Source organism: Phoenix dactylifera, chromosome 14 (assembly GCF_009389715.1).
Source record: "Phoenix dactylifera cultivar Barhee BC4 chromosome 14, palm_55x_up_171113_PBpolish2nd_filt_p, whole genome shotgun sequence".
NCBI classification, from domain to species: domain Eukaryota; kingdom Viridiplantae; phylum Streptophyta; class Magnoliopsida; order Arecales; family Arecaceae; genus Phoenix; species Phoenix dactylifera.
In genome coordinates, this window is record NC_052405.1 from 19,197,031 (window position 1) to 19,269,119 (window position 72,089).

Consider the following 72,089-nt stretch of genomic DNA (forward strand, 5'->3'; position numbering starts at 1 on the left):
TTCACATCCATCTGCCATATTTCATAATCATGAAATGCTGCAATGGCAAGCAATGTTCGGATGAATTTCAGCATGGCTACAGGTGAAAAGGTCTCCTGATAGTCAATGCCCTCGCGCTGACTATACCCTTTCGCCACAAGCTTTGCCTTATAGGTCTCTACCTCTCCATCCAAACCTATCTTTCTTTTGTAGATCCATTTGCATCCAATAGGTACAATACCTTTTGGTGGATCTACTAAGGTCCAGACTTGGTTGGAATGCATGGAGTCTAACTCTGACTTCATAGCTTCCAACCATTTCTCGGAATCAGATATCGCCTCGTCGTAGGTTTTGGGATCCTGCGCGTGATCCCTATCTCCCACTAGGAACATTTCCTCGGTATCCTCTTCTAGTATACCTAAGTATCTATCGGGAGGATGGGAGACCCTACTAGATCTGTGAGGTGGTTGAGGGACATCGTGTACTGGCTTTGTATGAATGGGTTCGATAGGATCCATGACTCGTTGCTTTTCAGAGACTTTCTCTTCAAGCTCAATTTTCCTCCCACTGCCTCTATCAAGGATAAACTGGTTTTTCCAAGAAGATGGCATGACGGCTCACAAACACATTGTGCTCCTCTGAGACGAAAAAATTGTATCCTAATGACTCTTTAGGATATCCTATAAAACGAACACTTATGGTCCTAGCCTCTAGTTTGTCCGCCTGTAGTCTCTTGACGTGGGCCGGACATCCCCAAATCTTGAGATGACCAAGACTTGGTTTCTTACCATGCTATATCTCATACGGTGTGGTAGGAAGGGATTTAGAGGGAACTCTATTCAACAAGTAAATAGCTGAAAATAGGGCATCTATCTAAAGAAACAAAGGTAAATCAGTGAAGCTCATCATGGACTGGACCATATCAATAGAGTCCGATTTCTCCTCTCTGACACTCCATTGAGCTGAGGTGTACCAGGAGGAGTCCATTATGAAACTATACCATTCTCCTTGAGATAATCACGGAACTCTCCATTAAGGTATTCACTTTCTCGATCTGATCGAAAAACCTTAATGAGTTTTTGTGCTTATTTTTCTACTTCATATCTAAGCTTTTTGAACCTTTCAAAAGTTTCATATTTGTGTCTCATACACATATCCATACCGTGAGTAATCATCGGTAAAATGAAGTAAAAAAATTACAACCCCTAGCCTGCACATCGAATGGGCCACACACATCAGTGTGTACTAGGGTAAGTATTTCAGTGGACCTCCCTGTGTCCTACAAAGGATAATTTGGCCATCTTTCCTTGAAGGCAGAATTCACAAATCAAATATGACTCGAAAGTCAATGAGCCCAAAAGCTCATGTTTCTCCAATTTGTTTATTCTGTCTTCCCCTATATGGCCAAGCCTGAGATGCCATAAATACTTTAGATTTATCTCATTTTTGGATCTATTAGATCCTATGGTATTCACTGTTTGCTCAGATATATTCACAGATACATCCATATGTATGTGATAGAGACTGTCAATTATAAAACCATGTTGAATCAATTTATTTTTAAATAAAAATCTTTCTGTGCTAAATAAAATACAGAAATCAAATTTTTGCTAGCAATAGGTAACAGTCCCTAAGTATCCTGAGCATATCTGACATACCTTCTGAAGGTCTGTCACCCTTCATGTTCTTTATGCTTCCCATGTATGTAGGACAGTTCCTCTTTCAATGGCCGTTCATGATGCAATGGAAACACTTTTCCTTGGAATTGGCCTTTTTCTTGGAACTTCCTTACTTGGTGTTTTCTTAGTCTTCTGCTTCTTCGCAGGCTTCTTCTTCTTCCAAATAGACTCTCTCTTGAAAGTAGAAACCAACTTGACAGCGAAAATGATGCCCCTTGAACTTCTTCAAGGTCCCTAAGTTAGTTACCAATTTATTTAACAATTCTATTTTAGTGCATACAACCTTGTTCATATGGTAGTTTACTATAAACTATTCATATGAAGCTGGAAGGGATTGCGGATTCAAATCCGTTTGCAATTCCTTGTGCATGGTCATGCCAAGCTTCTCAAGCTTCTCTAAGTCCTTTATCATGGTCAAACCATGATCATGGACAGACTGTCCATCGCGCATCTTTTGCCTTGAAGAGCCTCTTGGACACTTCAAAACATGCTGCGCGACTCTGATCGCCATACAACTCTTGCCGGTGATTTAATATGTTCCTGGCAGTCTTCATGTTCTCATGCTGGCATTGTAATTCATTGGACATGGATGCCATTGTGCAGCACCTAACCTTATTGTCATTGTTCGTCCACTTTAGCATGCGTCTTACGCTGATCAGTGATCGGACAGATTGGTAACATGGGGATTCCATGGTCTAGCACATACCCTAATTTCATAATTCAAAATTATTTTTGAAATTTGCTGAGCCAGTCTTTATAATTGGGTTTGGTCAAACGGTTGTTCTATAGGATATGAGTTAAAAGTCTAGAAGCTGACTTTATAATCCTCAGAGAGTAAAGATTCTAGTTAGAATTTTGTACTTGATCCTAATTTGTTCTAGGGTCTTTTAGAACAAATGTTTCTCCCACTATTTTCTCAAATCCCTCATACTCCTCCGGTAGGAAAACGAAAATTCTACGCGACTAGGGTTTCTAGTGGGTACTGCGGTCCCACCGATTTACATGCCACCTCACCTAACAGTTATTGGTGACACATAAATTGATAAATGTACAACTCTTATACAATACTTCTCAAGCATGTTGCAGTGCTACTTGGTCTCTAAGCCATGAAGACCTCACCTAACAGTTATTGGTCCCATTTCTTAGTTAAGTCAGACCCACCGTATAACCGTAGAAATAAAGTCGTCATTGGATCCTCACCTAACAGTTATTGGTGCCCAACCCCACCTTTACCCTACAACATCTCATGTCTATAGAGAGGTCCAGCCCCCCGATGCAACTTGACCACTGTGTCCAGCCGAGACAAATCAACATCAGAAAGACCTTAGCAGCTCTACTACAGTGGAAGACCTATTGACTTAATATTGGTTAATCAGGTCTTAGTGTTTGCAACTTGAGCTCTTCATAAGAGGTAATCGAACAATTAGCCAGGTAAGCAGGTGGGAGGCTCCCCTTACTCAAAGAGTAAGGTCCTAATTAAGTAACCACCTTTCATGCTTTTCTAGACACCAATTAGATCAATTAATCTAATATGACCCGCTCATGTTGGTTCACTCTCGACTTGATTGAGGAGGTTTTAGTTTAGGTCTCTCTCGATTGGCAACTCGCATCTTATGCACACTTCCATCTACCCGCTATGCATAGGCATAAACATTAAACATCCAGGCATATATATAAGAAAGTAAATGTAACTGGTGATGATCATGGATCCAGGATGGGTCATAGTACAAGCACATGCATGTCAATTGGTTTGATCGTCTTCAACTCTTGACTCGATCTTGATCCCTTAGGTTCAATTGTAATCAACTCCTTGATCCATCTTCAATCAACCTATGATCTGAATCCGTGCAAGGCTTGCTTGTAGGAGGCATACATCGATCAACCATCAACGTGCAACATACATCACAGATTACATCCCAGATAAAATTCAAAAATAAAAGAATAATTACAACCCTTTTTCGATGAGACACGCAGGTCTCTAATACATGAATTTAAGATGCTCGCAGGCATCTGAAAAAATGATTTACATGTTATCACATAACATCACAGAACATTTCAGGCATTGCAGAACATTTCAGCACATTCACAAAAGGGTCATCCATGATCATCACCATTCACATCACATGCATAATTTTAATTTACAGATCTGAAACTTAATTGATTACCTCATCTCATGAGTCGCTGATCATGCAAGGGATGATTCTTAAATAATTGCAATCATATTAATTACATAACAGAATCATTAATCAATGCATACCAAAATTCAGCATGCAGAAAAATTCTGCAGCCTGAAATTCTGCATGCATAAAAATCAGCAGGCATAATCTATTAATTTTCAGATCTAATATGCCTTGATCCTTTTAATCCTAATCGTAATCTACGAAGCCTAGGCTCTGATACTACTGTTAGAAAACCCCGATCATGCCGCTGAAATTTAAAAAAATTCAGATGCAGCGGAAGAGGCATGCGCGGGATCAACCGTTCATCGCATGAACGTTGTTCAAAAACCGTTCGTAGATAGATAAGGATTAAAAACTTTTAAAACCTTTAGAAGATCAGATCTTCACCTTGTGCGGGTAAATGATCACCGCAAACTGAAGTTCGTGGTTTTGAAAGAAGGTTCGCTTGAAGCCGCACACGCGTCCGGCCTCTACGGGTATCCACACGAAGCAGAGGACCAATCCAAACACTCTAATCTCCCCGGGGTGCTAGCTCCCTTGCAGAGATTTGTTTTTGATGGCTGATCACCTCCTTCTCAATCAACTCTTGAATGTCAGAGGGAGGATGAAGAAGAAGAAGACTCCAGGGAGAAGAATCAAAAGGCTAGTTGCAGCCTTTTGATTTCCCTGCGTTGGAACCAAGGATGAAGGCCAAGAGGAGGCACACGGCTCCTCTTCTTTTTCCTTTGCTGATGGCGGCTAAAAACCCAAGAGAAAAGGGTGGCTCACGGCTGGAAGGAGGGGGAAAAGAATTCACCTAGGGTTTGTTCCTTTACCTCCTTATAAAGACACATGAAGCTCCTACTCTTTAGGAGCTTTATGTTTTTCCTTTTGGAGCCAAGAAGAGGGGCGCATGCCCCTCTTCTCTTCTCTTTGATTTCGGCCAAGGAGGAGGTTCTTCTCATCACGCATGCCCTACTTGATCCAATCAAGTGGGGCGTGGGGTCTAATGCAAGGTGGTCTAGTCCTCTTCCAAAGAGGATTAGGTGCACCTATTTGTTTTCCCTTCAATTCCTAATCCAATTAGGATTTGATTGAACCATGACTCAATTGAACCTTTCAATCCTAATCAAATTAGGAGTCACATAATTCATTAGATTAATAATTAATTAGAACTTAAGAAATCCTAATCCAATTAGGACTTATTTAATTTTAGTCCTAATCCAATTAGGACTCTACTTTGAATCCGAAGTCCTAATCCAATTAGGACTTCTTAGGAATCCTATTCTAAGTAGGAATCCAAATTGAATTCAAAATCCTAATCTAATTTGGATTGTAGGAATCCTACTCCAAGTAGGACTCCCAGTCCTAGTCCAAGTAGGATTCCCAGTCCTAATCCAATTAGGACTCTAGGAATCCTACTCCAAGTAGGATTCGTATTTTAAGTCCAATTAATTAATTCCCAGTGTTCCTTCTTCAACTGATTATCAATCGAATTGATTACTCGTGATTCATAATCACTATTCAACCATCGGATCGGTCAATACTTGTAGTGTGTGTGACCCCATAGGTTCTATTCTGACTAGTAGTGAGATATATTGTGATCTCTATCACAATATCATTGAAAACTCCTTTCAATGGGTTGGAACGATTCCAACTCAACTCATTAGGGTTTATCGATCATCAGGAGAATCCCTATGAGTCCCACCATCCACCAGTGACACCTAGCAGCATGTAGTGGCCACCCAGCAGAATGGAATGATGAACCTCTAGGTGCAGTTGTCGTGTGATACAGTCCTTCTATCGTGGATCCCTACAGACCGGAGGTCATGGATAACTCGTCAAACTCCTTCGTCTATCATATGTCAAGATTTATTCGACTCGAGTTCGTTAGTGGAAAACTCTTTCTCCACTTTATATTACTGCCCTGGCCAAGGTCTTAGAACTCAGTCTAACAAATCATATAGGATCACTCCTCTTCTATCAAGGTCGATAGATTCCATGTAAGTGCATACCCTACTCCTACAGTGAACTTACTGCAGCCAATCTACACTACAAGGACCCATATGACTAGAGACCATGTATACGTGTAGTCAAACTACAATAACCTCACTGTGAGTAGCTGAAGCACCGCAGGTCAAAGGACCAGTCATACTACTGCAACATCAAGCAAGTCACTGACGAGTGGATAGACATCCAAGTGACTTCTTGTCGTGGTCACGCTCAGTACCCTTATTCTCTAACAAGCACCTGCACTATCACTTCAGTGTCCCTACACTGTGGACTCAAGTCTCGTCCATCCAGAAGAAAAGTGATCTGTGCACTGATCGGATCGTTCACCGTCCTCGTGATGATCCATTGATCAAGAGCATTTAGAAATTAATCACCAATGATACATGGCTCAAATTCTCAACTCTTGAGAATATGCATCATCTTATTAATTTCTTGGACGATTCATAGACACATAAATAATATGAATGAAAAGATGCCTTTTATTTATTCAATAATAAATAGTCAAGTACAAAATTATGTCCCTAGAATTAACAATGTGTCAGCCAGATTGGCTTCTAAGGCATACATCTAACAGGGGGAGGTGTGCTCGGTTGGGATCGGTTCCAAAGAACAGAGGAGGGAGGAGAAGACGAGCGAGAGGGGAAAAGACTGTCGGTTTGGGAGAGAAGAGGGGTGCTCGGTGGAGTCCAAGAAACAGAGGAGGGAGGAGAGGTTCCCGGTTTGGTTTGGGAGAGAGGGCTCGGTTCGGTAGGGAGAGAAGAAGAAACAGAGCATTACTCTGTTCTTGGGAAGAAGAAAGAAATAAAAAAATATATTTTATGTTGAAAGTCCACCGTGCGAGGGAAAGGGAGAGGAAATAAAGTTTCTTATTTTTATTTTTTTTTACTTGTAGAAGAAAGAAGCATTAGGCTTCATCTTCAATCTTTTTACTTTTTGTAATTATTTCTTTTTATGAAATCAATTAATTTTCTTTCATGCAATCCATGTTCTAGGTTCAAGTTAATTTCTGTTTTTTTTTTAATGCAATCTTTTAATTCTTCTTTGATGCAATACATTAAATTTTCTTTGATGCAATTTATGTTCTAGGCTTTTGATCTTCTTAGCACTTGTCTTCATCCATTTTAATTTATGCAAAAAATTTTCTTTGAATAGTTAAACATTTCATAAATTCATAAATACTCTTTGATTTCTAAGTACTTGTCTTTTTATTATTTTTAAATAAAAAAATATTCTCCGGTAGACTAGAGAATCCATCAACATCCTCAAAATAATGTTTTTCTTTTATCATTCAAAAATCGATTGCAAATCCGAGTGAACGTTCTAATTTTTATGCAACTCCAATCGCCTCCCTGTGGATCGACCTCTTACAACCACAATTCTCCAAGTAGAGAGGGTAAGAGCAGAATTAAATTAAACTTTGTTTGTCGGTTCTAACAACGATCTGTTTAGCGTATTTTTAAGTAAACAGGAATCGGACGAACACGCCTCAGCAAGTATGCCCACTTTTCGGCGCTCGCACATCCATTTTCTGCTCGACGGGTGGCAGAGGTCTACATGTTGGGAACCCACCCATGCCGCTGATATTTCAAAAATAAATCAGATGGCAGCGGAAAGGGGGCATGTGCGGGATCGACGTTCATCGCATGAACGTTGTTTCGAGACTTTCGTAATTAGGTAAGAATTAAAACTTTTAAAACTAATAGGAAGATCAAATCTTCACCTTGCGCGGGTAGATGATCACCGCAAATCTGAATTCGTGGTTTTGGAAGAGGGTTCGCTTGAAGCCGTTCAAACGTCCGGCCTCTACGGGTATCCACACGAAGTAGGATCCGATCCAAGCTCTCTATCTCACCGGGGTGCTAGCTCCCTTGCAGAGATAGCTTTGATGGCTGATCTCCTCTCTTTCTTTCAACTCTTGAAAGTGCTTGAGAGGAGGAAGAAGAAGAAGGAAGAAGAGGAAGAAGATGAGCCCCTACGCAGCCTTCTTCTGTTGCTTGCGCTGGATGAAGGAAGGGAAGGGGAGGAGGCCGCCAACACTTGGAGAGCTTCTACCCTTGCTTGCGGCTGCAACTAAGAGAGGAAGAGGGTGGCCACGGCACAAGAGGAAGAGGATTCCAATGCTCTAGGGCGTTGGCCTCATGGTCCTTTTTATAAGCATCAAGGGCTCCTCCAAAGTAGGAGCCCTAGATGATTTTCCAAAGAGGGAGGGCGTCGGCCCTTCTTCATGCCGCACACAAGGAGAGGAGGAGGGGCGTGATCCCTCCTTCTTGTGATGCCCTAATCCTCTTCTAAAGAGGATTGGGTGCCTCTCTTTTGGTTTGATCCCAATCCAATTAGGATTAGCCAAATTGGGTTCAATCTATGCTAGTCCTAATCCAATTAGGACTTGAATGAACCATGACTCAATTGAACTCTTCAATCCTAATCCAATTAGGAGTCATGTTGATTCATTAGATCATTAATTAATTTAGACTTAAGGAATCCTAATCCAATTAGGATTTGTTTAATTCTAGTCCTATCCAATTAGGACTCTAATTTGAATCCAAAGTCCTAATCCAATTAGGATTTCTAGGAATCCTACTCCAAGTAGGAATCCAATTTTGATTCAAAACTCCTAATCTCATTAGGATTGAGGAATCCTATTCCAAGTAGGAATCCCAGTCCTACTCCAACTAGGATTCCCAGTCCTAATCCAATTAGGACTCTAGGAATCCTACCCGAAGTAGGATTTGTGTTTAAGTCCAATTAATTAATTCCCTTTGTTCCTTCTTCAACTTCTTATCAATCAAATTGATTTCTTGTGATTCCTAATCACGATTTCAACCATCGGATCGGTCAATACTTCTATTGTGTGTGACCCCATAGGTTCTATTCTGACTGGTAGTGAGATATATTGTGATCTCTATCACTATATCATTGAAAACTCCTTTCAATGGGTTGGAACGATTCCAACTCTACTCATTAGGGTTTATCGATCATCAAGATAATCTCTATGAGTCCCACCATCCACCAGTGACACCTAGCAGCATGTAGTGGCTACCCAGCAGAATGGAATGATGAACCTCTAGGTGCAGTTAACGTGTGATACAATCCTACTATCGTGGATCCCTACAGGACGAAGGTCATGGACAACTCGTCAAACCCCATCGTCTGTCATATGTCAAGATTTATTCGACTTGAGTTCGATAGTGGAAAACTCTTTTTCCACTTTATATCACTGCCCTGGCCAAGGTCTTAGAACTCAGTCTAACAAATCACATAGGATCACTCCTCTCCTATCAAGGTCGATAGATTCCTTATAGGTGCATACCCTACTCCTACAGTGAACCTACTGCAGCCAATCTACACTGCATGGACCCATATGGCTAGAGACCATGTATGTGTGCAGTCAAACTACAATAACCTCACTGTGAGTAGCCGAAGCACCGCAGGTCAAAGGACCAGTCACACTACTGCAACATCAAGCAAGTCACTGACGAGTGGATAGACATCCAAGTGACTTCTTGTCTTGATCACGCTCAGTACCCTTGTTCTCTAACAAGCACCTGCACTATCACTTCAGTGTCCCTACACTGTGGACTCAAGTCTCGTCCATCCAGAAGGAAAGTGATCTGTGCACTGATCGGATCGATCACCATCCTCGTGATGATCCATTGATCAGGAGCATTTAGAAATTAATCACCAATGATACATGACTCAAATTCTCAACTCTTGAGAATATGTATCATCATCTTATTAATTCCTTGGACGATTCATAGACACATAAACAATATGAATGAGAAGATGCCTTTTATTTATTCAATAATAAATAATCAAGTACAAAATTATGTCCCCAGAATTAATAATGTGTCAGCCAGATTGGCTTCTAGGGCATACATCTAACAATCTCCCACTTGCACTAAAGCCAATCGGTCATATATCTAAGCCCCATCTTCTCAAGGTGGGCTTCAGTCTTTTGCTGATTTAGCTGCTTAGTGAACGGGTCTGCCACGTTATCCGCGGAGTCTACTCTCTGCACCTCTACATATTTCTTCTCAACATAGTCGCGTATGAGATGGAAGCGCCGCTCTATATGCTTAGACTTCTGATGAGACCTTGGCTCCTTAGCAAGGGCTATGGCGCCATTATTATCGCAGTACAGTGTTATGGCATCTGATGTCATCACGTCTAACTCTGCAATGAATTTCTTGAACCAGAAGCCTTCCTTAGCAGCTTCAGAGGCGGCGATGTATTCGGCTTCCATTGTAGAATCAGCAATGATCGGTTGTTTAGAACTCTTTCAATTTACCGCACCACCATTGCACAAGAACACATATCCAGATGTTGACTTTCTGTCATCGACATCAGTCATGAAGTCTGAATCTGTGTAATCCTTCTACCTTTAACTCTGATGATCCTCCAAAAATCAAGAATAAATCTTTAGTTCTTCTCAAGTACTTAAGAATATTCTTCACAGCTGTCCAGTGTTCTTCACCTGGATTCGACTGATATCTGCTTGTGACACTCACAGCAAGAGCTATATCAGGTCGTGTACACAGCATGGCATACATGAGGCTTCCTATTGCCGATGCATAGGGAATCTTGCTCATGCGTTGAATCTCTTCAGATGTGTTGGGGCACATCTTCTTGGAGAGATGAATTCCATGCCTTAGGGGTAAGAGACCCCTCTTGGAGTTTTCCATGCTGAACCTCTTCAGCACCTCCTCTATGTACATCTTCTGTGATAGGCCAAGCATCCTTTTAGATCTATCTCTATAGACCTTTATTCCCAAAATATAGGATGCTTCTCCAAGGTCTTTCATGGAGAATTCTTTTGACAACCAGACCTTGACCGAGGTTAGCATGGGAATATCATTCCCAATCAGGAGAATGTCATCTACGTACAATACGAGAAAAACGACAGCACTCCCACTAACCTTTTTGTAAACACACGGTTCCTCTTCGTTTTTGATGAAATCAAACGTTTTGATTGCCTTATCAAAACGAGTGTTCCAACTCCGAGATGCTTGCTTTAGTCCATAGATGGACCTTTGCAGCTTGCAGACCTTGTGATCTCCATCACTGGAAGTGAAACCCAAAGGCTGTTCCATATAGATATCTTCATCAAGATATCCATTCAGGAAAGCAGTTTTCATATCCATCTGCCAGATTTCATAATCATGAAATGCTGCAATGGCAAGCAATGTTCGGATGGATTTTAGCATGGCTACAGGTGAAAAGGTCTCCTGATAGTCAATGCCTTCGCGCTGACTATACCCTTTCGCCACAAGCCTTGCCTTATAGGTCTCTACCTCTCCATCCGAACCTATCTTCCTCTTGTAGATCCATTTGCATCCAATAGGTACAATACCTTCTGGTGGGTCTACTAAGGTCCAGACTTGGTTGGAACGCATGGAGTCTAACTCTGACTTCATTGCTTCCAGCAATTTCTCGGAATCGATATCAGATATCGCCTCGTTGTAGGTTTTGGGATCCTGTATGTGATCCCTATCTCCCACTAGGAACATTTCCTCGGTATCCTCTTCTAGTATACCTAAGTATCTATCGGGAGGATGGGAGACCCTACTAGATCTACGAGGTGGTCGAGGGACATCGTGTACTGGCTCTGTATGAATGGGTTCAATAGGATCCATGACTCGTTGCTTTTCAGAGACTTTCTCTTCAAGCTCAATTTTCCTCCCACTGCCTCTATCAAGGATAAACTGATTTTCCAAGAAGATGGCATGACGGCTCACAAACACATTGTGATCCTCTGAGACGTAAAAATTGTATCCTAATGACTCTTTAGGATATCCTATAAAACGAGCACTTATGGTCCTAGCCTCTAGTTTGTCCGCCTGTAGTCGCTTGACGTGGGCCGGACATCCCCAAATCTTGAGATGACCAAGACTTGGTTTCTTACCATGCCATATCTCATACGGTGTGGTAGGAACGGATTTAGAGGGAACTCTATTCAACAAATAAATCGCTGTGAGTAAGGCATCTCCCCAAAGGAACATAGGTAAATCAGTGAAGCTCATCATGGACCTGACCATATCCAATAGGGTTCGATTCCTCCTTTCTGACACCCCGTTGAGTTGAGGTGTACCCGGAGGTGTCCATTGTGAGACTATGCCGTTTTCTTTGAGATAGTCCTGGAATTCCCTACTAAGGTATTCTCCTCCTTGATCTGATCGAAGAGCCTTAAGAGGTTTTCCAGTTTGTTTTCTACTTCATTCTTGAACTCTTTGAACTTTTCAAAAGATTCAGACTTGTGTCTCATAAGATACACATACCCATACCGTGAATAATCATCGATAAAGGTAATGAAGTAAGAATAACGTCCCATGGCTAGCACATCGAATGGGCCACATACATCTGTATGTACTAGGGTAAGTATTTCAGTGGTCCTCTCCCCATGTCCTACAAAGGGCAGTCTAGCCATTTTTCCTTGAAGACAGGACTCGCAAACTGGATATGACTCGGAAGTCAATGAGCCTAAAAGCCCATCTTTATCCATTTTGTTCATTCTGTCCTCTCCAATATGGCCAAGCCTGAGGTGCCACAAATATCTTTGGTTTATCTCATCTCTGGATCTTTTGGATCCTTTGGCACTCACTTCTTGCTCGGTAACATTCACAGATACATCCATATGTAAATGATAGAGACTGTCAATCATGAAACCACGTGCGACTATTTTATTTCTTAAATAAATAGAACAGCAGTCTTTGTCAAATGTAAAAACATGACCTTCCTGTGCTAGACATGAAACAGAAATCAAATTTCTGCTAGCAGCAGGTATATAATAGCAGTCTCTAAGTAATAAACTAAATCCAGACGGTAGTCGCAGATGGTAGGTGCCCACAGCCACAGCAGCAACTTTTGCCCCGTTGCCAATCCGAAGGGTTACCGCACCTTCCGCCAGCCTTCTACTTTCCTTTAGACCCTGCATGGTAGTGCACAAATGAGCATTAGAACCAGAATCTATAACCCAACTAGAAGTAGAAGAAACCGTTAGATTAGTTTCAATTATGAGCAAGTCTATACCTTCTGAAGGTGTGTCACCTTTTCTTGTTCTTCAGGCTCTCGAGGTAATGAAGGACAGTTCCTTTTCCAGTGGCCTTCGACATTGCAGTGGAAACATTTTCCTTTGTCGTTAGCCTTTTTCTTTTGAACTTCCTTCTTTGGCTTCTTGTCTTTCCTCTGCTTCTTAGCAGGCTTCTTTTTCTTCCAAGTAGACTTTCTCTTGGAACCAGAAGTCAACTCAGCAGCAAGGACATTGCCCCTTGAACCTTTCAAGGCTCCCTCAGCAGTTACCAACATGTTGATTAGTTCAGTCTTAGTGCATTCAATTTTATTCATGTGGTAGTTTACTATAAACTGACCAAATGAATCAGGAAGTGACTGTAGGATCAAATCCACTTGTAATTCCTTATGCATGTCCATACCGAGCTTCTCAAGCTCCTCTAGGTCCTTGATCATGGTCAGACCGTGATCATGGACAGACTGCCCTTCGCGCATCTTCGCTTTGAAAAGCCTCTTGGACACTTCAAAACGAGCTGTGCGACTTTGCTCACCATACAACTCTTGCAGGTGTGCCAGTATTTCCCTAGCAGTCTTCATACTTTCATGCTGGCATTGGAGTTCATTAGACATGGATGCCATCATATAGCATTTTACTCTAATATCATCATCCAACCACTTTTTATGCAACTCACGCTGAACATCTGTGGGACGTGCTGGTAGTGTGGGGATATCTGAATCGAGTATGTAGCCTATCTTCTCACAGTCCAAAACTATTTTGAGATTTCTAAGCCAGTCTTTGTAATTGGTTCCGGTCAGTCGGTTGGTCTCAAGAATACGGGTCAGAGGGTTTGAAGCCGACATTGTATCTGCAGAGAGTAAAGATTCTAGTTAGACTTTTGTACTTGATCCTAATCTGTTCTAAGGTCTTTTAGAACAAATGTAACTCCCACTATTTTCTCGAATCCCTCACACTCCCCTGGTAGGAAAACGGAAATCCCACACGACTAGGGTTCTAGTGGGTACTGCGATCCCACCGATTTACATGCCACCTCACCTAACAGTTATTGGTGACACATAGATGGATGAGTGTACAACTCTTGTACAATGCTTCTCAAGCATGTTGCAGTGCAACTTGGTCTCTAAGCCATGAAGACCTCACCTAACAGTTATTGGTCCCATTTCTTAGTTAAGTCAGACCCACCGTATAACCGTAGGAATAAAGTCGTCATTGGGTCCTCACCTAACAGTTATTGGTGCCCAACCCCACCTTTATCCTACAACATCTCATGTCTATAGAGAGGTCCAGCCCCCCGATGCAACTTGACCACTGTGTCCAGCCGAGACAAATCAACATCAGAAAGGCCTTAGCAGCTCTACTACAGTGGAAGACCTATTGACTTAATATTGGTTAATCAGGTCTTAGTGTTTGCAACTTGAGCCCCTTCATAAGAGGTAATCGAACAATTGGCCAGGTAAGCAGGTGGGAGGCTCCCCTTACTCAGAGAGTAAGGTCCTAATTAAGTAACCACCTTTCATGCTTTCCTAGACACCAATTAGAATCAATTAATCTAATATGACTTGCTCATGTCGGTTCACTCTCGACTTGATTGAGGAGGTTTTGATTTAGGTCTCAATTGGGTTTGCTACATCACATGTAAATCTATCTACCCGACTCGCATTCACATCACATGCAAACGGTACATCACAGGCAGTTATAATCGCAGCATCAAATTAAAGCTAAACTTTAACTAGGTGATGATCATGGATTCTAATTAGGTCGTATTACAAGCACATGCACATCAATCGATCAAGTGGTCTTCAACTCTTGAATTGGTTCCAAGCCTCCTTGATTCGATCCTTGATCAACCCTTGATCCATCGCCATCAACCGCTTGGATCACCTTTCATCTCATGCTTTTTGCTTCAGCTTGATCGTTGATGTACATCACATCACAGAAATACAACCAGATGTAAAATAAAAATAAAAATAAATTACATCTCCTTTTAGGAGGCACGCAGGCCTCTCAAAACATCAAATAAGATGCATGCAAGCATCTGAAAAATTACATGACATCGCAGATCACATCGCAGGTCATTACATTTGATACCAAAAGGGGTTGAATCCTATGATCATCACCGTATGCAACAATTATAATTTTCAGATCTGAAAACTAACTGATTATATCATGACATAGGTCGCTGATCATGCTAATCATGATTCTAAACTTTGTAATCCCATTAACAATGCAATTAGAATCATCTTTTTATCACATAAAAATCAGCATATAAAAAATCAGCACCCCTGAAAAATCTGCCATGCAGAATTTTTCAGCATGCATGATCAATCAATTTTCAGATCTAATAAGCCTTTAGATATTTAATTCTTACCTTAATCTACGAAGCCTAGGCTCTGATACCACTGTTGGGGAACCCGCCCATGCCGCTGATATTTCAAAAATAAATCAGATGGCAGCGGAAAGGGGGCATGTGCGGGATCGACGTTCATCGCATGAACGTTGTTTCGAGACCTTTCGTAATTAGGTAAGAATTAAAACTTTAAAACTAATAGGAAGATCAAATCTTCACCTTGCGCGGGTAGATGATCACCGCAAATCTGAATTCGTGGTTTTGGAAGAGGGGTCGCTTGAAGCCGTTCAAACGTCCGGCCTCTACGGGTATCCACACGAAGTAGGATCCGATCCAAGCTCTCTATCTCACCGGGGTGCTAGCTCCCTTGCAGAGATAGCTTTGATGGCTGATCTCCTCTCTTTCTTTCAACTCTTGAAAGTGCTTGAGAGGAGAAGAAGAAGAAGGAAGAAGAGGAAGAAGATGAGCCCCTACGCAGCCTTCTTCTGTTGCTTGCGCTGGATGAAGGAAGGGAAGGGGAGGAGGCCGCCAACACTTGGAGAGCTTCTACCCTTGCTTGCGGCTGCAACTAAGAGAGGAAGAGGGTGGCCACGGCACAAGAGAAGAGGATCCAATGCTCTTAGGGCGTCGGCCTCATGCCGTCCTTTTTATAAGCATCAAGGGCTCCTCCAAAGTAGGAGCCCTAGATGATTTTCCAAAGAGGAGGGCGCCGGCCCTTCTTCATGCCGCACACAAGGAGAGGAGGAGGGGCGTGATCCCTCCTTCTTGTGATGCGCCTAATCCTCTCTAAAGAGGATTGGGTGCCTCTCTTTTGGTTTGATCCCAATCCAATTAGGATTAGCCAAATTGGGTTCAATCTATGCTAGTCCTAATCCAATTGGACTTGAATGAACCATGACTCATTGAACTCTTCAATCCTAATCCAATTAGGAGTCATGTTTGATTCATTAGATTATTAATTAATTTGGACTTTAAGGAATCCTAATCCAATTAGGATTTGATTTTAATTCTAGTCCTATCCAATTAGGACTCTAATTTGGAATCCAAAGTCCGTAATCCAATTAGGATTTCTAGGAATCCTACTCAAGTAGGAATCCAATTTTAATTCAAAACTCCTAATCTCATTAGGATTGAGGAATCCTATTCCAAGTAGGAATCCCAGTCCTACTCCAACTAGGATTCCCAGTCCTAATCTAATTAGGACTCTAGGAATCCTACCCGAAGTAGGATTTGTGTTTAAGTCCAATTAATTAATTCCCTTTGTTCCTTCTTCAACTTCTTATCAATCAAATTGATTTCTTGTGATTCCTAATCACGATTTCAACCATCGGATCGGTCAATACTTCTATTGTGTGTGACCCCATAGGTTCTATCTGACTGTAGTGAGATATATTGTGATCTCTATCACTTATCATTGAAAACTCCTTTCAATGGGTTGGAACGATTTCAACTCTACTCATTTAGGGTTTATCGATCATCAAGATAATCCTATTGAGTCCCACCATCCACCAGTGACACCTAGCAGCATGTAGTGGCTACCCAGCAGAATGGAATGATGAACCTCTAGGTGCAGTTAACGTGTGATACAATCCTACTATCGTGGATCCCTACAGGACGGAGGTCATGGACAACTCGTCAAACCCCATCGTCTGTCATATGTCAAGATTTATTCGATTGAGTTCGATAGTGGAAAACTCTTTTTCCACTTTATATCACTGCCCTGGCCAAGGTCTTAGAACTCAGTCTAACAAATCACATAGGATCACTCCTCTCCTATCAAGGTCGATAGATTCCTTATAGGTGCATACCCTACTCCTACAGTGAACCTACTGCAGCCAATCTACACTGCATGGACCCATATGGCTAGAGACCATGTATGTGTGCAGTCAAACTACAATAACCTCACTGTGAGTAGCCGAAGCACCGCAGGTCAAAGGACCAGTCACACTACTGCAACATCAAGCAAGTCACTAACGAGTGGATAGACATCCAAGTGACTTCTTGTCTTGATCACGCTCATACCCTGTTCTCTAACAAGCACCTGCACTATCACTTCAGTGTCCCTCACTGTGGACTCAAGTCTCGTCCATCCAGAAGGAAAGTGATCTGTGCACTGATCGGATCGATCACCATCCTCGTGATGATCCATTGATCAGGAGCATTTAGAAAATTAATCACCAATGATACATGACTCAAATTCTCAACTCTTGAGAATATGTATCATCATCTTATTAATTCCTTGGACGATTCATAGACACATAAACAATATGAATGAGAAGATGCCTTTATTTATTCAATAATAAATAGTCAAGTACAAAATTATGTCCCCAGAATTAATAATGTGTCAGCCAGATTGGCTTCTAGGCATACATCTAACACTACATACGGGACATTGCTCGATTACATGGTATGCCTCGGACTATTGTTTCTGATCGTGACCACATTTTTGTTAGCGCATTCTGGCAGGCTTACTTCAAACAGCAAGGGACGAAGCTTGCCAATGAGCTCGGCTTACCACCCTCAGACCGATGGGCAGACGGAGGTGGTAAAACTGCTGCATCGAGCAGTACTTGCGCTGTATGATTGGTGATCGGCCCCGAAGAGTGGCTTTTCTTATTTACCTTGGGCCGAGTATTCGTACAACACCGCTTTCCACTCAGCCACAGGGATGACACCCTTTGAGGCGGTGTATGGACGAGTACCACCGACGCTGTGAGTTTATGATCCACTGTCACATGCGGACCGGACAGAGGCAGATTTTGAGCTCTTAGACCGCGATGCTACCTTACGGCGGTTAAAGTTCTACATAACGACTGCACAGAACAGGATGAAGCAGCTGCATGATCGGAAGCACAGAGATCCAGTATACGAGGTGGGCGACTGGGTATACGTCAACGTGCAGCCTTATCGACAGTTGACATTGCGGCCTATGGCGAACCAGAAGCTCTCTCATCGCTTCTTACGGGCCCTTTCAGATATTGGAGCGCATTGGACCCGTGGCGTATCGCTTGGACTTGCCGACTATATCGATGAGTTTCATCTGGTATTCCACGTGTCGCTTCTGAGGGCCCGGCTTGGACCCAAGACATCTGTCGGCCCCAATCATACATGAGCCACCGGAGGACGAGGTAGTGGAGCCGGTTCGAGTGCTGGCGAAGCGCAGAATACGAGTAGAAGGACGACTGGAAACCCAGATACTAGTGGAGTGGCTGGGGAGAGCAGCAGACCAGGCCACATGGAGTTTGAGACTGAGATACTTGATCGTTTCCCTGACTTCCGACCTTGAGGACAAGGTTAAGGGAAGCGTGGTGGAGTGATGCGGTTGGATCCAATAGACCGCCTCGGACTTAATCATTTGGTTATTTTGCTTTTGAGTCCTTGATGTTAATTTTATTTCAGCATAGCCTTGCTCGGGCTAGCCGACTTGGCCTTTATTAGAGTCGCTTTGGGTTTAGTTGTTTCTTGAATTCAATTAGATCAAGTCAAGTTAAGGGGTCAGGTAGCCACCTATAAATAGATGTGGTGCAGCACCTATTTCAGCATGCAAAAATTAATTGAAAGGCTTTTGCCCTAGCTCTCTTCTCTTCTTGCGACGCCTTCCCCCTCTCCCTAGGCCCGCCGTCCAAGGCCGCCGCCCCCTCCTTCATCCGGCTGCACCACCTCTGTCCCGAGAGGCCAGCCACCTTCTCCCTCTTCTTCCTCTCTTCCTTGATCCCTTCCAGCCTCTATAAACAACTCCATCCCGTCGGATTATCAGCTCGTCTCCCCTACGCAGTCATCAGTCGGAGGCTGATATCTCAAGATCCTGATGTCCTCTCTAGACCCACGAACTACCGCTGGAAAGCTAACGCGGAGATCTACAACATATCCAAAATTGAGATCGATCTGACGGACGGATCTTCGGAAATTATGTCTGCAATCAGGTCGGAACCACCCTTTCAGAAATCAAGAAGAGTCAAGAATCTTGAGATACGGATCAAATTCTATCGGATCGCATCAACCCAGTGCGTAATAGACGTTGCATCCCTATATGGCGGACTATACACGCATACAAGGCTACAGATCATATCAAATCAGTAATAATTCTTAAAAATTTATTTAATCAAAAACTTATTTCATATAATTCTTACAATAGCTCCAAAGTGACATAAGTCAACATATGGTAACTATTAACATAAATCAAATAAAATATTCTAACGAGTCTAAATAGTATGACTAGAACTCTAATAACTAAAAATATTTTCAGAAGATCTAGTATACTCCCCAAGCCCCAAGAAATTATGCATCTAGATCTAAAAAAATAGAGGAAGTATATTAATGAGCTACACTAGCCCAGTAAGCAACATAATACCCCAAAGTAAGGTCTAAGCATGCCAAATAATTAGTTTAAAGACAAAATATTGACTGAAAAATAAATCAATTCTTGAATAATATATATTTCTCTTTTAAATTTTTTCTTTACTTTTCCATAAACTGATGCTAGAAATCCAACATCAAGCTATGGCCACATAACCCAATGGTATGAGTTAGATACACAAAGTGCCAAACACTACTATTCTAACCACCGGTGGTATGGTGTCCAAATACCACTATTCTAATCATTAGTGGTGCAATGTTGAAAACAGTTTCTCAGATTACAAGTCGATAGGGCCAACGAATAATCTCTATTAGCAGGGCTATATCATAGCTATGCTGAGATATATGCATATACAATAAATTTTTCATAATTTGCCCAGTCACATTTTCATATTTCATAACATAGTACATAATATATGTTGACCCCCTAATGGATTTTGATGAATACAAACACTAGAGTATAATTCCATTTATCTTAACAATTTAATTGAGAAATCATGTGTTTTATTAAGAATATTGTTAAGAAATGTCTAGGCAAGTTCCCATAATTTTTATGAATTTATTGAAGAATTTTTTGAGATGAAAGAAAAAGTTCAGGGACAGCCGAGACGTCTCCTGATAGTCTCAGAGACGTCTCTGGCACAAACAGGAAGAACTGGCACGTCTGGAGACGTCCCCGGCACCTGCCGAGTCGTCCCCGCGATAGCGGAGTCGACTCTCTCAGTAGCGGAGTCGACTCTCTCAGTGGCGGCAGAAAGGCAGTTTTCAAGAGACATGCGCGAGACGTCCCCACCATACGCGGAGTCGTCCCCGCAAGTAAAAAGCAGATCTCCGGAGTCGTCCCCTAGATAGCGGAGACGGCTCTCTCAGGATTTTTCAGAGAATGATTTTTTCGGTGATAAGGCAGCGGAGACGTCCCTGAAAGAGCGGAGTCGACTCTCTCAGGGAATTCCAGAAGACATGTTTTTTTGAGATAAAGAAGCGGAGTCGTCCCTGAGGGAGCGGAGTCGACTCTCTCAGGGAATTCCAGAAGACATGTTTTTCTGAGATAAAGAAGCGGAGTCGTCCCCGAGGGAGCGGAGTCGTCCCCATTCAAAAAGTGCAAACAAGCCGAGACATCCCCGTAAAGTGCAGAGACGACCCTCTCAGCAAATCAGAAAGGCAAGGATTCAAACGTACAATTCCAGAGTCATCCCCGTAAAGAGCCGAGTCGTCCCCAGACAACGTAAAAAGTAAAATCTTGTAGCCGAGACGTCTCTCGTTGAAGCGGAGACGTCCCCGGAACGCCTGGGACGCGACTGACAACTTTTCAGGTTTGGTTTGAATTTCAAATCTCCTTCACTTTATCTCTAACGGCTATATTTGCTTTTTGGGCTATAAAAGGGACCTCTTAAGTGCTTCTAAACAACTCTTCACCAACCCAAAGCAAAATCATTCAAGAGAGAAGAAAGAAAAAGAGGTTCAAGGGAGTTAGTGCATTCAAGTGAAGAATCAAGTGCTTTCAAGCTTCCCAAGTAATTTCAAGCTCAACTACTCTCTTCCGCTCGTGCATTCAAAGCTCACACTCAAACCTACGCGATCCACATCGGAAGAATCACCATTCCCACGCTTCCAACGGCAAAAGGATTCTTCCGGGTTCTATTGTTTATCATTGTCATATTTGCTTATTTAGAGCTTTCCAATTGTTTGTAAAACTCTTTTAACATTGTGCTTGTTCCAGTCAAGGGACTTGAAACAAGGAAAAGGCGTCCCAAGCCTAGGTTAAATTGGGGGTTTTAGGGTTTGTTGTGAGCCCGGTGTAAAACAACGAGTTGGGTAGTGAACTCGCAAAACTACCGTACTGTAATCGTGGATTATAGTGAAAATTTCCAAAGGTGCTTTGGGGAGTAGATGTAGGAGCAGTGGAGGCTCCGAACCACTATAAAAGCCTGTGTTTGCGATTGGTTGTCTTCATTGCTTTATTCTTGCTTTAGCTCTTATATTTGTGTGTTTTACTTTTAGATAGTCAAAAAGTTTTTTAAAACACCCAATTCACCCCCCTCTTGGGTGACCATCTCTGGGCAACAAGTGGTATCAGAGCGGGTGCTCTGTGTATTTCTTGAAAGACCTAACCGTCTTAGCCAAAGATCTAGATGGCAACACCCTTTAACAATGTTCCTGCCGAGGGGCAAGCAACCAATAGACCTCCACTCTTCAATGGGATAAATTATACCTATTGGAAGACTAGAATGAGAATCTTCATTCAAGCACAAGACTATGCCTTGTGGAGGGTTATAGTCAAGGGACCACAAAGAACCATCACACATGGTTAATGACATTCGAGTTCCCAAACCTGAAGAGGATTGGGATGAGAATGATGATAGGATGGCTCAACTCAATCTAGAGCCATGAACTCATTATTTTGTTCTTTAGATGCAAATGAGTTTAATAGAGTCTCCACATGTAGTTCCGCTAAGGAAATATGGGATAGGCTTGAAGTTACCCACGAGGGTACAAATCAAGTCAAGGAGTCCAAAGTGAACATTCTAGTTCACAAATATGAGTTGTTTAAGATGGAACCCAATGAAACCATCACATGCATGTTTACACGCTTTAACCGATATAATTAATGGTCTAAAAAGTTTGGGTAAATCTTATACTAACCCGGAACTTGTGAGTAAAATTCTCAGGTCTTTGCCAAAAGCATGGGAAGCAAAGGTCACGGCGATCGTAGAAGCCAAAGACCTCAACACCTTGGGCTAGAACAACTTTTGGGCTCATTAATGACGCATGAGCTCACGATGAAGCAACATGAAGATGATTTGCCAAAGAAGAAGACAATTGCACTCAAGGCTACTTCGAGTGTGTGTGAAGAAGAAAGTAGTGAGAGTGAGGAAGAAAGTGAGGACGAGGACTTGGGTTTGATAGTTAGGAAGTTTAAAAAATTCATGAGGAGAAAGAAACCCTTTCCTAGGAAAAAGTTTGGAGGGAGAAATGATTGGGAAAAGAAAAAAGAAAAAGAAAGAGACCCAATCATATGCTATGATTGCAAGAGACCGGGACACATTCGTTCCGAATGCCCTCAACAAAAGAAGTACTTTGGAAAGAAGAAGAAGAAGGCATTGAAGGCAACATGGGATGATAGTGACACATCATCCTCCGAGGAAGAGAAGGAAGAGACCGCCAATTTATGCTTCATGGCGTTCGAAGACGACGAGGTATGTCAAAACCCAACTATAAATTTTACTTTAGAAGAATTGTATGAAGCTTTTCAAGAACTTATGGGTGATTGTAGTATGTTAGGAGCAAAGAATAAAGAATTAAAAGTCTCCAATCAAAAACTAAAGGAAGATATTGAGAACCTATTAATTGAAAAAGAGAGCATTAAAAATATTAACACTATTGACCTAGAAATCAAAAATTCAAAACTTAGCATTGAAAATGAAAAGGCAAAAACACTAATTAAGGAATTAAATCTAAAAATAAAATCCCTACTCAATAATAATACCTCACTTGCACAAAATATTGAATCTCTTAAACAGGATAAGGAAGAACTAGTTAAAGAAAATTTGAATCTTAAGAACGAGGTACATAAGTACAAACCAATTGTTGAAAAATTTACACAAAGTTCTGAAAAACTAAATCTTATTCTTTCAAATCAAAGAGTTGTTTTCAATAAAGCCGGATTAGGATATAAAACTAACAAACAACAAAAGTATCTAAAGAATTTCTTCATAAAAGCACAAGAAATACACAGAGCAACCAATAGACCTCCACCTTTAACAAAATACCCTTGCTCAGATACCCACAAACTGTTGTCGAAAGAATTTATTTTATTGTTTTATAAAATCTAATTACAAATGCATAAGTGCCAATAATTTCAAAAGCACACAAAGTTTTAATTACTAAGTCAACCCAAATCCTAGGTCAGTATGCAACTTAAGTTGAAATCATTAAGTTTCCGTTAGAGAGTTGTAAGATTTATTTATACTTGGGTGCTTGGTGATATCTGGACCGTACACAAGCTAAGGCTTTAGATCCTCCAAAATACTGCTAAAGCTAGTAGTTTCCAAGAATTGATCAGATAAGACCTAATCACTGATTCAAAATCATCCTATCTTGCAGGATTTCGAGAATTGTGGATGTTTACTTCAATACCTCATGGGCTTTATCTGTAATATTCCAGTTTACTCGAATTTTTACAACGACGGCTTTCACACTATCGTCTTTTTCAAGATCAATATTATTTTCTCTTTCGTTGTTTTTTTTTGTATTTATAAATAATTATGCACTTTTACTCTTGTAATGATTCCTCCGTATAGCGAGCATTTAGTCAACACTCCCACACCAGATGGCATAAGGTGTTAGGCATCAAGACTCCCCTACGGACCTATGCTCGGGTTCCTCATACAAGCCCGCTGACTTTTGACAATAGGTAGCCCTTTCCGATGTACCTAACTAAATTCACTTTTTTTTAAATAAATATGGGATAATAGTGAATTAGATAGGAATGATTCATCAAGACTCAAGGTTGCTACTAGACTTAATAACATAATGTTGAACCTAACCCTTAGAAGTGCACGTCATGTGTCTTGTGAAATTCCAAAGTAAAAATTATCTTACAACTCACTAAAAGAACTTTTAATAAAAAGAACTCAAATTGACTTACTCCTGACTAGTTATTGGGCTTTTTTAGAGTTTATATACTTTGTATGTTTATCATTTCAGCACTAAAGCATAGAAATTAGTTTTTTTTTTAAAAATATTCGAAAAATTTATTCACAAATCAAAAATTTGAAAAATTTCTTCAAAAATTCCAATCCTATACCCCCCAACCTAGATTAGACATTGTCCTCAATATTTTTTTAATATTTTTTTTATTATTTTTTTTGTTATTATTTTTTATTTAATTTTTTGAATATTATATTTTTATTTTTATTTTTTTATATTTTATATTTTTTATATGATGCAGATAGAGGATAGAAGCATTTTACTGTAATTGCATCAGTAATATGAGGGATCCTGTTAAGAAAATAAAAAAAAAATGCGACAAGAAAATATATAAAAATAACCTACAAGAATTGGGTTGCCTTCCAACAAGTGCTAAGTTTAACGTCTTCAGCCAGATGCAGCGCATCCTTATCAAATCATACCGGGTTCATGCCGAGTTCTCCAAGGAAGAAAATTTGTGGAAAACTGATTGTCGGGCAAGAAGTTGACTGCTTCTATGGCCTTGTCTATATCAAAGTCAAAATGGGCCAAGCATGTTTTCAGAGGATCATCTGCCAAAATATAGGGAAGTGCTTCTTCTACAAGATCATCCATTTTGTCTATTAGGAGCCCTCAACTTTTCTTGCGGGTTGGTCGGTCGTATTGAACACATTTAATTTTACCTTCATGTTTCCAAATGATATGTTCATTACCCCCATCCTACAATTGATGCACGCATTGGCTGTTGCTAAAAAAGGGCGCCCAAAGATCACGGGGATTTGTTTCTTAGGATTAGACTCATGTTCCATATCAAGGACGATGAAATCTACTGAAAAATAGAATTTGTCTATCTTGACAAAAACATCTTCAATTATCCACGTGGTGTTTTTACAGATCGATCAGCCAATTGAAGGAATACCGAGGTTGGTTTTAACTCACCTAACCCAAGTTTCTCATAAACTGAGTAAGGTAAAAGGTTGACACTTGCTCCTAGATCTAAGAGTGCTCGATCAATGAAATTATTTTCTAAGACACAGGAGATGGTGGGAGCACCAGGATCTTTGAATTTCGGAGGGGTGTTGTGTTGGAGAATAGAACTCACTTGCTCAGTTAGGAAGACCTTTTTAGGCACATGTGTCCTAGATTTTCGTTTTTGGGTACAAAGATCTTTGAGAAATTTGGCATAGGAGGGAACTTGTCTAATAGCATCAAGAAGCGGGAGGTTGATTTTGACTTGTTTGAAAACCTCCATCATCTCCTCTAGTGAAGTTCCCTTTTTGCCAAAGGGAGAGGGTAAATTAAGAGCTTCAGGAAAGGGAGCCTTTGGGATGTGAGTTTGGCAGAAGGTGGACTAGCTGAAGAAGAAGAAGAAGGTTTTAGATTTTCATTTGACTTATTTCTATCCTCTTCTTCACCTTCCTTATTGCTATCCTCCCCAATCTTATTGTCTACTACACGTCCACTCCTTAGGATAGTCAATGCATTGGCTTGTTCATGATGAATTGTATTTAGTTGATTTTCTTGAGCTATGTATTGTCCCTAGGATTACTCACTGGTTGGCTTGGAAGCTTTCCTTCCTCTCGCTTGTTCGGTGCATTAGCTAGTTGCCCCATTTGGATTCTAGCTTGGCGATAGATTGCGTGTGAGAGTGCACCAATTGTGTAATGGTTCCAAACCTTGAAGGGAGGTCAACACTTTCTCCTCAAAGGCTGTGTTTTCTATAGGGTGGAGGAGGAGTGTGTTGAAATTGAGTCGAAGGACGGTAGGGATAAATATTTTATGGAGTTTGAAAATTCTGAAGATTTTGAAAATTGTGGAAGTAAGGTTGGGCAGTATTCGATGCTTGCTGCTTCCAAGAAAAGTTTGGATGATTCCGCCATCCCGGGTTATATGTAGTAGAATATGGATCATTACCGGGTCGGGATTGCGTTTGGGCAGCATTTACTTGTTCTTGCACAAATTCAGGAAATTGTGCTGCCGAAGGGCACTCAAAAACAGTATGAGACGGACTAGAACAGAGAGCACACACTTGTGCTTGGGGAAAGTTTGGAAGCTGTTCTTTAGACATTAGCTGGTCCAACTTGCGGGATAGTGCATCTACTTTGTCAGATAGACCTATGGACTGGCTAACTTCATATATGGTTCCTTTTCTTTGAGAACTCGGGGGTGCTTGACGAGCAGAGGAGGCATGGTGGAGAGAATTTTCATTAAGATTTTCAAACATCTGCCAGGCCTCATGCTCACTCTTAAGCATGAAAGTTCCCTCACACGAAGCATCAACCATCTGACGGTTTCGTTTAGATAACCCGTCATAAAAGCATTGCACTAATTGCCACTTGGGTATTTGATGATGCGGGCATTTTCGGATTAGGTCCCGAAATCTCTCCCAGGTTTCATGAAATTCTTCTCCCTCAGTTTGGGAGAAGGTTGTGATGGCACGTCTAAACTGGTTCGTTCTTCCTATAGAAAAGTATTTTTAAGGAATTCTTGTTGCATTTGATCCCAGGAACGAATCGAATCGGCTTCTAAAGAATTCAGCCATTGCTTGGCTCTATCTTTAAGGGAGAAGGGGAATAATCTAAATTTTAGAGCATCATCAGTGAAGTTCTGAATCTTGACAGTGGTGCAGATTTCAAGGAATTCATCTAAGTGTTTATATGGGTCTTCGTTGGTGAGCCCATAAAAAGATGGGAGCATTTGGATCACACTAGACTTTATTTCATATTGTACAGCTACTTCAGGTAATCGAATGCAAGATGGAGAAGTGTAAATGGTGGGAGTAAAGTACTCCTTCAAGAGTTTGGGTTGTTTTTCAGCCATCTCGACAAGTGGAGCAGATTCTATGGTTCTATAGGTGCGGATTTCAGCTCGAAGGGTCCTAATAGAACGCTCTATCTCAGAATCAAAAGGTACTAATTCAGGAGATCTGGAACGACGCCCTAGCATACACTAATACTCTTCTAATCAGTCAAGTGCGGTCAAGCATGTATTAAAAGTAAAAACACATCAATTCCTTATGTTTACCCTAAAATCACTAGACAGCTCCTAACTGGTTTAAAGAGGGCACCTAAGCCTCCAATCTGATCTAATGAACTAAGTTGACCAGGTAAGCTTCCAGGTAAGTGGGGGGTCACGATGCGTTGCAAAGGTCCCACTTAAAAATCATTTGCCTCGAACAGATGAACTGTCTCCCTTGGGATAAGTTTGCCTAGACATCAACTGAGCCACAGAGCGAAATTGGTGCATCTTTCGGTGATCTTCGTCCTATTTTAATTGCATTTTTTTATTAAATTCCTTAGTTTGATCGTCCCAAATTTCTTCTTCGATTCCTGATCAAATAATACCAAAAGAAAAATCAAAAATTAGTAAGAGAGAGAAAGGAGATACGGAAAGTAACAAAAATAGAAAATATTTTTATTTTATTTTAGATATATATATATTATTATTATTATATATATTTTTTTGAAAAAAAAATTTATGAAAAGAAAAACAACTATGCTAGCAATCCCCGGCAACGGTGCCAAAAATTGATAGTCAATTTTAAAGACCATGCAATAGCACGTGTCTGGTAGGATAGTGATTACGGGTATCGATCCACAGGGATTGAGGTACAGTTATTTTTTAAAAAATAAAAATATTTAAAAGGAAGAGTTTGTGAAAAAATCAAACTAAGGAATTTAATAAAAAAAATGCAATTAAAATGATATCAGTTTGGGGGAACCTAGGGCAAGGAATTCACCATTAACATCGGAACAAGGGTTATTTGTATTTTAATTTATTCTTGGATTAACATGCAAATTGGCTACAAGCCTAATAAGCATTCGAATAAAATTTCACAAAAGTAATTTAGGCATAATCCATCTTTAGTTAGCATGAAATGTCTATCCTAATCTAAGGTGGCAGCACATCGCATCTTCCTTAAGCATGAACTATCTTATTTTTACTTCAATGATCATGAAGAACAGTTGTATAAACTTCATATTTAAAATCACAGAAATTAAATATGCGATGAAATAAAATATTCATTAAAAATAAAATAAGGTTTATATAACTCCAAGAATATAAAATTAAAATATAAAACCCTTGGCCCTTTGTTAGGGCTGCATCCAGCCTTAGTGAGGAGATCAGCCTTCCATGGAGTCGTGGGCGACAGCAGCAGCGATGTAGAAGGCCTTCATCACAACTGGGTTCTCCCTCTTTTCTCCCATCGGCTTCCTCTCCCTCTTGAACTTCATTATTTTTTTCTTTGGGAAATCATTCCCAAAATACCCAAAGTCTCCTCTCCCTCTTATTTTTGTGGGAACTTGGTCTGGGAACCCAAGCTTCTCCAGCCAAGAGATGCTCCACCAGGAAGGGAAGTCTCCTCCTTTTATAAGCTCGGCATCCTCTCTCTCTCTTCCTCTGTGCTGATTCGAATGGGATGATGAACTCGTGGAGGCTTTATCTCTTCCGCGGATGATGATAAACTTTGTTCATAGGGGATCCGGAGGTTGATTTGAGCTGCACTTATCCGTGGGTGATGGAAGGAATCGGCGCTTCTTCACTGCGAAGAGGATCTTGGATGCGTGCGGAGGATTGAACTCGGTCATATCCCGGAATGAACGCAACTGCAGCTGGATTGGAGCTTATCCCGTGGGTGGTTGAAGGTTATCGCGAACGGGAGGAAGAGCTCACGGGATGAAGATGAACATGAGATGCTCATCCGGCTGGGATGCGGCTGGGAGTTGCTTTGGGATAGGGATGGTTAAGAACGGTTTTGAATGTGAAACAGGGGAGAGAACTCATCCATGGATGGAGTTGAACCTGGAATGGATGTGCACGACTGAGAGGATGATGATGCTGGGTTTGTGGATAAAGATCACAACAGCAAGATCTAGGAATAAAGTTGATGAAGTTGGTGTTCACGGCTGAGAGGAACATTGCTATTGCTGATGTTTCGAAATAGGGAGGATGCGGTTGAATCTTGGGATCAGTGGATATGGCTGTTGCGAATGGATGTAGCTGGGATCAAACGTGGATGTTGGGATGAACTTGGATGAAGATGGATCACAACAAAATGTAAGCTAGATTCATGGGATGCTGGAAAGAAATCTGGGAGTTCGGAAGGCTCATCCTCGCTGTGATCTAGCGGAAGAAGTTGGGATCTGGTTCTATGCCGTGAAGCTTGGGACCAATCCGAACGGGATGATGTTCCCGGTTGGGAGAAACTCGTGGATAAGAGCTGGACGCAGGGGAATATGCGTGAGCTTCGTCCGTGGAGCAGGATGGCCGAGAGTTGATCCGGAAGGGGCCTTGAATCACGGATGGTTGTTTCCTTTGTTTCGGAACAGGGGAAGAGGATGCAAGGGATTCGCTAGGAGGAATAGAGGTGAAGATACGGGAGGATGAGGATGAATACGGTTGCTGGGTTCATGCGGACGGAAGGGAAGATGAGCTGGGACATTTGTGGGAAGAGGGAACGGTTGGAAGATGATGATCCATGGGAGATTGGCTCTGTTTTGAATCTAAAATAGGGGAGGAAAGGATGAGAGCTGGAGTTGGTTGGGAGATGGGATAAAGATGCTTTGGATATAGCTGGGAGTGGTTCCGAAATAGGGGAAGAGATGGCTTTGTTCGTGGACATGGAAGGAATCCGAAGGAGGTTGGCTTGATTCGATGGGATCTGGGATGCAGGGGATGCGGATTTGAACGGGATGAAGCTGGGAGATACGTGGGGTGCTGGATCGCGTTCACGGATTGGGGAAGGGTGATATGAAGTTGGGATTAGAGTTGGGCAATGGGCCCGGGGATTGGGGAAGGGTGATATGAAGTTGGGATTAGAGTTGGGCAATGGGCCGTGCCGGGCCGGCCCGGCCCAGGCCCATCGGGCCTAAGGACTAAACGGGCCGTGCCTGACACGGCCCGCTTATGAAGCTGGCCGTGCCTGGCACGGCCCGTCCAGCACGGAACACCAGCCCGGCCCGGCCCCAGGCCCCTCTATTGGTGGGCCGGGCCGGGCACGGCACGCCACGGGCGATAACGGGCCGTGCCAGGCACGGCCCGCAACGGCTTCAAACGGGCCGTGCCTGGCACGGCCCGTAACGGCTCCAGACGGGCCGTGCCAGACACGGCCCGTCTGGAGAGGGGGGAGGAAAATAGCCGTTTTCAACGGCTATTTTCGTGAAAATAACCCTTTTACCCCTCCCAACAGTCCAATAACAGCTGAATTGAGGGGTATTTTGGGAAAAAAATTTTGGGCTTCTATAAATAGCCCATTCCTCCCTCATTCTCACCACACCAAACCTCTCATTCTTTCCTTCTCTACTGCTATTATTTCTCTCTTCTAAAGTGCTCTTTTAGCAATTTAATTTTTAGTTTGTTCAAGTGCTACACAAGAGGAGGTTCCTGTTGAGAAGAGAAGGTCGCTTCTGTTGAGAGCACAAGAGGAAGCTCGGAATCTCGGCTCTGCCTCTGCCCTCCGACCCTCTACTCAATTCCTCCTTGCGGTTAGTTTTTATTTTTTTGAATTAATCATAGATATGTCATCTTTTGAGGAAAGTCAGTTTGGCATTCCTCCTGTTTCTGAGGGAGAAGAAACTAATCCCCAACCCTATGTTCCTAGTTCCTCTAGAACTGGTGAACCGAGTGAAGGTCAAACCTCTTCTCGTAAGAGGACTAGTGCTGTATGGAATGAATTTGATAGAGTTATGGTTGAGGGAGTCTGGAAAGCTAAATGTAAAAAATGTGCCAAACTTTATAGTTGTAGTAGTAGTGGGGGAACAGGGCATTTAAAAAGACATCAAGAGAGTCATAGGATGCATGATTCTCATGCTCAAACTCAAAGTACCCTTAATATACAAGGGGGATTACTTGTAGGTAATTTTGCATATAATCATGAAAATCAAAGAAAAGCACTTGTAAAATGGATAGTTAAGAATGAATTACCTTTTAGTTTATGTGAATCTTTTAATTTTGAAGAATATGTTCAATTAAACCTACAACCTGCTTACAAAAGAACTAGTAGGCGTACATTTAGAAGAGTAGCTATGACCAACTTTTTAGCAATGAAACAAAATTTAATTGAAACACTTTCTACTTTAAATGTAAAAATTTCATTAACTTCTGATATTTGGTCGGCATCTGTAGGTAGTAATTGTTTTATTGCCATTACTGCTCATTATATTGATAATGATTGGCAATTAAATAAACGTATTCTTGCTTTTCGTACTTTTGATTTTCCACATTCTGGCCAACAAATTTCAAATATAATTTATCAAACTGCATGTTCATATAATATTAATGATAAAATTATGTCTATTACTTTTGATAATGCATCTAATAATAATTCTGCTGTTGCATTATTAAAAGACTCATTGCATCCCATATTAGATGGAAATTTACTGCATATTAGATGTGCATGTCATATCTTAAATCTTTCTGTTCAAGCTGGCATGGGCATGATTCAAGATGTGATTTCAAAAATTAGAAATGCAGTTTCTTTTATTCATGCTTCAAGATCAAGACTTCAAGAATTTAAGGAATTATGCGTAAATCATGGTAAACGTTTTAAAAAATTTAAACTTGATGTAATTACTCGTTGGAACTCCACATATAGCATGATACATGATGCATACCCATATAAGAACTTATTAAGTGCATATATTAATGATCGTGGATTAGGCTTTACATTGTCTGAAACTGATTGGAATAAAGGAAAAATTTTGGAAGATTTTTTGCTTAGTTTTTATAATGCTACCAATATTCTTTCTGGTATTTATTACCCTACTTCATGTTCATTTTTACAACAAGCATATATAATTAGTCAAAAATTTGCAGAACATAGATATGATGATGTTTTAATGCCTATTATTGACCTAATGGAATCTAAATGGAATGAGTATTGGGACAAGATATGTCCTATGCATAACTTAGCTGCTGTATTTGATCCTAGAGTTAAATTAAATGGCGTGCTAATTTTACTTGATGCATACTCTGAAAATATGAATCAAGATTCTGAATCTGCTAAAAATGAGGTAAAACAACTTCTTTATGATATTTATGCTATATATGATGAAAAAATTCGTGGATCTAGAACACAAATACAAACCTCTATTTCTCCTTCTAGTAGTTATCGTTCGTCATCTATTTTTCATTCATTGCACAGAGAAGACACACACATGCTTCAAGTTCCTCTTCATCTTCTTCATCTTTAAGTAGTGAACTAGAATTTTATTTACGAAATGATCTTCAGTCTGCATATGATGAAAATCAAATAGAGAATCTAGATGTATTATCTTGGTGGAAGAGTGTTAGAAATCAATATCCTGTTATGTCTGCAATTGCACGCGATATTTTAGCTGTGCCGATGTCCACGGTAGCATCGGAATCCGCTTTTAGTGCAGGTCGGCGTGTTCTTGACGAAAAGAGAAGTAGGATGACGGTCGAAACGGTGGAGATGCTTCTCTGCTTCAAGGATTGGCTGGATGTTGAGGCAAGACTTCAAGATAAAGGTGGACATAATACAACATCCTCTGATGATGATGATATAAACACTACTGAAGACTGAAGACTGAAGACTGAAGAGTGAAGACTGAAGAGTGAATACTGATTCACTGAATCACTGATGATTAGTAAGATTTCTTAATTTTTTATAATTGTACATTTTTATTGTATTCTGGAGGTCAGACCAAGGTCCAAACCTCGGCCCTTTCTTATTGTATTCTGGAGGTCAGACCAAGGTCCAAACCTCCCTTCATGTACCATTTTGATTTAAATTAATAAACTGGTAGGGGTCTATGCCAAACCCCCACCATTAAGGTGGCTTTATATTCATAAATCCTTAGTGTTCAATATTTATTAATTTATTAAAAAAATTTATGAAGCATTAATTTTTATCGGGCCGAGCCGGGCCCAGGCCCGGACCGTGCCAGGCCCGCGTGCCAGCCCGGCCCAGGCCCTTATGGGCCGTGCCGTGCTGGCCCGCGGGCCGTGCCGTGCTTGGCCCGCGGGCCTAGACCGGGCCGTGCCGGCCCAGGCCCGAAGCGGGCCGTGCCAGGCACGGCCCACGGGCCAGTACCCTGTGACCCAGCACGGCCCTATCAAATGGGCCGTGCCAGGCACGGCACGGCACTGTAGCTGGCGGGCCGTGCCAGGCACGGCCCGCTTCGTGCCGTGCCGTGGGCGGCCCGGCCCAGTGCCCATCTCTAGTTGGGATGAAGTTTGGTAACGAACATGATCCGGAGGGAGGCTGGGACGGGCTCTGGATTTGGTTTGGAAGGAGGTTACGGCTGTGATGTGGAGCATTGGTTGTGGGAAGGAAGCAGGGGAGGCTTGTCCGTGGAGTTAGTCTGAGCGGGATGTGAGGAAGAACACTCGAGATGAGCATGGGACGTTGGGATATATGATCCGGAAATTTGGGGATAATCGTCGTTGGCTGGATGTGGCTGAGATGCTGGAATTAATCCCGAAACAGGGGAATGTTGGTTGGATGTGTAAGATAACATGAAGTTGGCTGTAGATGCTGGATAAGAAAACGAACTGGGATGCATGGGTTGTATCACGGAGAAGTGGAAATGCTGGATCATGATTGGATGCATGTTTGTTTGCAAAGTAATCCCGCCATCCAGGCGTTCATGATTCTTCTTACTTTTGAAATCCCATGTACTTTGGCATGTGTCATTCGAGATGGCTGCCCCGTGTGCTCTAGCGTGATCAGGCTTCATGGTTATGTGTCAGATGATGGGTTTGACCCGACCTGCATACGTTGAATTCGACCCAAAATAATTAAATCAAACTCGAATTACCAAATAATTTATTAAAATGCAATGATGAAGGTAACACATTTTTTTTAGTTGAATTTACAAAATATGTGAATTAAAATAATGATAAGTGCTATGAATAAGATATTAATTCATGCGTTATTTAGCACTTATCAGCCCACAGAATCCACAGTAGCCATGGTTGTTGGGGTTTATCTGCTTAACGGAAGGGGCTAAGAAGAAGCAGAGGATCACGATCACGATCCTATCGCAATCCTCTCTTTCATTTGTTCTCCTCATTGATGTTTATTGGGCCTGCCAACTTCAGCCCAAAATAGCCCATTCTGGGCCGAATTTTACATTCCCCCCCCCCTCCTAAAAAAATAATCCTCAAAATTTGAGGAAAAATCTAGACCTTTTAAACTTAAAGGTGCATAGACCAAAACTCGGCATCTCTAAGCCAACGTTAGAGTTTTGCCACTTAAGTAATACACAATCCAAGATCTTGTCTTTTCTCGATCAAAATTAGTGCCATAATTGTCACGCCCTGAGCTCGACGTGCGATAGACTCCACATGCCTGTAGGGCAGACCGTACAGGCATGCAAGACAATGGATCATATCAAAGCAATGACAAATCCTTAAAATTTATTTAAGCATTAATTTATTTAAATAGTTCTTACAATAGTTTCAAAATAACATATGCTAACATAAATCAAATAATCTAACTAGTCTAACTAAAATGCCAATAACCAAAGAATCTTCATGAATCTAGCGTACACCCTAATCCCATGCGATCATGCCTCTGGATCTGAAAAATAGAGAAATATGATAATGAGCTACACTAGCCTAGTAAGCAATATAAGACCCCAGAGTGGGGTCAAAGCATGTCAGATATTTAATTAAAATACAAAATAATAACTAAATAATAAATCATAAATAACCATATTTTTTTTGAAATTTATTAAATATTTTCATAAAAAAACTGATACTAGGATCCCAACATCAATAAGCTATTGCCACATAACCCAGTGGCTTGGGTCGCACAAAGTGTCAAACACCACTATTATTAATCACCGATGGTACGATGTCCAAATAGAACTATTCTAATCACTGGTGGTGTGGTGTTGAAATCGATTCCTCATAGATTACAAGTCGACAGAGCCAACGAGTAATCTCCATTAGCGAAGCCAGATCATATCTATGTTGAGAATACATACATACAAAATAGATAACTTGCCTAGTCAAATTTTTCAGATTTCATAACACATACATAATTTTAAACTGATTATTAATATGTGTGACCCATTTTACTAAGTATAAAACAAAATATCGAAATTTAATGAACTAATTATTAATTTTACCAAAAATTTGAAAATACACTTTGAAGCATTAAGTTACTTATCTCTTCTCTCTTAAATCTCACTTCAAACAAATAGATCAGGTGCACCTGTTTAATATCATTAAAATATAATTAATTTTTAACATAATTTTAGAAGTCAAAAATTAAACACTATGGACTCATGTTCCCAAATTAGGTTGGTCGGGTGACAGTGCTCGACTGTTTAGGTTGGTCCAAGCCAGGAGGATTCAATGAGTTAGATAAAGATCAAAAGTGGTCAAATCTAGCTAGGGCTGAAGTAATGGCCGGTCTACCGCCCAGTACCAGGGCGGTTCAAGACTATAAACTGAGTTAACTTAGATCCGAGCAACAAGAAGAATAGGGCTTACACTAGGATCTCCAAGCATGTCTAGAGAGAGAAAAAGAAGGAGAGAGAATCTTAGCTCGAGTTTGGGTTTGGTTTGATCCTGATCTTGAGCTCGGTCCGAGTGGTTTGGGTTGACCCTAAGGAAAATTCTAAGCCCAATTAAATAAAAGGAGTCAGAGGCTAGGTTTTTTTCTTTTTTTTGTGCCTTAAATGAACTGGCTCGACCCACATGGACAACTAGAGCCCAACAAGGTGAACAGGGCTGGAACTCGGCCCATAATGGGTATGGCCCAATAAGGCCCAAATTTGGCCCACAAACACTACTAGAAAACATGCGTATAGTGACGAAAAATTAGTGACGACCCATTATTAGTTACTATTTATGACGGATTAGTGACAGACAGAAATTTGGTTACCGTGGCGTAAACTTAGTGACAGATTAGTAACCGACCGATCACAAAATACACAGGTAGGGTGAGCGCCAAAACTTAGTGACCACCGTAGTGACGGGATATCTGTCACAAAACTGGTAACCGAAATTGCAACGAGACAGTGACAAATTCACCCATCACAAAAATCGTAACCCAAATGTTTATAAATTTTTAAAAGATTATTTTTGATAGTGACGGATTATTGACAAAAATTTCCGTCACCAAATTTAATTTCTAATTCCAAAAATATTAAAAATAATATTTTGAGTAATTATAAATAAAAAAGATAAAAAGATAAAAGGAGGAAATCTAAAATGAACTAAGTGTGCCACGCTTAATTTCTAATTCCCCCCCGACTCGCCTGCCCGCCTGGCGCCAACACCAAAATTCTAATCCTCCTAAACCCTAGCCCCTGCAGCCGCCCCTCAACCCCCCCACACCACACCCACACCCCCCCCCCCCGGCGATCCCTAACCCCTCCTCCTCCCCCCCAACCCAAATCCAACAAATCCCTAACCGGAAGGCCGTCCACGGCAGGGATGACCGTCCGCGGCAGGGATGACCGTCCGGATTTCCTAACCCCATCTCCTCCTCCCTATGCCGACGAGAGCTACCTGATCTCCTTCGAGTCTCCTCAAATACGGATTCCCTCTTCGAGAGCTCACGTCCGAGGCCAACATCGCGGGATTTCGTTCTGTATCTCTCGTGAAATGCTCGAGATCAGGGCGGTCTTTCTAATAAGATCTCTTCGCCTCGGATTTTTGATGAAATGCTTGTAATATTGCTTGAGGTACCCATGCTTGTCCCTTTGTTACTATTTTTATATTTTTTTTCTAGGTGATTTTGGTGTCTGGTTCATATAAAATGGTGGAACATAAGCTTAATTTATTGGGTTTTTTTTCTTGTGATGCGATTTGTGGATATACAGCAGAGATTTGGATGATTCTGTGGTTTTTGATGTAATGGGGTAATTTTTTGGTTGAAGAAAAAGGTCTCCGCCGCTTCCAGGAGGCTGCAATTTGTGGATATACAGCAGAGATTTTTGTTTAGCGCTATAGTTCATATTCTTTTTTGGTTGAGACGGCCTCCGCCGCTCCCAGGAGGCTGAGGGATCGAGCTCCGGCTCGTCTTCATTTTCGTCTGCGAAACATTTCTCTAAGAAAATTTCATAGTGCATTTCCCTATCTGACTATTTATCCAATAGAGGAAGTGCTTGTAATCATATTGAACCTTTACGTATTTAGTATCCTTTCTACTACAAAATTTCATTTCTCTGTCGTAAATGAGCTTGAAAATTTGCATGGATGATCAGCTCAATTAGTCATCTAGATCAGGTAGAGCTGGAACATGCCTTGAAAATTTTCCCCCTTCTTTCCATGAGAAGCACCTAATGGAGCATGTTATTGCAGGTCCCTTTGGACCGGGCTATTTGAGGATGAGAGTGGATCCTCAGTTGACTGTTACATCAAATTGGACTATCAATGTTTCAGATGTGAGAGATTTTTTTTTTTTTAACAATCTAATTTACTGATGTTAGTGAAAATAGTGCATAATGTCTTAGCTAACTGCTGCTAGATAGTCCATGTAGATCCATCTCTTGTTCCTCAACAAAGCATGGTTATTCAAATTGGCGCCAACGAGTAGGATCTTTTAGTAAGAAGGATATTGTGTCCTTTTTTACTGAAATTTGTATTTGATCTAACATTATATCTATCAGTTCCCTATGACTTCCTGTCACTGTTTTAATTATTTTCCCCAAGAAAGCTCATTTTCAATAGTTTTTAATTTACCTTTTTGTGTCGCTGACACATATAATTCGCCTTTGATAGGATTCCTATGGCATAACCATTCATGGCATGTGCACTTCAATGTGTGCTAAATTAATTGGTTGTGAGATAAATCAAATTGGTTGTGAGATAAATCAATTGCGTGGTGGATAACTGCAGCGTTCATGAAATATTGTCCTTGTCTCCTGTTGCAGGTAAGAACAGTGAAAGTCAGCAACATTTCCCTGGCTGTATCAGAAAGGGACATCAAGGAATTCTTTTCCTTCTCAGGGGACATTCAATATATTGAATTGCGGAGGTCATTGTCCTTCTAATTATGTCTTATGCATTTCTCTTGTGGGAAATCATTATCAAAATCATGTTGTTTTCACTTCGGCAGCGAATCTGAAAGGTCTCAGATTGCTTATGTCACTTTCAAGGAGTCACAGGGAGCAGACACAGCAATGCTTCTCTGAGTGAGTTAAATTTTAATAATGCAAATTACTCGCTAACATGTTCCAATCTCAGGAAAAGAAATTTTACAAATAACCTTCATGTCCTTCATGTTTTTCTAATATACAATCTGGAAGATTTTGGGTGCACCATTTCAGTTCTTTATGGATGCAGGGAGCAACTATAGCTGATCTTTGTGTCAGCATTACGCCAGTTGAGGATTACCAGCTTCCTCCTGAAGCTTACAAAGAGATACAGGTAAATCTGACCTGATATTTTGCAGATTATGCTCTCAGATTTCTGCATGACATGAAAGCCATATTGTGACTTTTTGCTTTTAATTTTGTATACGTGGTGGTTTTCTCCTTCAAAAAAGAATAAATGAAAAAACAAAGCCGTGTGGGCCATGTTCATTAGCGTTTCATCATTCGAGTGTTACTTTATAATTGTACCAGTAGGTTGTGGTGATAATTTTCAAAAACAAAAGTTCTGAACTGGTGGACCAAAATTTTTTCCGTGTCTTTCATTTTTGGGATTATAGGTCTTGCTCGCATGTTATGTTTCAACAAGAAGGAACATGTCAGAGATAACGACCTTTTATATATTACTGTCTTAGGGATTGGGAACCATTTAGTGACATTATCAGGCTTGTAATTGTTGGTTCTTTTGTTTTGTTTTGTTTTTCCAGTTCTAGTTTTGTAATTTCAACCTACTTATATTAATTCTTTTTTTTTTCTGGTGCTGCAGAAGGAAGGGAAGCTCTCGTCTCGTCAACTGAGTCTGCAGTGAGGAAGGCAGAGGATGTGGTGAGCAGCATGCTGGCCAAGGGTTTTGTCCTGAGCAAGGATGCCCTCAAGAGAGCTAGGTCCTTTGACGAACGGCACCATTTTATGTCCGGCGCCTCAGCCATGGCTTTAGTCCCCTGGAGGATCTCACTGGAATTATTGGGCAATCATCATCCTCTTCTACCTCTACAAGTCAAGCTCCAGAGCTGTACATGCATGAAGACCTTCTAGGTATTCTTGAGGACTAAAAGAAAAAATGCAAGAGGAGGTTCTTCAAAAGATGAGAGAAGAGATTGGCTTTGGACCAAGGCATGCAGATCGGAGGGGTAATGGTGATTCTGGTTCTGCTGATCATGCTTCATTATAATTGCTTTTTCCTTAGATGATAGGTCTTTGCATTCCTAGGAGGAATGAAATCTCTGTTATGACATACTTTTTGTACTTTGATTTTGATGGATTTAGGACATGTTGATGCCTATTTTGAATGACATGTTAAAAAACTTTTGCGTAATGTTGAATGCCTTTGCTATTAATGATATTATTATTATTATTATTATTATTATTATTATTATTATTATTATTATGAGCCAATCAATGTACCAAATGTACCAGATTATTGGAATGTGATCAGTGACTAAATTTGGTTACTGAATTGTTTACCAAGTATTATGACAAGCAGCCATAAACTTAGTGATAAAATTTTGGTTACTAAAAATTGATTTTGCTCAGTGAGTTATGACAAATTAGTGACGGTAACCTTGTTACTAGATCAGTGATGGAATTAATAACAAATTTAGTGACAAAATTTGTGACCATGTCTGTGACGACTAAATTTGTTACTGAAGGTTATGACAGATCAGTGACCAAATTTGTGACCGAATTCTGTGATAAAATCAGTGACCAAGTTACCTTCGTCACTAACTCAATGACTGGTTAGTGACGAGAAATACATAATTTCTTAAATATTTAATTTTTGGATTTGTAACGGTTTAGTGACGGGAGCTCCGGTCACAAATTCCGTATTAGTGACCGGAAACATGGTATAGTGATGGAAATTTCCGTCACTATATGCGTGTTTTCTGGTAGTGAAAGGGCATGGCCCAACTGGGCCCAAAATAACAGAATTGTGCCCAAATTTTGGCCCATAATGGGCATAGCCCAATAGGGCCTAAAATGACTGAATTGGGCCCAAGTTTGGCTCAAATGAGCATGGCCCAACAGGGCCCAAGATGGCTGAATTAAGCCTAAGTTTAGCCCACAATGTGTGGGTGCGTACAAAAAGCAGTCTTAGGCATATCCTTCACCCTATTTTTAATTGTGGGTACCCAGAATGAAGATCAATTTTGGAGAATACCTGAACACTATTTAACTGATCAAACATGTCATCAATTCTTGGTAGAGAATACTTATTCTTTACTGTCACTTTATTTATCTGCCGACAATCAATACATAACCTCATAGTACTATCTTTCTTCTTTACAAACAATACTGGAGCTCTCGAAGGTGAAACACTAGGTTGAATGAAACTTTTATCAAGCAGATTTTTCAACTACTCCTTTAATTCTTTCATTTCAGCTGGAGGCATTTTATAGGTGGTTTTGGAGATTAGTGTGGTATTGGAATTAAATTAATTGCAAATTCAATTTCTCTATCTGGTGGCAAGCTAGGGAGATCTTCTAGAGAGACATCAGGGTATTCATTTGCTACTAGGATATCCTCCAATCTTTGGTTTGATTGTTTGATATCAACTACTGTTTGTGATCTTCGTCATCCAAGGGGGGCAAAGTGGGATTCCGATCGGATCGGCTACCTGTTTGGGCAGCACCTCGTAGAGAGAGTCAAGTCGTTGCTTATTCCAAGGTGTGCTTGTTTGGTAGCCACAAAGTCAGAGTGGGTGACGTCTATCGCATTCTTCAGAGTAAGCAGCATCCAAAGTTGGACTGCACTTGGATCTGGAGGTTTGGTCTCCGCCCCCGGGTAGGCCTATTCCTCTAGAAAGTGGTTTTTAGCCAATTGCTGACGAGAGCAGTATTGTGCGAGCGGGGACTGGGCATCCAACCTCAGTGCCCTGGATGCCAGTTGGATGAGACCGTGGACCACACACTATTTCAGTGCGAGCATGCTAGGAGGGTCTGGGGCTTGTTGATATCCCGTCGGACGTTCAGAGCCATTCAAGATCCTTATTGCAGGCGCTCATATGGTTGGCTATAGCCCCTCAGACTTGGCAGGTGGCCGTTGTGGCGATTTACATTGCTAATCATATATGTTGGCTAGGAATGCCTGGATCTTTGGAGAGAGCAATCCTACACCCAGGTTCATCGTAGAGCGGGCTCAAGTTTAGGCGGCGAAGATCATCCATGTGGATCCATCGGATGGGCCCTTGATAGCTCGGGGCATATAGGGTTCTACTTCTGCTCGTGTAACGTCTCGACCGGTGTTCTTCACCTAGGTTCCCCCACCTTCGAGCTTCCTCAAGGTCAACTTCGATGGGTGCGTGCTTGATGGCGGTAGGAGGGGTGGTGTAGGCTTTGTCATCCAAGGCCTGAATTATAGGGTGGTTGTTACTAGAGGGTGCCAGATCTTTGACACCTCCGTTTCGGGAGCGGAGCTGAGGGCGGCGTGTGCTGCTTTAAGTTATGCACGGCATGTTTTGTAGGCCAGAGTAGTTTTTTTTGAAGGCGACAGCTACGGTGGTTGGCTGGATCCAGGAGATACTAGTGGTGCCGTAGGCGCGGGAGGGACTCCTCTGTCTAGTGCAGTTTGTCCGTTTGCTTTTGTCCCTTCACCGAATCACTAATCCCTACTCCCCTCCGTACCCCCCTACTTGGCTTCTCGTGCCATTTTGAAAAAATGGAGACGGTATACCATCACCGCAATGCCCTGGTGGTTAGCTTACGTGCTAGAAACCATCCGCACCGTCTCTAAAATAGAATAAAGAAAAAAGAGAGGAGACAACATTCACATGCCAGCCCAATTCTGCTTCCATGGTCCTCTGGTCCTCACCGAATACCAACCCTATTGCACCAAAAAAAAAAGAAGTACCAACCCTAAACCCAAACCAAACCCACCTGTGTTTTTTCTATGCAAATTCCAGACAAAGAGAAGGGAAGGAGGACAGTCCGGCTTCCCTTCTTCTCTTCTCCTCTTCTTCCCAAAGTGAGAGAGAGAGAGAGGGGAGATAAATGTATGACAAAGGAGGGGAGTTCAATGGATCGCTGGACGGGGCCAACCTCCTTCGGGATGCGTCCCATCTGCTCACAAACGACCCCAAGCCCCGGCTCCGGTGGACCGCCGAGCTTCACGACCGCTTCGTCGATGCCGTCAACCAGCTCGGTGGTCCTGACAGTGAGTTTGTCATGTTGATTCTGATCCTGTCATGGCATCATTCAATTTCTCATTTCATGGTGAAGATTATCTGCTGGTTTTACTTGATGAATGTGTGGGGATGGAGACAAATGCAGCTTATTTGGTTGAAAGGTTTTTTGCTGGTTGGATCCTAGTCCTTACTCTTTTGTTTAATTCATTAAAATTGGGTGTTGGATCCATCAATCAAATAAAATAGATCGTTCCTATGAGAACGTTCGGTCGTTCTGGAACTGGAGAGTTTGAATTGATCGTATAGCTTGGTCAGTTGTAATTTATTTATTGCAGAGATGAGGCCTGTTAATCCTAGTCTAAAAAGAAAATTGTGGGGCTTTGGCTTTTCTATGATCATCCTAGGGGGAAGTGTATTGGAAAATATTGAAACATGCCTGCTCATCCCTTGAAATGCACATGAATTGATTAACGCAAAACTTGCTCTTCTGACTTGGCTCATACGTATAAAACCCTCATCTATGTTTAGTTTGAGAATAGGATAAGGTGGATTAGGAATTGTTATGCCTACTAGAGTAGTTATGCCACAAGTTATTCCTATTTTTGTTTGGCTACAATTTCTAGAATAGCTTCTGCTTGATGATGTTTTTGTCCATAAGAAGAGGTGACAAGCATATATGATGGCTTTATGAAAAGATTAGCATATGATAGCTTTCTTTAGAATAGTTATGCCTAGCATAAGCATTCCCTTCTCCTTTTTTTTTCTAAAAGCTGTTTGATAGGCATTGAACTTATTCTAAGCATTATGCCACTTTAATTGCAAACCAAAAGCTGCCTTAATGTTTTTGACCTTATCTTTTAGAAAAAGAGAGTGTTGTAGCATTTCTGAAGGGGGTGGGGAGGTGGAGTTAGGGTTGGTGGTTTGAGCTTATCCTTCTTTAGATGAAGGGGAAGCTTGATCACCCTAATATTATATGCTATGAATTTGAATTGGTTGATACCTTCTTGTATTTGCATATGATTAATGAATCTTCACATTCTGTAGGTAATCTCAACTATTCTTTATTGGCACATGTTTTTTGATGGGTTCGGATGCCTCTAGGTTTTAGTTGCTTTATGGCTTTCTTTATTGGATATTGTTGAATCTTGAATTAACTTCCTTGTATTCATCTAGATCTTTATTGTGGTGTTAAATGAGGATTGTAATCTTGTAATGTTGTATTATAAGTTTATTGGTTACGTGCTAACAATTATTTTATTTTATTTTATTTTATTTTTTTGAGTGCTATTTGGCCTCATTTGTTGAGTTCTTTTCTTCTTATTCATACTGAATGGAAACCAAGTTGGGGTCTTTCCATTATTTTCTTTTTCAAAAGAAGTTAATTAGAATGGTCACCTATTTCCTCATTTTTTTTTACACCGAATTTGTTTTTAAAAGTTTGAATGTACAAATGTTACTCATAGCTTAAAATGTTGCCCTTCTCCATGTTCTTATACTCATGGTATGCCATATAGTACAGAATCGGGCGATACGGAGAGCATCGTACCATACTAGTTCGGTACCGGTATATGGTACAAGAGGCGTACTGACACTTGGGGGTCGAAGTAGCCTCTGTATCGGGCGTACCGACATAGTGACAAGATGACACCGTATGAGGCCTGGTATCGAGATGGCATACTTTGCTTGTACTTATTGTAAACCTTAGAAACAGTGTCTACTGTGCTATACTGAGCCCCAGACCAGTTGCCCAGCGGCACAGGTCGGTATAGGATCTCGCCGTGCCGTGCTGGGCCTATACCGACATAGTAGAAGAGGTGGGGGAGAGAAAGAACGGAAGAAAAGAAAAGAGAGAGAAAGGGGAGGTTGAGGGAGGCTGGTGGAGAGCCAGCGGAGGAACGGAGAGTCGCCGCACAGAGGAGGCAGAGGCTAGGGCTTCACCTTCGGTCCCTTGTTTCGAACGCTCCGCCTTCGGTCCTTTATTTCGTTCGAAACATGGGCCCGGAGAGGGCCTTTTTATTTTTGTGATTTTTAAGTGAAAGTCGGCAACTTCATTACCATTTAAGTGAAGTCGGCAATGAGTTCACCGACTTTCACTTAAAAATGACAAAAATAAAAGGGGCCCCATCCGGGCCTCTGTTTCGAACGAAATAGGAGACTGGAGGCAGAGCCCCTCCTCCGCGCAGTGGCTTTTCGGCCTCCGCCTCCTCCATGTAGCTGCTCTCTGGCCTCCACCTTCTCTGCGTAGCGGCTCTCCGGCCTTCGCCGGCCGGCCTCCACCTTCCTCTCTCTTCCTTCCTCTCCCTCTCCCTCTCTCTCCCATTCTCTCTCCTTTTTTTTTTCCTTTTCCTCCCCTTCCATCGCCAGTCTCATTTTCGTTGCCGGAACCGTCTTGGTTCACCGCCGGTATGGCTCGGGATGCCTAGAACCGAGCGGTTCAGGACCGTTCCGCTGATCATGCTTAGAAATGGTGCAAAACTATTTGTCAATCTTCATCCAATCTAGCTATATTCCCTTTTCAAGTGGTGGGCAACAATCATGCACACTCCATAGACCAGTAAAAGTCAGCAGAGCAATAAAAGTGAACTTGTGACAGTCTATGCTATCCAATCATCTAAGTGGTGGTTGCTGATACTAGCTAAGATATATCCAAACTGGAACATTGAACCCATGGTCTGCTGAACCGGCCCGTACCGGCCGGTTTAGTACGTTCCATACCGGTACCGACATCCATCGGTACGGTACAGCCACATAAAAAACGGTTCGGAGCTGAAATCGAGCGGGGAAGAAGAAAGAAGAGAAAGAGGAGAAGAGAAAGAAAGAGGAAGAAAGAAGAGAAAAGAAGAGGAAGGAAGAAGAGGAAGAAGAGGAAGAAGAAGAGAAAGAGGAGAAGAAGAAGAAGAGAAGAAGATGGTTCGATGCACCTCGGGCCGACCCCCTCCCGAGCACCCCGATGCGCACGTGGCCCTCCCAACGATTCCTTCCTTGCTCGCGGGAGAAGGGGGGAAGAGAGAAGAGAGGAGGAGAGGGGAAGAAAGGAGAGGAGAGAGTTCGGGAAGGAGGAAGAAGGAAAGGAGAAAAAAAAAAGAAAAGAAAAAAAATCTTTCCGCGCGTGGGGCAGCCCGCCCGCACGGGCGCGAGCAGGGAATCGCTCGTGCCCGCGCGCGATTCCACGCACAGGGAACCTTGCTCCCGCGCGGTTCCCTGCGCTCGCACTGTTTTTTCGTGGTTCCTCGCATGGGGCAGCGAGCCCACGCAGCACCGCATGCGAGGGCGAGTCCACGTGGGGCCGCACGGGCATAATGCCACTCTGTGGCTAAAACACGGATGCGCGCATGCGGAATCGGCCTTTTTTTTCTTTTGTGGTTCCAGTTCGGCACCGGTGCCGAACAGGTACTGGAGCCCACCGGTACGCCGGTTCGGTCAGCTCGGCGGACACTGATTGAACCTATGAAAGGTGAGATCAGAACATAATTTCAAGTCTGAAACTCTGTATGGGGTTTGAATTTATTTTATATTTCCATGCAGAAAATTAGATATGGGAACAAGTCTACACTAAGAAAACCATTCCATGATTTGGAGTAATTTCTCAAACCTATAGAGAGATGAAGAAGAGAGATGGATAGGAACAAAACAACAATAATATTGATTATTCATCGCCGAAGCTGATTATGCTCTCTTCTTCTCCCTATATTGCTTCATGCATAAGAATTAATCAAAAATAGGACCACTTATCTAATTGGGATACCTTTAGACTTTCTTCCTAATACAGTTATATGAAAATAAGCAAATAGATTTTCTAAAGACAGCAAAATTGTATAATCTAAATAAGTCATCCTAGAATGTTGTAATAATCTTTCTGAAATAAAATCTTAGTGACTTTAGAACTTTCCTAACTAACATAAGCTTAAAGTAAAGTTAGTAGATATCCTTTTAAAATAAGGCTCCAAAGTCCACATGGAAATAGCAATATACAAAGCTTACTTTAAAGCAGGGAAAATGATTGAAACTCAAAATGTTGACTAAATTTAAAACTTTAAATTATATCAGATGCTTCCATTGTGTGCATCTTGTTTGATAGATCTTTTGTATAATGTGATGTGCCCAATCCATTGTTGGATCTTCATAATATGGTGGTGAAGCACTGCATATATGTTCCTTGTGATCATATCATTATATGGTTGCTCTAGTGCATCATAATCGACAATCCCAAAACTTCTAATATCTTAATTGATATAAAGTAGCACTAGATTTGAAACACATAGGAGGGAAGGATTGTTGAAATTCGAAACTAAATTAGATCAGTGAAGGAGTACTAATTTTTTCTGGTTGGATTATCATGAATCATTGACAACTTATTCTGATGCTTGCTTCCCTAAGAATATATGGACATTTAACACTATCCTTGTGTAATTATGCAGTGATGAATCACTGGGAAGTCATGATCAACATACAGCTGATTTCAAGTTTTGAAATCATCATATTTCTATTGAATTTGATAGCATGTGTTCCTTGGACATGTGAAGGCTGCTTTCTCTGTGCATCTTGCTGCTTACATTGGTATTATCTTCTTAATTAGATGAAGTGGAAAGATGTGACATATCCTATCCTATGTTCTTCAGAAACTCCATAACATCATCAAATGTCTTGTCCACATTATTCAAGCAGAATGTAGTTGATTCCAATGCTATTTTGCTGATTGCAAGATCGATTTGTTGAGGCCATGTTCATTATGGCATCAAAATCTCTCATCATGGTCCATGTTGGTCACCATTATTGTTTGATGTTCAAGCTCCTTTGCATCATGATGTGGCAGTCTAGTACTAACAGAAGCATATGTGAGGGCCGGCCTAGCTCACTGTGTCTAGGTCCGTTGACCAGCCCAAACGAGCCAAAATGGGCCCGCTAGGATAGGGCAGCGCCCTATTTGAGTCAGAGGAGGCCTTTTCTGACTTCTTCTTGAGCTTGTCCCCTAGCCTCTGCCTGGATAAAAATCTCCCCACCCTTGGTGAACCACCACAATCTCTCTATCTCTCTCTCTCCAATTTCTTGGATTTCATCACTACGTCCACCCCTTATTTGCTGAGATCATCACCAAATCTTGCTAGAGCACAGTATCATCTCCTGCATCTCTCCTAACTCTCCTTCATTACCTAATCTTGAGTAGAGCTGCCGCCGTGTCCTAGTTTCCATTGGAAGCCTATAGAATTCATTGCCCAAAAAAAACTCTTCCTTGTTCTGCCATTGATGGTGTTAGTCCTCTGTTTTTGGTGACAATAGCACTTCCGCCGGCCCTGGCCAAGCCTTAGTAGTGGGCGTTGTGACTAGGCACCGGAGCCTAGTCACCGGTTAGCAGTTGAGGTTCGACTTGATGCTGAGCTAGAACCTCTTTTTCCTCTTTCTTTTTGTTTTTCCTTCGGTCAACAACCACCCACCACCTATTGTCGGACCTTTGGTCGTGATGCTGCCGAACCACCACCTCCTTTTCCCTCCCCTTTCTTTTTCTGATGCAGCCGGAAAAGGAAGAAGGGGCGATTTGATCGACGAGATTATGCTTTGAAGATCAACAAGCAAATAAAAAAAAATGGATTGAAGAATCTTTTACTTGGTGAAAGAAATTCTTCTGAAAAGAATTTTATTAATATCTCAAAGGCTGCTCTTATAATGTATTATGCACATATTTATAGGACATGATACCCTAACCCTAATTCAGGCAGTAAACCTGATACATAATTATATTGGAAATAGGACTTAACAATAAGAAAACATACTAGAATTATTCTATTACAAATGTGGAAGTCTATCTAAAATTTAATACCATCTCTAATGAAAAATTTATAAAAAAATCTGCTGAAAATTTCTGAATGCCGTTTGCTCGCCATGCTCTCTTACGGGATAGAAATAATTCAAATATTTGCTTACTGCAATCTTCGTTTGCGAATCCGCAAGCTCCTTCGATGCTTGGCATGGTCTAGTTGGTCATAGTATCTGTTGGCTGCACTTTATGCTGCATCACTTTCTCTCGAGGAGGCCACAATAAAGCTCTTCGTCTCCTCTATTTGACACAAAAAGAGAAGAAAATAGATCGCCATCCCCTTATCTTTCCTCTCTCATCTCTTTTTCTCTCTCTCTACATAGTTCCATGGACCCAAGTGGAGTGTCCCCTACTGTTTCCTTGTAGACCCTAGTAGAGGGTCTCAGGACAGCTTGGCAATTGTCCATTGTGTCATTCTCCACCTTGGCCTTAACTGGGTATCACTGGATCCGACTATTGTCATCTTTGTTATGCTACTTTTGCCTTGATCTAACTCTCTTTTCATGATTCATTCAGTCATTACCAAGAATTAGACCTATTTAGGTTGCCGGACACTGCCTCTCGGGGTGCATTGTTTGGACAAGGAGTTCAGTGTGGGATTTTATTTTACATTTTAGTTCATTCCTTAAGATCATGTGCAATCTTGCTGAGAGAAATTTCTGGATCCTGTGTAAGTGCCTCTACACTAATGTAAATATTTGAAATTCAAAATACAAATATCATTTATGCATATTTACATCTATGGTTAAATAAAACATCATATGTGATCTACTTAACAATTTAATTTTAAAATATTAGATCAAGTATGAATAACTTACTTGAACATGAACTAAATTTTGATGCATCGAAACGTGTTGATTTTATCGAATATGATATTTGCTTTGTAGTTTGACTATGATCACATAGGTTTAGGATCTAGTTTTATTTTAGTCTAAGCTAGTGGGGCTGTCACTGGCACATGTTGATCGATGGCATGTTTTATATCATTTCCTTTCGAGTCTAGCTAGATGGGGCGATTGCTGGCACATGCTGCTAGCGGGCATACTTTCTATGTGATTCATAGCTAGTTTCCTTTTAGGCCAAGCTAGTAGGGCAATCATTGGCACATGCTGATCAATGGCATATTTTGTATTTAGGAGCTAGTCTTTTCAGACCTTGCTATGGGGTGATTGTGGCCATAGTTACAAAGGCTAAAAGAAAGTGGATGGTTTGTATACTTTAATTTGGAATTGATTTCTTGATCAGCTGCATTGTATACTTTAATAGCTATGTTGGTAAACATTATTTGTGGAAAATCTATCCTGTGTTTATCAAAATACTTTTATTCATAATTGAAAATCTTATAATTTGAGAATTGGTATTTTATTTTGTATTTAATATGCTTGATCCCTTAGAGGTAAAAGTTACATACCGAGCTGCTAGCACTGGTCCATCTTGTCCTTTTGTAGATGCTGTGAAATAGGACAAACTAGATTTGGGGATGTGAGCTGGAGAATTAGGAATATTTTGATTTTCATTTTAATTAGACAATTAGTTGGCAAAGTGATTACGTAAACTTTTGGAATACTTTTAGATAAAGTGACTTCTAATTTGGATCTTTTCTTTGAATTATTGATCTAAGTTGTGCCACTACCTGATTATTACTTTATGGTGGATTTATTCACAAATTGTTCAAAGTTTTTAGGTAGGCCTAGCATGTTCTATGGGGTCAAACTCCACGGAATGTGCAGCTATCTGTTGCATGCTGGGTCGAGCTAATGGGTTGGGGTGTGAAAGTATATTTAATCTGTAACATGAAATTACAACTGGCGGGATCCAAAACAAATTGAAAATCTGACAGTTTATATGAAACCTAACATTATCATAGAGAAAATCAATGTAGAAAAAGAGAGTTAGATACAAATGAAAGAGATAGGTAGGAAGAAATAAATGGCAAAGATAATTATTTGCCACTAAAGTTGATTACTCCTTTTCTTTCATCATCTTCCTTTGGCATAATAGATAATAAGACTTGCTAACTAGGAGTCCCTATATCAGTAGGAGACATCTCTAGACATCTCTAGACTTTCTCATTAAGATAAGAATAAGGGATGGAGGCAAATAAGACACTCACAAGCATTTTTCAACAAAATTTAATGGAAAAATTCATAATAAAACTCTTAGCTATCAAGCCCAACACTGAGACCAAGCATTTTTTTAATATATTTGCAGTTCTAATGACTTTAGACATTCCTAATTCACCTAGACCTAAAGTAGGTGTCATAGATACCAATTTACTAAAATAAAATTTTAAAACCTACTAAAAAATTCCCAAAAGTTCAGTTCACATTGTTATATTTTCTTGCAATTGTGAAAGTGAAAGAGAAGAATTGAAAATAAATGAGGTGACTAAGCTTAAGCTATATGACTAGTCCACATGGATCCCTTTGGTATGCAACAAGTAAAGAGCACCATGTCAAGAGAAAACAATCTTTCCTCAGTGTGGTTTGGGTCAGATGTTCTCTCAAATCAGCCAATAATGTGTATTCAGACATCCAAGTGTTGCAGTCGAGTTGTTAATCGTGAAATCCATCTCCCATCTTGTGGATATCAAACCTGATTTGGAAGCTATATGAATGAACCACCCAAACTCTTCTTAGTGGTGACTAGTTTATGCAATACGGGATTGGAACCTCATTTCTCAGTTATCTATAAAAGTTGACTAAATTACCAACAATATCTTGTAGATCTTAGTTCTTGTATGCCAAATATCTTAAGGAAATAAATATAATACCTCTTGTACATGGAAAAAAGAAGATGCCATCTTACGAATGCCTTGTAAGGTATCTTATGCATGTGTTTATACCAAAAAATAAACATAGATATCAACCAACTATAGTAAATGAGTGATAACATCCTATCAACCAATCACTTAATTAACCATTTATGTATTGACACTTGGAGGGATCATGATGGTTAGTTTATAGCTGGTATTAATTATATGTTGGAAGTTATTTGGACAAGAGTAAGTTATTCTATAAGGAACTGCCAACCACAACCAAGGGAAAGTTGTCAAGACAAGATGCCATCCAAATAAGGTAGTTATTGATGGAAATATCTACCAATATGCATCATAAGAAGAGCAAGAAGACTTCATTCAAGATCTCTCATACTTTACACACACTCATAGATGATTGATGTCAACAAGGGAAAGGCTTCTAACTTCTAAGCCTCTCCAATGTACCTTTTTCTTTTCTTTTTCTCTCTAGAGGTTTGACATACTCTAGAGTTAATCTAACTATTAGTAACTTTATCTTGGTGCTTTTTATTCATTTTGTATTTTTGCATTTTCTTGTAATCGATGAATCCTACTATGTATCCCTTCTTGTTGTGATAATGATCTCTCTTATTCACATGCAACTATAAATATGATGATAATTATTGCTATGTAGATGACATTTTTCATGATATATTAGATGAGGTTCAAGAGACACTAGAGAAGCAACATGCTTATTTGAAGCATGAGATGATTAGAAAAACCAACAAGAGGAAGAGCAACATCAACTCATGCATGCACTCTTTGATGCTCTATGGTGATAGGTTTGTGATGTTGTAGTTCAACTTTTAGATTGCATGGCAAATGATAAGTCCCTGTTGCTGACACCTCCCTGTTGCATGCATTCTTTGATGCTGTGTAAGACCCACTGTCTCTTTTCGATCATCACATGCTGGAGATTGGCCAAACCATAAAGTTTTCTAATGGAAAACAATGTGAAATAATGGTTTTGGTAGCATGACACCTCCAACATTCTGAGAGTGCATGATTTCGTTGTTGTTAATATTCTTTTACCTAGTCATTGGAGTAACCTGTAAGGTTTTGTTGTGGGAGAGTTAAAGTTTGAATATTGCATAAATTGAAGCTTATTTGGGGCATTTTAGCCATATTTTTAGTGTACCGTAGGTTTATCGTTGATGCACTTTCGATGTATGCATTACTTGTAGATTAAAAGAAATAAGTGCAGTTACTTTTGGAGTATTATTCTTTACGTGACTTGTTTATTACTTAGCTAATCTAAATTGATAGCTTGTATGTACCAATGATATAACTCTCTCTAAGGTTAAAGAAAAGAGAGAAAAATCGGTGTACCGATTGGTGCTTTTTTTTTTTTGTCTTGCCAGATTAGAAAGTGAATTTCTAGGTTCACAGTGAGCTGATAAATGCAGAAGATGTAGCAGCAATTAAAGCAAAAACATCTTTGATTATTCACCTTAATGAGTTATACTCTAAGGTGGTGTAGCTCCCCTGTTCAAAATATCATTCAAGACTTGGCAATCCATGTATGCTTGTATATAAGTCACACAATGATTGAGAGCTATCTCCATACCTTGAACGAAAGACTGACATAGTGTCCACCAATAGTGAGTCTCATGCTTGAGATTGATCAGCATATGTCACCATGAGGTTCACTGTTTCCTCTTATTTAGCACCTCCCAATCTGGTTGAGTGGTCATTGGCATCAAGACCAATCACATGATAATTTGAGTATAAGCCCTTCAAGGCAAAACCTAGTCCCTTCTTTCTACACATTTTTGTTGAAAGTAATAGTTCAAAAGATTCCATCGTCATACTAGATATAAGTCAGCCTTGCTAATTGGAAATGGAGCAAGTTCATTGAATAGTTCCCAAGGAACAAAGGTGTTTTATGTGCTATTTCATTTGAAGCAACTGTGCGTCCATGTATTCTTTTCTTCTAAAAGAATAATGAAATGCCCCTTGTCTATTAATTCTAACGACAAACCAATCCTCCTTTCTTGCTCTTCAGAATATGATTAAGGTTGGCAACATTCAACCATTTTGTGGAAAACAGTTTTGAACTCCTTTTTTTTCATAGTTTGATCGGGTGTTTAGTATGTTTTCCTGTCTCCTACTTAATAACACTATGATCCAAGGTTCGCCGAATTAGTTTGGTATGGTACAGGTTTGTATTGTGCCATTCCGAGGCATATCAGAAATAGGAAGAGGGAAGGTGAGAGGGAGAAAAGGAGAGACGAACAGAGAGATAGAGAGAGGGCGAGCGATATATAGGAGGAAGGCGGAGGGCCAAGGGTTAAACCCGAACCCTAACCCTAGCGGATCAAGAGAGAATGAGATAGGGAGGGAGGGAAGGAGGGAGGGAGAGGGAGGAGGGAGGGAAACCCTAACCCTAATCCTAGTGGAGTGAGAGGGAGAGAAAGAGGGAGAAGGGGGGACACTTATTGGTGATGATCAAGCTGGGTGGGGGTGTTATTTAATCGAATGGGCCTCTCGAACTGGGCTTCTTTTCTTCTCTCAGCCTGTTGTCAACAGGGCGAATCATTTCGGTTCTCTGTCGGTTCGGTTTGGTTGCCCTGTACCGTGCATGAAAGAGTAGATGCCCTATAAGCCAATCATTTGATGGGTTTCTCTTTGTAATCCTCCAAATCATGTACTTTGACACTCGATATATATCAATAAAGGCATTGTGTTTCATCATTTGCTGCTTATCTGTTTTATTATTGGATGATGAATCCCATAAATTAGGACATTGGTTTTAGGGTTATGATGACATCATACCAGTGAGACCTAAAATTCTAAAATTCTAATTTAGAATATTTCCAGTCAAATTGGTATATTGAGTCGGGGATCAATATTACTGGAAAGATTGGCACATCTTATGTATGCTCAATGTAGAGGGTGATTGATCTCACAATCACTTGTGTGGGACACTAATACAAAGATGTGGGTGCTCATTAGAGGAATGAGTTCACTGAAATGACCAGCCATGAGAACATCTTATGGATTCTTACTTAATTGTCAAAAGATGGTTCTCATAGTGGGAGTTGTGCAAGTGATCCTTAGACCTGAGATCACCATGGTACCTTGTGCACTTGAACCTATATTTTGGTTTACCCTCATTCACGACATTGCGTTGTGTACGGGGTATTCTGGATATAGTGGATTTTGTACGAAGGTTGTGAGTAGGTCAACAAGGAATTAGTCACTTTTAGTAAGAGAAGGTAACATCCTACTTACTCTAATCTTATGATGATTCAAGAAGCCTTTGATCAAAGCAAAATGAATATTAGAAAGAGTTTCTAATGTTTCATTGTTTGAATTATCATATAAAAGATTGAGAGAGACATGAATAAGTAATTGAGTTTGATATTGATCCATACTCATGCACTTATTCAGGATGTAGTATGACTGAGGGCTTGAATTGCACGGTAACTTGCCACTGAAGGGTATGTTTGGATTTGTCCAATACATTCCTTATCTTCCGGGTAGACATGATACGTTGCTAGACGTCAATCTTGTCTTGTGGGTTGATCGGATTAAAGAGTTTGATTAGATCAAAGCATCAGAAAGGTTCTGATTGCTAAGTCAGGTTTAGCACTAAATTGAACCTAAATTGGATTAGAGGTATTCTAATCAGGTTAGGTCAACTTGCACCTGCACCTATTGCTGGCTAAGATAAGGAACCCAATGGGTCACACATAAGGGAATTGATCAAGGGTCTAATTGGATTAGATCATGTTTGCAAGATGAACATGCTAGCACGTGTTGCAAACCCTAGCTTCTGATTCAAATTAAATTCGAATCTGATTCTTATATTAGGTTGATCTAATATGATTAAATCATGACCTAATATGGGTTAGCCAAGAGTTGAAACCCTTTGGCTTTAATTAGACCTGATTTGATTAGGTTTAATATTTCCTTTAAGTTGGTTAAACCCAATTGGATTGGGTTTGATAGGGCCTTCACTTCTGGACCATTGGATTGCTCCCTGGATGAAGGATCTGGTCCACTGGTTGGCGCCTTCATCTGGACCATTGGATGGCTTCCTGGATGAAGGATCTGGTCCACTGGTTGGCGCTTTATTCTGGACCCTGAATCTTGATCATCGGTGATGGCATCTTGCTTCTGGACCATTGGATGGCACCCTGGATGATGATGCCTTGATCTGGACCATTAGATGGCACCTAGATCTGGACCATTGGCTTTGGTTCACTGCATTTGGGCCCTTGGATCATCAGGATTTAAGAGGGAGACATGAGAAAGAAGTTGATACACTCTTCTCCTAGCACCCCATCATGATGGGATGCCTCTCTTGGCACATGCCTCATCATGATGAGGTGTGTGGATGGGATGCATCCCTTTATGATGCATCCTTCCATCTCTTATAAATAAGGAGGTGCCTTGGGGTTCTAAAGATGATCCAAGAAAAAGCCTCTTCTTCTCTCTCCCTTATTCCTTCTTTCTTACAAGCCTCTCTCTTTTGTCCTAACCCAAGACAAGAGGGTCTTCTTTAGGACAAAAGGGCTAGTGAATATTTTAGAGGTAGAAAGAAAGAAGGAAGTGAAAGAAAATCAGCCAATTAAATTCTTTGGAAGGATTGAACAATTAGAATCAAGTTTTGGTGGAGCTAGAGTCTTGAACCCATTCCTGTGTGGATCAATATTGGAGGGTGGACATTTGGGCACCTTAGGACATCTTCAGACATATTGGATATAGCGTGATAGGTATTCTTCTATACCAAGATTATATTTTCTATATTATTTGGTTATACTATTAAGGTGATCTTGGCTTATTAGGGTTTCATATAATAGGTTTTATAAAAAAATTTTATAATCCCGTATCTTCCGCTGCACCCTAGGGCACTGGAAAACCCAACAGTGGTATCAGAGCCACCCTTAATCCTTTTAACCAAATGATAATACATGTATTATCTTAATGCTATGAGATAGCTAGGTTGTTTGTATGCATGATTAGTTTATACCATGAGATAGTGTATATTCATGTTGTAGCACAGTATAATTGCTAGTGCTAAATTATAGAATGTGCAATGAGACCAATATAGTAGTATGAAAACTTTGGGCTGACCCATTCTGGAACAATCGACTCAGTTGGTGTCTAGGAAGGAAGCCACAGGTGGTTACTTAATTAGGACCTCACTCTCTGAGTGAGGGGTGCCTCCCACCTGCTTTCCTGGCCAATTATTTGATTGTCCTTTATGGTTGAGCTTAATGTTAGTAAGATACTACTATTTGAAAGCCCTCACTAAATTCATAATTAAGTCGTAGTGTTAATTGCTTTAAGCTGAGCCATTTTGAATCAATTGACTAAGTTGGTGTCTAGAAAAGAGGCTATAGGTGGTTATTTAATTAGGACCTTATTAAGTAAGGAGAGCCTTCCATCTGCTTACCTGGCCAACTATTTGATTGACCTCCATGGAAAAGCTAATTGCTGATATAACACTATAAAGGTCCTTCCTTCATGCTTAGATATTATTATGTCAATATCTACGCTAACTTCTTGTGATTCCCACAAGGCTAGTATTAGGGATTGATATTGTAATATCTTGGTGCATATGATGCATATGGCATATTTTAATATGTTGCCTTGTTGTGATTCCCACAAGGGCAGCATTATTCAAATATGACTGTATAAAAATGAAGGGTTTGACTTAACTAGACACAATAATTTGTTGTGATTCCCACAAGACTATATATGTGCTAGAGGACAGAATAAAGTTGGGAATTGCATGGGATGCAATTGGAAAGATTTTCCTACCTTTGAATTTATAAGGGCTTGTTGTGATTCCCACAAGGTCTTTTATAAGGAATTTGGATCTCAACCCCACTAAGAAAATTAGTATTTTCTCGTTCATCATACTTGAGGGTTATGATATTCGATAAAAATAGTGGGAGTAACAATTAGATAAAAGTCCTTGTCTGATTGAATACATGTCATAATGATTGGTCTGCTTATATTAGTGTTCTTTGTAATTATAGATTAATTCTGCATAAATGGCATCTTCACTCTCACTTAGAGGTATATTAGATACAAACAAATTGACTGGTCCCAACTATGTGGACTGGTTGAGGAATTTAAAGATTGTTCTCACACAAGAAAAACTTTCCTACATTCTTGAAACCCCTGACCTAGGGTCAGCAGGGAAAGATGCAACCGAGGAGGAATTGGCCACATATCGTATGTGAAAAAATGACAGTTTGACTGTCAAATGTATCATGCTTGCTTTTATAAATAATGAATTGCAGAGGCAGCATGATAGCATGGATACTCACTCCATACTCCTTAACTTGAAGGAGTTATATGGTGAGCAGAGCAGAACTGCTAGATATGAGATATCTAAGCAGTTGTTCCGTGCTAGAATGATCGAGGGATCGTCTGTGCAAGACCACTGTTTAAAGGTTATAGACTTGATCACTCGATTGAGTCTACTTGGCTTTGCTATGGACAGTGAGCTCAGCCAGGATTTGATCCTGCAATCACTATCCGACTCATTCTCGCAGTTTGTTGTGAATTATCACATGAACAAACTGAATTCCTCCCTGCCTGAGCTTCTAAATATGTTGAAAACAGCGGAGTCTCACATCAAGAAGGACAAGGGTCCGATCCTTCTTGTTGGTGAGAGCTCAAAGAAGAAGTCGGGCAACAAGGGTTCAAAGAAAAAACTAAACCCTAAGAGTCACATCAAAAAGAAGGGAAAGAAAATCTCTGGACCCGGTACCTGTTTCCACTGCGGCAAGACGGGGCATTGGAAAAGGAACTACAAGAGCTTTCTTGCAAGTGTGAAGCCTGATGCAAGTGTTGCATCAAAAGGTATGTTTTTATTACATGCCAATATGACATTAAGTTCTTCTGATTCTAATTCATGGGTATTGGATACCGGTTGTGGTTCTCACATATGCAAATCTTTGCATCGACTGCAGAAAATTAGAAGTCTGAAGAAAGGTGACTTCGAGCTATATGGCGCTGGAGGAGAATCCATCCAGGCTGAAGCTGTTGGCACCTACATACTGGAGCTACCCTCTGGAATGTTCTTGAAGCTAGAAGACTATTATTTTATGCCAAAAATCATTAGAAATGTAATTTCAATTCCTTTGTTGCTTAAGAAAGGATTCGAAATGAATGGAAAGAGCAATGGTTGCTCTATTTCTTTATCTAATGAGTATTATTGTCATGGCACTATAGAAAATGGTCTTTTAGTATTATGTCTTAATAATGTTATGTTTCATATTGGCAAAGATAATAAAAAAAAAAGAGAGAATATTAATAATACCCTCCTCTGGCATTACCGATTAGGTCATATTAGTGAGACAAGGTTACACAAGTTGTATAAAGATAATTTCTTTGACCCTTATGATTTTGAATCATTAGGAACTTGTGAATCTTGTCTTATGGGTAAAATGACCAAGTCTCCATTCTTGGGACATGGAGAAAGGGCAAGTGAGTTGTTAGAACTCGTACACACTGATGTGTGCGGTCCTATGTCAACTCCAGCTAGAGGTGGATACTCTTACTTCAGCACATTTATTGATGACTTATCAAGGTTCGGTTTTGTGTATCTAATGAAACATAAATCTGAAGCCTTTGATAAATTTAAAGAGTATCAAAGTATGGTCGAAAAACAAACTGGAAAGTGTATTAAAATCCTTCGATTTGATCGAGGAGGAGAATACCTTTCTAGTGAATTTTTAGACTATCTTAAATTAAAGGGTATACTCTCTGAATGGACACCTCCATATACGCCACAATTAAATGGTGTAGCTGAAAGGAGGAATCGTACCTTATTAGATATGGTACGGTCCATGATGTGCTTCACAAATCTTCCAATTTTCTTCTGGGGACATACCCTAGAAACTGCTGCATTAGTATTAAATAGAGTACTATCTAAGTCTGTATCTAGCACTCCATATGAGATATGGAAAGGAAAGAAACCTAATCTTAAGTATCTTAAGATATGGGGTTGTTATGCTTATGTCAAAAGAAATTTTGGACATAAGCTAAGTGCTAGATCGGACAAATGTATATTTGTAGGTTATCCTAAAGACAGTTTAGGATATATCTTCTATGATCCTACCGAACAAAAGGTATTTGTTGCTAGGCATGCCACTTTCTTGGAAAAAGAGTTTTTCTTAAAAAAGGGCAAGGATAGAAGAATTGAACTTGATGAAGTTCAAGACCTAGAAGGTGAGACACATAATAATCCTCAACCAGATGTACCCATGGAAGAGGTACAGTCACTACACACTACTCCTCTTCGAATGTCAGAAAGAGTGCGAAATGAACATGAGAAGTATGGATTTATCATTGAGAATGATGAAGCCCACATCGTTGATAACGATGACCCTCTGACCTATTCGGAAGCTGTCAAGAGTAGGGACTCTGACAGATGGCTGGACGCCATGAAATCCGAGATAGATTCTATGTATACAAACCAAGTGTGGACTTTGGTTGATGCACCTGAGGGAGTGATTCCAATAGGGTGCAAATGGGTATACAAGAAGAAAATAGGAGCTGATGGCCAAGTAGAAACCTACAAGGCCAGGCTAGTGGCAAAAGGTTTCAGGCAAAAACAAGGCATTGATTATGATGAAACTTTTTCGCCAGTAGCTATGCTCAAATCTATTCGGATTATGCTTGCTATAGCTGCATACTATGATTATGAGATCTGGCAGATGGATGTCAAAACCGCCTTCCTTAATGGTCACCTTGAGGAAGAGGTTTATATGACACAGCCAGAGGGATTTGTCTCAAGAGGGAGCGCAAATCAAGTATGTAGGCTAAAGAAATCCATTTATGGATTAAAGCAGGCATCTAGGAGTTGGAACATCCATTTTGACATGATAGTCAAAGAAGACTATAGATGAACCTTGTGTGTACAAGAAGACTAGTGGGAGTGCTATTGTCTTCTTGATATTATATGTGGACGATATATTGGTCATTGGAAATGATGTTCCAATGATGCAATTGGTCAAGACTTGGCTATCAAAGAAATTTTCCATGAAAGACTTGGGTGAAGCATCCTATATACTTGGTATAAGGATCTATAGAGATAGATCTAAAAGGATGCTAGGTTTGTCCCAGTCTAGGTACATAGATAATGTGCTGAAGAGGTTCAGCATAGATGGAAGTAAGAAAGGTTTCTTACCCATAGGACATGGCATACAACTCTCTAGGAAGATATTTCCTAAGACATCTGAAGAGAGGAATAGAATGAGTTCTATTCCCTATGCTTCGGCAGTAGGGTCAATCATGTATGCTATGTTATGTACCAGGCCTGATGTAGCTTATGCCTTGGGTATGGTAAGTAGATTTCAGGCAGATCCCGGGGAGAATCATTGGAAAATTGTGAAAAGCATTCTCAAATACTTGAGAAGGACTAGAGATGTTTTTCTGATTTATGGAGGATCAGAATTGAAACTAGAAGGCTATTCAGATTCTAGCTTTCAATCTGATCCAGATGATAGCAAGTCAATCTCTGGATATATCTTCACTTTGAATGGCGGAGCTGTGAGTTGGAAAAGTTCCAAACAACAAACTGTAGCTGACTCAACTACTGAGGCAGAATACATAGCTGTTAGTGAAGCTGCTAAGGAAGCAGTCTGGATGAAGAAGTTCATCACAGAGCTGGGTGTAGTTCCTGAGATTGCCGGACCAGTCCCAGTTTATTGCGATAACACTGGAGCTGTTGCACAGGCTAAGGAACCAAGGTCTCATCATAGATCCAAGCACATTTTGAGACGCTTCCATCTTGTTCGAGTGATAATCGAAAGACAAGATGTCATGATTGAACGAGTAGACACAAAGAACAATATAGCAGACCCATTTACTAAAGCTCTACCACAGCAGCAATTCAATCATCACTTCGATTGTATGGGGTTAAAATATAAGGGCGATTGGTTTTAGTGCAAGTGGGAGATTGAAAGAGTAGATGCCCTATAAGCCAATCATTTGATGGGTTTCTTTTTGTAATCCTCCAAATCATGTACTTTGACACTCGATATATATCAATAAAGGCATTGTGTTTCATCATTTGCTGCTTATCTGTTTTATTATTGGATGATGAACCCCATAAATTAGGACATTGGTTTTAGGGTTATGATGACATCATACCAATGAGACCTAAAATTTTAAAATCCTAATTTAGAATATTTTCAGTCAAATTGGTATATTGAGTCGGGGATCAATATTACTGAAAAGACTCGCACATCTTATGTATGCTCAATGTAGAGGGTGATTGATCTCACAATCACTTGTGTGAGACACTAATACAAAGATGTGGGTGCTCATTAGAGGAATGAGTTCACTGAAATGACCAGCCATGAGAACATCTTATGGATTCTTACTTAATTGTCAAAAGATGGTTCTCATAGTGGGAGTTGTGCAAGTGATCCTTAGACCTGAGATCACCATAGTACCTTGTGCACTTGAACCTACATTTTGGTTTAACCTCATTCACGACATTGCGTTGTGTACGGGGTATTCTGGATATGGTGGATTTTGTACGAAGGTTGTGAGTAGGTCAACAAGGAATCAGTAGTAAGAGAAGGTAACATCCTACTTACTCTAATCTTATGATGATTCAAGAAGCCTTTGATCAAAGCAAAATGAATATTAGAAAGAGTTTCTAATGTTTCATTGTTTGAATTATCATATAAAAGATTGAGAGAGACATGAATAAGTGATTGAGTTTGATATTGATCCATACTCATGCACTTATTCAGGATGTAGTATGACTGAGGGATTGAATTGCACGGTAACTTGCCACTGAAGGGTATGTTTGGATTTGTCCAATACATTCCTCATCTTCCGGGTAGACATGATACGTTGCTAGACGTCAATCTTGTCTTGTGGGTTGATCGGATCAAAGAGTTTGATTAGATCAAAGCATCAGAAAGGTTCTGATTGCTAAGTCAGGTTTAGCACTAAATTGAACCTAAATTGGATTAGAGGTATTCCAATCAGGTTAGGTCAACTTGCACCTGCACCTGCACCTACTGCTGGCTAAGATAAGGAACCCAATGGGTCACACACAAGAAAATTGATCAAGGGTCTAATTGGATTAGATCATGTTTGCAAGATGAACATGCTAGCACGTGTTGTAAATCCTAGCTCCTGATTCAAATTAAATTCGAATCTGAATTCTTAGATTAGGTTGATCTAATATGATTAAATCATGACCTGATATGGGTTAGCCAAGAGTTGAAACCCATTTGGCTTTAATTAGACCTGATTTGATTAGGTTTAATGTTTTCTTTAAGTTTGTTAAACCCAATTGGATTGGATTTGATAGGGCCTTCACTTCTGGACCATTGGATCGCTCCCTGGATGAAGGATCTGGTCCACTGGTTGGCGCCTTCATCTGGACCATTGGATGGCTTCCTGGATGAAGGATCTGGTCCACTGGTTGGCGCTTTATTCTGGACCACTGGATGGCTCTCTGGATGAAAGATCTGGACCGTTGCTCAGCGCCTGAATCTGGACCACTGGATGGCTCTCTGGATGAAAGATCTGGACCATTGCTCAGCGCCTGAATCTGGACCATCGGTGATGGCATCTTGCTTCTAGACCATTGGATGGCATCTTGAATGATGATGCCTTGATCTGGACCATTAGATGGCACCTAGATCTGGACCATTGGCTTTGGTTCACTGCATTTGGGCCCTTGGATCATCATGATTTAAGAGGGAGACATGAGAAAGAAGTTGATACACCCTTCTCCTTAGCACCCCATCATGATGGGATGCCTCTCTTGGCACATGCCTCATCATGATGAGGTGTGTGGATGGGATGCATCCCTCCATCTCTTATAAATAAGGAGGTGCCTTGGGGTTCTAAAGATGATCCAAGAAAAAGCCTCTTCTTCTCTCTCCCTTATCCCTTCTTTCTTACAAGCCTCTCTCTTTTGTCCTAACCCAAGACAAGAGGGTCTTCTTTAGGACAAAAGGTGTTGCCCAAGGTGACAATCCAAGAGGGGGGGTGAATTGGTTTCTTCTAAATTTTAGTGCTTTTAAAAACTTTCGTAATTAAGTGCGGTGGATGCTTTCTTCGGTTATTTGAGTGAGTTAAGTTAATACAAGAATAGAAGATAAAGCAAGGGAAAATGAAAGCACAAACACAATGCAAACACACCAATATATAGTGGTTCGGTGCTCTCCTTAGCACCTACGTCCACTCCCCAAGCGTACCCTTGGGAATTCACTATAATCTCACGGATTACAGTTGGATTGTTTTCCGGGCTCACAATCCAAAAACCTTGTTGGTTTTACGGGCTCACCAACGAACCTATACAACTTTGGTTTTCCGGGTTCACCAAAAACTTTGTTGGTTTTGCGGGCTCACCAACGAACCTATACAACTTTGGTTTTCCGGGTTTACCAAAAACCTTTGTTAGTTTTGCGGGCTTACCAACGAACCTTTACAAAGTATTTAAAACAAATGAAAAGAAAAGATTTAAACTCCTAAATGAGCATATAAAGCAATATGAACTACAAAGAAGAGTTAGAAAGAAATTATCGTTTTGAAGTCGCTTTGCTCTTCTTTGTCAAGGAAGCTTCACTCTTCAAGGGGGGAAGGAGCTCTTGATGCCTCTTGGAATGTGCTCAATCCCTTTCTTTGATTCTTGAATGAAGCTCTTGATGAAGGAGATTAGGGCTCTTTTGTTTTCTTGTGTTTTCTTTGATATCCCACTCAAAAGTTGTTTCCTCTGATGAATAGTGCCCCTTTAAATAGTTTTCAACCTTCCTTGGACAAGCCCCATTCGTCAGATTTGAAAAACTAGCCGTTACATACCTTGGGAAGGACAGAAAGTACATCTGCAGAACTAGCCGTTACTGTTCAGCCCGTGTTTGGGTCGGCTCAACCTGTCCTTGGGTCGACCCAACTTTGCCTTGGGTCGACTCAACCATTTCTTGGGTCGACCCTCTCAGTAACCACAGAAACCTCAATTTCAGCCTTTCTTCCCATGGGTCGACCCAACCATTCTTTGGGTCGACTCAAAGTTCACTTGGGTCGACTCAAATTCTTCTTGGGTCGACCCTCTCAGTAATTCCAGAGAACCGTTTTCTGTCTGTCTTTCTGTCTTGCCCTTTGGGTCGACCCTCTCAGAGTTTGGGTCGACTCAAGCTTGGGTCGACTCAACCACTGTGTGGGTCGACCCTCTCAGTGAATCCAGAGAGCATTCTTCCTTTGCGTTTTGAGGTTCTTTGGAGGTTGGGTCGACTCATGCTTACCTTGGGTCGACCCAACTCACTGTTCATTTGTGCTGTTTTTGCAGGAGTGTGCCAGATGATTCCTAGATGTGCCGGGGTCGACCCAATCAACCTATGGGTCGACTCATCCACACTTTGCTGCATTCTCAAGGTTAGATTCATCCAAATGAACAAGACCATATATATATTTTCAATTAAACAAATGTACTGAGAGTAATGAACTTATAAATGAAGTATCAATTTAACTTATAGCATGCTCTAGATAATTACTTGTTAATCATCAAAATAACACTATCATCCTCAATCTCTCCCTTTTTGATGATTACAAAATAAAGAGTATAAGTCTATTGATACTTGTCTTTAAAATCAGCTTATAAAAGGGATTGAATTTCAGAATTTCAGCTTTTCATATATACTTGTGAAATCTCCCCCTATATTATTCAAAATTTGCCAATTTGACTTTTTGAATGGCTCCCCCTTTCATTTATAATTCATCAGCAATGAAACTTCAAAAATTTGAGATATCATATGAGTTTCAGGTTATGTATCGGGGTGCGAGAGGAGCGTGCCAAATTCTGAATTATGATAGAAATTTTTGATCTGATGATTTTCATTGTTACAAATTGCTCCCCCTTAGATATATAAGCTTTCTTATATGATTTTCAATTTGTTTGCCCATTTATTTCTCTTTTCGTTTTATAACTTCTTTACTCACTCTTTCTCACAAAGTTAATACTCTTTCTTTAAACACTATCTTTACATATTCTAAACACTATCTTTACTTCTCCCAAAATTAATACTCTTTCTTAACTTCTCAAATGAAATACTCTTTCTTTTCTTAAAGTGAATATTCTATCTTTTCTTCTCCCCCTTTATATATTCTAAAGTGAATATTCTATATTTTCTTCTCTTCTCCTTTATATACTCTTTCCTTCTCTTCTCCCCCTTTTTGTTATCATCAAAAACATATATATGGGAAAAGATGCATTAAATACCAAACTTCAAACTTCATTGATCAAAATAGGAACATTTTAGTATATCAAAAGCAGAAGCAAATACAATATTCCTCAATCAAAGTTTAAAGATGCATGATAACCACCAAATACATATGAGAACTAGATACATATCCTAGTCTCTAAACAAGATCGTGAGACTCTCCCGGATCGCTTGGCTACGGCTCTCTCGGGTCCCATTTCTCCAAGATCTTGAAGTAATCTACTGTTTGGAGATGATTGGAGAAGATTTGAGAGTGGAAAATAAGGTTTTCGGAAGAGGACAAAGGGTAAACAGTGCCCTAGATAGCTCACGGGTCCCCCTTTTAATAGTGGGATCCCGACGTTGGGTCGACTCAAGAAACTTCTTGGGTCGACTCAACGTTGGGTCGACCCTATTCTGGGTTGGGTTGACCCAAGTGCAGAATTTTTCTTTTCTCTTCCTTTTTGCTTCTAAAAATTTTCCTTGCTTCCAATCCTTATAAATTCTTTCTGGGACAATGATACATGAGTAAGGAATCTATAGATAACAAGTTTGACTCATGTTTCATGAATTTTTAGAAATTGGAGGAATGTATCATGAGACTACTTGCTCCCTTTTATATTTCTTCAATAAAAAGGATCACATATACCTAATTCTCTCCTTAGCGTGCAGAATCTATCTTCACTCAAGGGTTTTGTGAATATGTCGGCTAATTGTTTTTTCAGTGCATATATGCTCAATACATATGTTTCCATTTTGCACATGATCCCTAATAAAATCATATCTTATTTCTATGTGTTTGGCTTTAGGAATGAGATATTTAGGATATAAGCCAGAAGTGATCTCTAAATGTAGATTCCAAAGATAGTTTTGAAATCAAGTGTAGATGGAATCTTTTTCAAGTTATTTCAAGGAGTATCAAGAATAATATTCAAAGAAAGCACGAATGAAACTTCAATACCCCTTTTTTTTAATATATTAAGTATATAGCAACATGAGAGCAATCTAATTAATTTTTAGAGTATAGTATAAGAGCAGATAAAGATCAAAACTTATATACTCGAAAAACATAAGATTATGTTGAATCCTTAATTCTTAATGACTTCAAAGTTCTTTCATGATATAAAAGTATTGGAGCATAGATACCAAAATATGAATTTATGCAATGTAGGATACATAAAATTCAGGGCTTTGAAAGTTCTTTGAAAGCTTTCTTTTACTCCTTTAAAGATCATATCATCAAAATCAATTAAAATGAATTGGCTCATGATTGAAACACTAAAGTGCAAGCCAATAAGAGCTCATTAGTAGATTCCAAAGTAAATTTCCAATACTAAGACAAATGGAATCCTTTTCACTTAGTTTTCAAAACAAGTGATTTACCAATTAAGTACAGATGAAAATCCAACTTTCAAAAGATATTCAATGAGGCACAAAGTTTAATACCACTTTACATTTAGTATTCTTTCTCTCATCTTTAGTTGTGAATTTACATGATTAAGTTCTATATGATCTCTCCCTCTGAAATTTTCTTTCTCCCCCTTAATTAATCATTCCATTTGAGAGTTTTAGAATTTGTTCAATAAAATTGTCAATCTCGAAAATATATTTTATTTTCATAAGACTCAAGGTTTGAGATAAGACAACCTTTATAGAACTCATCTCAAGGTATAAACTTATTATATAATTAAAGCAAGTCTTGCAATATAAGGAGGTTCATCAAAATCAATCCATAAAATTCAAGGTATGCATCAAATTAAAGTAACTTTAGGATAAGATACTGAATATCTAAAGCTCCCCCTTAAAAGATGCATTCTTCTTTAATTATTCTTATCTTTTGTTGAATTTCAGATTTTAATGATAAACGTGAATAAAACTGAAACTTTATGATATCAAGAATGTAGAGTGATCTAGAATTATTTAAAATTTATAGCAATCACTCTTTTTAATCTTTTAAGAACAAGTTATGCTTCCTCTTAATCTTTCTTTTAAGAATCATTTGAGTGAGCTGAAATATTTCTAAACTTAAGATCATTCACTCTTTTAATAATATATATATACATATATATTTTGATAGAAGTCTTTAATAATGTAGGAGAGAAAAAAAAAACATATAGATGATCATTGAAGTATATATATTTATAGAACTCAATTTCTTAATCAAAGTTTTTCAGCAATGTATATATGAAGCACAATAAATCTTTTCAATATCAAAATAAAATCACATATTTAAAAAATATTTGTTTGCAATCAAGATCATCGAAAGACACATCATTCAGATCAATATTAGTACACTTTGAAGATAAGAAATGATATGTTTCAGATGCGTATCGGGGCAAGCAATCAAGGAATCAGAATTATTCTATTTTTCTTAAGCTGTAGTTTTATCTAGAAATTCATATTGAGTTTAAGCTTTTATACAAAATCAGATTCTGAATTTCATAAAGATTTTCAAGGAGGCTTTCAAAGTTGTAATTTGAGATATGTATCTTCACATTGTAGCTCATCTTAAATCATTACGATTGAAAACACATATTTCAAACATATAAGAGCATATTCAGAATATTTGTATTTATGTTGAGTTTTGGTATGAATTTGAACATTATATACCAAAGTTAAGCAAGTTGAAGGATAAAACAAAATCAATTCATTTTGCCTAAATAGAGATATCCTTCTCTTCTCCTTTTTACAAATTTATTCAACTTTCAGATTTTAAAGATGATTGTGAACGACAATTCTGAAATTTCTTTTCAATAATACCAAATAAAAATTTTATGTAGTATTTCAAACATTCAATCAAATTGTCCAAGCATGGAGCATTACAAAATATTGAGAACCCATAATTCAAGACATCATGCCATATGCAAAATATATTTTGTGTTAAGTCATGCATTAAAATATTAAGAGCAAGCATGTCAATGATCAAAATCAATTCTTTTCAAATAAACTCCTCCTATTTAAATATAATCTTGTACTGATTTCATCCTTAAAGTGTGTTTTCAAGTGATTAAAAATTTGACTTGATTCTTCTTATATACTTTCATTTTTACCTTTTTATGCTCTATACTCTATTTGCTCCCTATCCGGTGGAGTTGGAAGGGGCACGAGGTACTACCACTAGCCTCCCTCTTGTGCCGTCCCTAATATACCCTACACCGAATAGTTGGGTCAAATGGTGCCGGGTACTACCACTAGCCTCCCCATTGGCACCATCCCTATAATGAGCAATGTAGAAATGTTAAACTGTTCTCTTTAGCAACAAGATATTCACTCCAAACTCTTCCTATTTAAATATAATTAATTACGGATTTTATCCCTTCCAAAAGAATGTTCACACAAGTCTCACAAATATGCTGAATATATTATGCTTGCGCTTTTACTTAAGATTGGAGTATTTACTTAGCTTTTACTTCTTCTGAGCAATGTTCATTTTCTTTTTCTTTATCTCTCTCTCTTTTTGTCATTTTCAAGTAGTTACATGAAAGAGCAGAATAAAGAATTAATCTAATATGCTGCATATAAATATATATCATGCAAACAGCATTTTCATTATGCCCAATGATTCATAGCTTATCACAAGTTATTTTGAATTAGAAACTTGAGGCATAAACTTGTGTATTTCATGGTTATGCATTATACAGGCAAAAGTGAACTTCAATTTAATCATACCATGAAACAATTATCATTAGCATGAGAATGAAGCATGATATCAAGAAGATTAGCAATTAAATGTTTAATCATGCTACCATATAATTTCAGACTATTAATTTTGCTCAACTAACTCACAAGAGAAGGGTTTAGATTACCAATGCATTTAGCATTCTTCAAGCCAAATATCTTTTAAATTCTTTACATCCTTGGCTGAAGAAAATCTCTCTTTTTTTGTTTGCAAGGGGATGTTTGTTGTATCTTTCATCGAGGTGTCCTTCAAGTTGAAATTCCTTGCTCATAAGTCCTGTATCATTAGCTAAATCTTTTTCTTTTCTTGAAGGCAATTCATTAGGTTCTCTAGGATACAAAAACATTCATACAACATATTTCTTAACTAGATGACTCAACATGAGACATGATAATAATTGAATTTGAGTCACTTTACTCAAGAGATTGCCTAAATATAAGCAAGCACAAGTCACTTGAACTAAAGAGATAACTTCATTAAGTAAAATGGTTCAAGGACAAGCATGTGAGGCAATAGAGGAATTCATCAAGGTCAAATCAATTTTTTTTTATTTTCAGAATTAATTTAGCTTAGATTCTATTTGCTTAAGATAATTATCAATAAGATATACAAGTTGAGTTTTAATCAAATTATCTTAAACAGTTGTTTCTATCAAAAATTTTGATTATGATTTAGTTTTCAACACTAATAATCATGTTTCAGGGAGTTGAGCAATCTTCTTTTAGAGCAATTAGGATTTTATTTTGACTTATGAGTGATAGTTTAAAAGAATTAATATTCATGCTTTAAAAGATTTTTATGATCAAGTTAAGCATGACATGTTACAATTAATCAGTAGAATTTGAAATAATTTTAGAGAAAGATATTAATCATGGATACAATGATTATACTAAATGAAACACTTTAAAGATCAGATTTATTAATCTTAGATTTTTAGAATAGTCTTGAGAATTACTTATAAAGAAAAAACAATCCATTGTTATAAAACTTTTTAGTAGAATTCCCATTATGATCACGACACATTAATCATTTATGATTGAAACATATGATGCATACATGCGACTTATAGAGTAAATCATAATATATTTCAAATAATCACATAAGGAATGAGTGATATAATGATAAATTATACTCATACCTTTACAAATAATGAAATAAGATTTCATAAGTATTATGCTCAATAAAGTTTTAACATGAAGTCAGCATCAACCATTTATATTAGAGCAGAAATTTAGATTTTGAAAAACTTAAAGGAGAAGGTTATACATATTCATTCATTGTTTTCTTATTATGATGCAAGCACTAGAAAGTTTCATGCTAAAATCGTTGAGATAAGATTTAACATATGAGGCATTTAAAAACTTTGATGCAGAGAGTATCGTAATTTCATAAAAAGATAATTTCAATACATGAAGTAGAATGTTAAACCTTATACTAGATTTAATGAATAAATTGAGACTTATCTTTAATTATGTGTCAACGCACCCATTTGTATGAAAATTTCATTTATTCCATGGGTAGCTTGGCACACCTACATCTACACCCTCATATTTTCATTTTGGGTACCCAAGCTTGCTTGGGTCCTTGAGGGTTAGTGCATATGGTTCCTTTTGGAATCCAAATCTGTTTAATCGTAATAACTTTACCATTTGATTTATTCGTATTAGAACCATAGGTAAAGTTTTTATGCCCAATCTTTTTATGTTTGAAATAAGTTATCTTATTTGATGGTTTGCTTGGCGAATTGATAACCTTTTTCTTTAGGGGTTTATTATTGAGCAAAGGAATCCAGCCAAGTTTTGATTTATCAAAAACAGCATGTTGGCTTTCAAACATCGTTTTTAATCTTTCTAAACTTATAGTGAATTTGTTAATAAAAGATTTCAATTGGTTAACTTCTTCACTTAAGTTTTGATTTTCTTTAATTAAATTCTGATTTTTCTGAATCAATTCTTCCGAATTTAATCTTAAGCGTTCATTCTCAGAATTTAATTTGTCTTTCATTTCAGCGGAAGAATTTCTTTCTTCTGACATTTCCAGATTTAGCTTTTTAAGATTTTTATTTTTCGTAGCTAATTTTCTACATTCACCATACAAATCATGAAAAGCATTTAATAGTTCATCATAAGAGAATTCTTCCTGAAATTCATTAGGTGTGAAATCAGATTCAGATTTTACCTTATCTTCTTGTGCCATAAGGCATAAGTTAGTTACCTCTTGTAGTTCTTTGGAGCTAGTATCATTATTGTTGCTCCTCACTTTCATTTTCTTGCTTGACTCTTCCTTGGTCAAGGCTTTCTTGCTTTTTATCTCTTTCTTCCTTTCTTCTTGCTTCCTCTTCTTCTTTGTCTTTAGGAAGCTTTTGAATTTTTCGGTGTTTGGGAATGGGTCCTTGTTTTCATCACCGAATTCTTCATTTGTTGTTCTTTCTTCCGGATTGGGAGATTCAACATCTTTTTCTGCAGGCTCACTGTTAGTGTGTAATTGAAGCACATGTGAGCTAATCTGAATTTTGTCATAAATATTTTCTAAAGTATCCCAGATTTCCTTAGCAGATAAGCATGCAGAGATTTTATTAAATTCAGTTTCATGGATAGCACAATATAGTATGTTCATAGCATTAGCATTCAATTGTGCTAAGTCTTTTTCATTAATAGTGTGAGAGAGTGAGTGAGGGCCTCTAGTAACAATGTACCATAATTCATAGTCTAAAGCTTGAATGAATATCCTCATCCTAGCTTTCCAGTATGTGTAGTTTGTGCCATTAAATAGAGGTGGTCTATCAATTAATTGTCCCTCACTCATAGAACATCCCACTTGGGTTGTCATGATCTTTAACTCTTGATTGTGAGATCAATGAGTACTATTAGAGCACCTTGCTCTGATACCACTTGTTGCCCAAGGTGACAATCCAAGAGGGGGGGTGAATTGGTTTCTTCTAAATTTTAGTGCTTTTAAAAACTTTCGTAATTAAGTGCGGTGGATGCTTTCTTCGGTTATTTGAGTGAGTTAAGTTAATACAAGAATAGAAGATAAAGCAAGGGAAAATGAAAGCACAAACACAATGCAAACACACCAATATATAGTGGTTCGGTGCTCTCCTTAGCACCTACGTCCACTCCCCAAGCGTACCCTTGGGAATTCACTATAATCTCACGGATTACA

General features: G+C 39.6%; 1 long non-coding RNA gene across 1 annotated transcript; it reads left to right on the plus strand.

The window, feature by feature from the left end:
• The first annotated feature begins 38,097 nt into the window (after nt 1-38,097).
• Nucleotides 38,098-39,107, plus strand: LOC120113167. The gene is made up of 3 exons (XR_005514982.1): nt 38,098-38,206; nt 38,288-38,598; nt 39,091-39,107. It is a non-coding gene; the product is annotated as an uncharacterized LOC120113167 (long non-coding RNA).
• The last annotated feature ends 32,982 nt before the right edge of the window (nt 39,108-72,089 follow it).